Raw genomic sequence first — 62093 nt, 5'->3', positions numbered from 1 at the left:
GGGGCGCCAGGAGCGGCTTAAATAGCTGCCTCCGCCCCCCTTTCGAACTCCTCTCTTATTATCCCCGTGCGCCCCGTTGGACCCCGCTGCTGGGCCCGCTAGTGGGCTCGATCGGCCGCCCGAGTCGCCTTTAGGCTTGATTTGGGTAGCTTCCGTCAGCTACTATGGGCCCAGCAGCGGTGGTCGGGCATTTTTTTTAAAAAACTTCACTTTTTCAATTATTTTGGCAGAAAGTAGCGGCCAGAAACAACATCAAACAAAATCATCATCAGTACAACATATATGCCCAGGTAGCAAACAGCAAACAAAATCATCATCATGCCCAGGTAGTATAACATATGCAATGTCATCTCCAAATTTATTACATATATCTTTTATCAAAACACAAACAAATAACTTATCAAGTTTTCTTGCGGACACGTACGAATAAAAAACGACAAAGGTTCGTGCGACCACTTTTATTCTTCGTACAAACCAACCTGCATCTGTACCTACGCCCAGTTCCTGAACAAAACATAAAGAATTGGTGAGCAAATATAGTTGCTAAAATCAAAGTAGGAACATAACAACAATAAGAAGATAACATCTTACTTCTCGTTCAAATGACATGTAGCCTTATTATGACCTGCTTGACTACACAAACTGCACAAAGGACCACTTTTCTTCTCTGTAAAATCTTTTGGCCTACCATTCTTTGTAACACCGGGGCCCCCCTTTGACCGCCCCTTCTTAGGTGCACCCTTCGTCAAAACTTTCTGAGGATCACCAATACCAGGCTCAACTTGTTGCACTTGACTTGCCTCCTTCTTCAGCATAGCATACCTTCTACTTCCTATAAGTTCCTCCTCTGAAATCTTTTTCTGTGCTATTATGTTGTCTAGACACTTCATCAACTCATCGAACAAGAAGGGATCATTTGATGCAACATGAGCAGCTTGTGCGGTTTTAATGGATATTGCACTATACCGTTCTCTCTCCAATGGCCCTGACCAACCCCATCCAAACATATCACTCTTCCTCTGCACAGGCAACCCATCTCTTGCATGTTTGGACAACCGAAGAAGGACACAACACTTTGGTATTTCAGTTAAATTCAGATGATGGAGAACAAACAGAATGTGTTTGCATGGCAGCCCTTTCCGAACCATCCTAAGACAACTGCATGTAATAGTTTCTTCTGAGTTACCTGGTTCATAAACAACATTATACCTAAACTTGTGGTTATCCTTCCATGTCACAATGAATGTCTCACGCCCAATTCCCACGAGCGTCTCAAATATCTCCAGCTGACCCATCTTATGCAAATCATCTTGCAAGATGTAGAAATTAGCAGGTGTGAATACTTTGGCGGCATGCTCCTCAAGGACTTTATATTCAGTAACAGACGGTGGTTCCTTCTGGAATGCCTCGCAGTCATCGTACGCCTCGTTCTCACGCAGGCGAACTATACAGTTCTCATAATGCACCACCAAATCAACAATTGTCATACCGTAGTCCAGGTGAAGGTGAAGGCAGGAGTTGAGGCTTTCACTCCTCTAGTTACTTCGCATACCAAGAAAAAAACCATCGGAAAGATATGAAGCTGCCCACAGTCTCCTCTTCCTGTACATCCTGTCAAGCCACTCTTCAGTTCTATCCGTCTTCCACTTATCATAGAAAGCTTTCCATCTCTGCTCAAAGTTCGCTTGAGAGGTGGCATAGTACAGGAGCGATCTGAACTCATCCAGTGACTTGTAATGCAGGTGCCTCTGCATATTTTTCTCGATATGCCACGAACAAAGACGATGGAAAACATCTGAAAGGACGGTCCGAATAGCCCGGATCATTGTAGCGTCATCGTCTGTGATTATTGACTTTGGCTTCACCTGACAGTTTGCCTTCATAAATGTCTGCAGCAGCCACACGTATGTCCCTTCCGTCTCGTCAGCAATGATGGCACAACCAAACACTGTGGTGCAACGGTGGTTGTTAACTCCTACAAAGGGGACGAACGGCATACCGTATCTGTTCATCTTATACGTGCTATCAAACACGACCACATCTCCGTAGTCCTGATAGTCCCTCCGCGACTGTGCATCGCACCAGAACATACTCTTCAGTCGCCCTTCCTTGTCACGCACATACTCAAAAAAAAACTCAGGGTCCTTCTCCTTCCTACTCCTCATAATGCCAACTGCCGTCTCTGCATCACCCTTTGCAATGAGCCTCATTTTTTCTCTGCAACAAAGATTGTAAATGTCCCTCCTGATAAGCCCGCACTTATCGTACGAACCGTATCTGCTGATGAAGTTGTCCATTATAATATGCTTTCTTATCCCGGCCGCTTCCATGGCCAATATCTCGGCCCTCTGCCCATCTCCAATCCGTCTGTGTGACCATAAAAAACAAACCTCGTCGGGCCGAGCCATCGCGTGGTTGTGATCATCCACGAATGATGCGACGAACCAAACGCCACGTTCTCTGTCCAGCTTCACCACCATATGTGCACCGCAGTCACAACGAGTCTCCGGTCTAAGCCTGCGCTTGCGGCCCTCCATCATTCCCGAAGCACCTCGTTTCACCTTTTGTTTCCTTATGCTAAACCCGTGTTCTCTGGCGTGATTGTTGTAGAATATGTATGCATCCCCTTGCGACCGAAAGGTCATAGCCATGACCTTCCAATGTGTCTCAAGCATCTTCTGCTGCCTTTGAGCCTCCTCAATATCGATCTCTCCCTCATCGTGATCAACGCTCGGACCATCTGACTCCTCCTACAACATTCATTTCAAAATATATATGTCAAATTATTATCATTTAAATCATACTATTGATCCATGTACAACATCTATCAACTAACCTGGCTCAAGTTATCTGCAAATGATTCCTGCCAACTATGTTGCACATTGTCAACATCCACATCTTCCTGGAAATTTGTACACAAAGATATACAGTTAGCCATGCCATACTTTGCAATTTCGAAAATAAAAAAATATACGGCACTTACGTTTTCGCTATTTGCGCCATGTTCATTATTATCAAAATCCTCCGGAGGTAAGATATCATATGACGAGACGGAATCGTTGTCGCTGCTGTCATCATCTTCGTTCAAGTTATCGTTATTGGTCTTAGTCACCTTATCAGTACCATTCTCGTCCCTCCCGAATGCAGATTCTTCGTCCATGTCAACACGCCTAACTCACAGAACTGCAAAACATCGTGTGTTAGGTTTAGTACAATGCATCATGCCCAAAGCAACGCTAGTTCTGTAAATCATGCCCTAGTCCGTAGAGGAGGCGCTGCGGCGGGAGGTTTTGATGAACCCTAAACCCTAAATCCGTACATGCATGAAATAGCCCTCACTTCTATCCAGCGGCGAGTCTACTAGACAGGCTTAAACAGGCTCAAGCCTGCCCTCCAGAAAAACAATTTTTTTAGTACTGCTATTACTACTTTCATTCCAGCTCATTACTACATCTATTATCCAGTAGAAAACACACAACACCACACATGCGCAGTTACGGGCAGCACAAACGAATGATCAGTCTGCATCAACTGTGTAATTACTCGTTCATGTACTGTAAACGAATTTAGTGCCCAACGCAACTTATTTGCAAAAAAAGAAAAATAAAAAAATGAGTTTGCATGCATGTATTCCTCACGCGAAACCTGTATCTATCCCGCTAGGTTTAGATGACGGGCATGACAAACCTTGGCCTGCGGTGTAGACGTCGACGACGTTCGACGACAGTGCTGCGGAGGCGGCGTCAGACGTCGGGCCCTTCACGTCCCCGGCGTACAACGACGACGGTTAGATGTGGCGACGGACGACGTTGCGACGGCGAGGGCGGTGTCGGACGGGGTTCGGGCGGCGAGGGCAGCGTCAGACGTCGGGCCCTTCACGTCCGCGTCGTCGGGCGAAGTTGGGACGGGCGACGTTGGGACGGGCGACGTTGGGACGGCGAGATGCGGCGACGGGTGAAGTTGGGACGGTGAGATGCGGCGACGGGGGCGGCGGCGGGCGACGTCCAGACGCCGAGGGCGGCGACGGGCGACGTTGGGACGGCGAGGGTGGCCTCGCACGGGGTTCGGACGGCGGCAATCCGCTGCGGCGGCGATCGCCAACTCTGGAAATACTGTGATTAGCGGGCGGGCGACTAGATGGGCGGGCGAGAAGATGGGGGCGGGCCCAGATCATGGGTACTTTTTTTTTTCATGCGCGCGGTATACGTATGCCCGGCAGAGCTGTACAATACGAGGTGGGCATACGTTTCTTTCGTATGCCAATTCTGCCCTTCTACGTTTTGTTGGGGGGTCTACCGAAGCAAGGCCCTATATTATCCCCTTTCAGTTTTGCGTCGAGTGGCGCAGTGGCGCAGTGCGTGGACCATTTCTGCTCATCATCCTGTCTTCCATAAACGCGATGTGCTCCTGACAAGATGGCACCTATATGAATTCAGCCAATCTGCGTTGCACGCTTGCTCCGCACTAGCTAGCCACGTCTACACAGTGTAGACTACACTTGTGCTCAGCTCAGCGTGGTCACCATGCAAGCTACACTGCCAAGCTCTCTCGATCGAAAGCCTATAAATAGCACTCATCTCACCCCAAACGCTCACACCCATCTGAAGCCATACTTGCAGTGGCCACTAGCGCACTACTAGTCGATCAATCTGTTGTTTCAGAGAGACGCCATGAAGTACTTGGCCCAGCTGGTGGTGGCGCTCCTGGCCTTCTCGGCGGTGGTGCTGATGGTGGCGCCGGCGGGCGCGGAGGCGGCGACCTGCGACGCGCTGCAGCTCACCCCGTGCGCGGGGGCCATCGTCGGGAACGCGGCGCCCACGGCGTCGTGCTGCAGCAAGATGAAGGAGCAGCAGCCATGCATGTGCCAGTACGCGCGCGACCCCAACCTCAAGCAGTACGTCGACTCCCCCAACGGCAAGAAGGTCATGGCCGCCTGCAAGGTGCCCGTGCCCTCCTGCTAAACCGACGCATGTACTATGATCGATCCACACGAGAGAGCCCAGCGCGCGCGCGCCTCTCTGGCCTCTCGCTGCATGTTTCATGAGTGTTGATGTATGTGGACCGATGTGCATCTGAATTTCTGAATATGCTGGATGGATCCTGCTGCAGCCTTGTGTTCTTAGTCTCTCTTATGAGTTTCGCCCCGCCTGTGTCGTAGGACTTTGTGAGTTGGGCCTTGTTTCGTGTAGCAGGGGAAAGCTAGTCTGAGATGGTTGGGATGTAAATGAGCAGTGCTGAATTGCTTAAATTCAAGTTGTTGAGCATGACTTTCTTTTTTCAGATTATGCATGTTAGTGTCAATTTCACAAGTGGCATGATTTAGAATGACGATTCGTTCCCCAGAGGGAGGAGCTCCCAACGGCCGCTTCTGGCTGTTCAAGTGTTTTTTTTTGTTTATAATTGCTACACTATAACTTTAACACAAAAAAAAGTCGAGTGGTCCAGAATTTGTTTTTGTCATGCTAAACTTTAAAGCTGTCATCCTCTATATTAAAAAGGCCATTAACAAAAAATATGCACAAATTTATAAAAATGGCATGCTCTGAAAATAATTAAAAATTGTTGTGATACTTTATATGACTGCATTCATCTAGATAAACATTTTATCTGGATAAGCCCAAAAAATGACATGCAATAAAAAATGGAATACTCTCAACATTAAAATGTTCACCCTCTTTACAATGAAAATATCATGTCAATAATAATAAAATGTCATGCTCTCAATAATAAAACTGGACATGGAGCGTAAATGGCATGACACCGTATGAGGCGTGGCACGGGAGGAAGCCTCGCGTCTTCGGTTGCGGGTCATGACAGCTGAAAAAACTCGACGGCAGGAGCACCTCGATGCTATTCATTGGCTACAAGACGGGTTCCAAGGCGTACAGGATATATGACCCTGTCACGAAATGCGTGCACATCTCCCGCGACGTTGTCTTTGACTAAGAGGCGCGTTGGAGCTGGGAGGCGCCGGAAGAGGTCCATCGGGCAACTCCTTCATCGTACAGTACATGGTGTGCACAAGTGTTTGTGTTCGAGCAGCAACCCCGAGCACAATAGCCACTCCGGGCAAAACGACACCGAGCTCAACGTCCCCAGGTGCAACAACCCCGAGCACTGCAGCCCCATGTCCAGTGGCTCCGAGCACCGCGGGCACAGCAACCCCGCGCTCATTGACCCCGGACACCCTGAGCGAGGTCGTGTCAGTTCAATTTGCAACTCCACCGACAGCGCGGTCGGATCTGATCAACGCCGATGACAGTGTTGGCAGCCTACACCGATACCGATGCACCGGTGACCTTCTCGCGGAGCCACCACAATTGGGGGAGAGCCTCAATGCCGATGAGGTGTTTATCCGATGGCCAGCGAGGAGCCGACCACGTTCGCTGAGGCGGAGATTGAGGACTGTTGATGCCGCGCGATGCTGGACGAGCTATCATTAATCGACAACAACGCTATGTGGACACTCACCAATCTGCCTGTAGTACATCGAGCTATTGGGCTCAAGTGAGTGTTCAAGGTAAATAAGGACGAGTACGGTGCCATCGTCAAGCTCAAGGTCCGACTAATCGCAAAAAGGTATGTGCAGCGCGCAGGGGTGGACTTCGAGGAAGTCTTCACACTCGTGGCAAGGCTCGAGTCCGTTCGATTGATCCTTGCCCTAGCGGCACATCAAGGCTGGGAGGTCCACCACATGGACATCAAATCAACATTCCTTAACGGTAACCTTGAGGAGGAGATCTATGTCTCCCAGCCACCTGGCTTCATCACCGAAGGACGCGAGCAGGGCATGTGCAAGCTTCACAAGGCCTTGTACGGGCACTGAAAAACACTGAGGGCGTTGAACGCCAAGCTGGACTCGGCTTCGCTTGTAGCGCCCCCAAGCACGGCGTTTACACACATGGAACCAGGGAGACACAGCTCATCGTCGACATCTACGTCGAGGACCTCGTCATCGCTGGTGTCAAGCACACCGAGATGCTCCGCCTCAAGAGGGGACGAAGCGCCTCTTCAGAATGAGCAACCTGGGCTGCTCCGGTATACCTCGGGCTGGACGAGAACTAGGAGCATGGTCGCAGGACGATCATTCAAGCGGCCTATGCTGCCAAGATGCTCGAGCGAGCAGGCATGGTAGATTGCCATGCCGTGCACTCCCCGATGGAGGCACGGTGGAAGCTCATCAAAGAGAGCAAGGATAAGCTGGTGGGCGCTACTTTCTATCAAATCCTCATCGGCAGCCTAGGATATCACTTGCACACCCGGTCGGATATCTCATTCACCGTCAGGTTCCTGAGCAGGTGCATGGAGACTCCCACCAATGGTCATCTCGCAGCCGTCACCTGCTTTGGTACATCGCGGGCACGATCACACATAGATGTGTGTATCGCCGTGGCGACGACAAGAACCTGGTCGGCTACAGCAACTCCGACCACGCTGGTGACGTGGACTCCACAAGAGCAACTCTATGTGTTGTTCTTCCTCGGGAGCAGTCTCATCAGCTGGCAATCGGTGAGGTAGAACGTTGTCACCACTTCTTCGTGCGAGATGGTGTACACATCACGGTAGCTACAACAACATGTCAGGGGATATGGCTGGCTCGTCTTCTCGGCAAGATGTTGAACCAAGACAATGCCCCTGCACTCATCTTCGTTGAGAACAAATTGGCGATTTTCCTCTGCAAGAACCAAGTACTTCATGATTGCAGCAAGCACATCGATCTTCACTATCACTTTATACGTGACTATGTCGAGAAGGGCACGGTGGATGTGGAGTTCATCAGGACTGGTAAGTAGAAGGTCGACATCCCGACGAAGGCTCTTGGCCGTGTATGCTTCCAGGAGCTGCACGGCAAAATCGGGATCATCGTCCATCGACTTCAAGACCCTCTGTCAGGGTTGAGGGGGAGATTGTGGGCTCCACCCTGTCTCCGGATGGACTTGCATATTTGCTTAGCTAAAGAAGTAAAAGGCAGGTGAGCGGCCTCGTGGCGGACATTTGCAAATAACATTTTCGTTTAGTGAAACTTAAAACACAAGTGAGTCAGGAAAACAAGTTTATTTTATTGCACCACGGAAAATACAATTTTTACAAAAGTTTTGAGTGGGTACTAAATTTTGTAAGGAATGCAGTAAAAATAAATTCCTAGTTTTTTTATTATATAGGAGAAATTAGTAATTACTAATAAAACAGTAAAATTCAAAGAGGCATACTCAATCAGTATTTCTTTTCTATAGTTTTAGGTACCAGGGTCAAAAGTAAAAAAACGAAATGTAAAAAAAAAAAGGACTAAAATTGAAGGAGCTGCAAAGAGGGATGACCTGTCTTCTCCCCAAATGTCTCACGGTCTCACTCTCGCCTCTCCATTCTCCACCAGTCATGCGTTTGGATGCTGGGCTATCCCTCCATGGGATAAGGATAGCAGTTTTTTAAGTGGATAGCAGTCGTTTGTTTCACGGACGAGTTGGGATAAAGATGGCTAAATGCTTCGAATATTCGTCCAAAACTCGGCTCCGCGGGTCTGCGAAAATCTCGCAGATGTGGGCATCCCGCGCGCGCGGGGGGCGCGAAGGGAGCCCGCGAAACGTTTTTCGGCGCCGTCTCGTTTCATTCACCTCCCACAAAAGGGCAACCTTATCTCTTTTCCTCTTTCCATCTCTCTTCTCTCCCTTCCAGCGGCGGCGGCAGATCGAAGCCCGACGACGGCGGTGAGTGCGCAGCGGCGCCGGCAAATCGAAGCCCGGCGACGACGGTGAGTGCGCAGCGTCGTGGCTCTCTCCTTCTTTTCCTCCGCTCCACATCTGCCATCAGAGGTCATGGCAGCGACGGTCAGCACAGGTGAGTGCCGCGCGCGGCCGCCGGAGGCCTGCGGATGACGACGCCGTCCCTGCTTCTCTCCGGCCGGCGCGCCTTGCGCCCCGTGCGCGGGTGTTGTGCGCCCCGTGCGCGGGTGCTGCGCCGGCCCTGCATCTGTCCGGCAAGTGCGCATGTTGTGCGCCGCCTGAGAGCAGGTGTTGTGCGCGGTACACCGGCCTGCTAGCTGCTTGGCACTGCTTGCTGCGTGGATCTTGCTAGCTATGCAGCCAAACTTGCTTCGTGTACTGCGGCGGCCATATGTACTGATGCGTGCTTTCTCCATTGATTTTCTATCTAATATGCTAATCTTTTTTTGTTGTTTCTTTGTGCTGCAGTAGCGCAGGTCAAACGCAGGTCAAAGGCGACAGGGAAGTCAGGGACTACTACATCTTCCTATCGTTGATTTTCTCCCCAAAATCTAAGGTAACTTGTTAACTGCTCTTCCTATGTACTGCTTGACAGAGGATGTACATGTTGACTTGTTCCTGTTGAAGTTATATCATTTGTACTATTATATTGTAGATGGACAAAAAGATAAAGATGTTAATTTGTGCGGCAGTGGCTTAATGGTTTATCAATATGATAGCTTTGGTTGTTCAATCTAGAAAAAGAAAAAGGAGAGAAGCAATTACATATGCCCCAATTGATGAGAGAGATAGGATGAGAAGAGAGTACTTTGATAACAAAGTATGGAAAAATGATACAACTAGTGTGAACATGCTCAGGCTTCGGAGGGCACCATTCTTTCGGTTTTGTCAACTCTTTAGAGATCGCAATTTGCTAAAAGACACGGTCCATATGTCTATTGAGCAACAAGTAGCAATGTTTTTGCACACTGTTGGTCATAATGTCAGGAATAGGGTAATTGGAGGGAATTTCGGTAGATCCGGGGAAGTTGTTAGCCGGTGTTTTCATAGAGTGCTCCATGCAATTGGTGAGCTTCGAGATGACCTACCATGTCATCATACATGCTAGCGAACCTATGTGTTGTGGTGACTGGTGGCCATAGAACCGGTACCGCCTTCAAGAATGTACATTGGAATGCTTGTGCCATGGCTATGAATGAACATTTTAACCGCACCGACTTAATTGGAACCCACATCACAAATCATACAAGGACATGGAAGAGGAAGTATAAACAGATAGTGCACCTCAAATCATTGAGTGGTGCACTTCGGGATGAAGAGAACTTTATGATTGTTCTTGATCATGAGCATTACACAAACCACATTAAGGTATCTATTTCACTGCCCTTGAGCTATTTCTTTGCTGGAATAACTCCATTCACTGCTGGAATAAGTACTTTTATATCAAAATCCTTGCTGAAATGAGCTTCTTCATGCATTATCACTTGTGTGCACTTCTTTATACTCCATTTCCTTGATGGAATAAGTACTTTTATATCCAAATCCTTGCTGAAATGAGCTTTTTCATGCATTATATCTTGCTGCAATTTATTCTTTCATGCATTATAACTTGCAATAATTTATTTGTATTCCCATTCCTTGCTGAAATGATTACCTTTGTTTATAAAGGACCACAAAGAAGATGAACCCTTCCTTAACAAGCCTATTAAACATTATGAAGAGATGCTGGTTATCGTTGGAGCTAGCATGGCTACAGGGCAATATGCAAAAGGCTCAAGTGACCCTTTAGGTACAGATGTGATTGATCTTGAAGAACCGAAAGCCAACAAAGCTGCTGCCCCTCATGACGAGGTTTCCCAATCACCCACTTGTGGCGAGTCAGCTGCTCCCAAGTTGAAGAAAGCCAAAACCAATCCTTCTGCAGAAGACAGGATGCATGCAACCATAATGGCTTCAAGTGAAAGGCTTGCTGTTGCCATAGAGAAACTTATTAGCAGCGCCAACCCCGCCATTGATGGTCTTTGGGATGAGATGAAAGAACTCCCTGGTTTTGATTTGGATTCCCTTGCACATTACTATGCCTATTTGGTTGACAATCCTCGTGTTGCAACAGCATTCAAGGTCTTGGGAGATGTCCAGAGAAAGGTTTGGGTCTCTAGGTATGTGAAGAGTACCTTCCCTGAAGCCGAAGCATGATGAGTTTATATGGGTAGTTTGACTTGTACTTTTGATGACAACCAAAACAATGGAGCTATGGGTTGTATGGACTTGTTCTTTTGATTACAACCAAAACATTGAACTATGCATGGGTTGTATAACTATATATTTGATCAAGTATTCTATGGAATGTCGAGCTATATATTCTATTACTTGTTGAAATGCTTTTTTCATGCATTATCACTTGCTGAAATTTGTTCTTTCATTCAGTATAACTTGCTGAAATTTGTTCTTTCATGCATTCTAACTTGCTGAAATTTATTTTTTTCGTTCATTATAACTTGCTGGAGTATGTTTTGGTATGGTGCTCAAGATTCTAAAAATGTTCTTATACTTGCTGTTGTACATACCATATTTGATTGCCTCATATTGAAAAATGGCTAACCTCACCGACCAACCAAACAGAAAAATGGCTATCCCCAGCCAAGATTTAACCTTCAAACCAAACAAAACATGGGCTAATATTATCCACCAACCAAACAGAAAAATATGGTTATCCTTATCCTGCTGGATAGGGATGCCCATAGCCCCCCAGCATCTCCTTCTATCCAAACGCATCCTCGGATTTGGTTTAACGAGCATCTTCTCAGAGAGCAGTGCAGGTGCAGCACACGAGATTGAGAAAAATCAACACCCACGCCGTCCGAATCGATGAGCAGCGGCGGCGGCGACGACGATGCGGGGGCTGGGGACGGCGGGCGGGCCGAGTGGCAGCGCATCTACGACCGGGTCGAGGCGCTCGCCGCCGGTCGCGCGCGGCTGGAGGCGCGCAACAGGACCCAGCATGAGTTCTGGGACGCCCGCGACAAGATCAACCACTCCCGCCTCCACCAGGTGTGTGATTCATCGGACCGCTCCTGTCCTCTTACGCTTAGGGTTTTCTCTTGGGCTTCCCTGCGCCTGATTGATGTCTTATGTTCTCATCCCGGAAGGCGGAGCTGAGCAGAAGCAGGTGGGAGGCGGCCTGCAGGGAGCTGCTCCCTTCCGATGATCCCAAGCTCGCCGGTCAGAATACATTGTGCCCCTAAATTTGGCATAACTTTTTTTTGTTGATTTGTAAGAGTTGTCATGATGTGCCTGCTAAATGTCAGTTTTGTTGGTCATTCTCATTCGGGCCTCGCCGCCGCCAGATGGACAAGAAACTAGGGTTATCAAGATTACCTGAATAGCATTTCTGTTTTATACCCTCCGGCCCATAATATAAGAACGTTTTTCAAGCTAAAACAACATATATTTTTGATGAAGATAACCACTGATGTTGTACAACGAGGCACCTAATGTTGCTTCTGATGCCACTGTTGCTGCCTTCTCTGTCCAATGCAGAACTGCTAGAGAGTGATTTGGAGGATTCAAGAACTTGTGAAGCTCTCTTGGACACCGAAAACTTAGAACTGCTGGTACTTAATTATCCCAAAAGCATTCGGTCCAGCTTGTGAATGTCACTGTTTTTCTTAATCATTGTTTTGTGTCCTTGCTTTATCTTTTTTTGTAATGTTTAGGTACAACTGAAGGAAGATGGAACTTGTGTAGAGCTTAATGAAAACACTGCAGATCATGAGCACACTTCCGGAGATTTAATATCAGAACTAAGAAAGTTAAAGCGAATCTATGAGACCCTTCTAGAGGGTAAGCTAAATGAATTGAACTCCTTGGATAAGGAGAATGACAACCAGAAGCTCAAAGTTGCGAAATCTAAGACACTTAAACGCAAGTTTGCCTCCTTATCAAATGTAAGCATTTCATTTTGAAGTATATTGTCGGCTCATACTAGAACTTTTTTTCCTTTCTGCAGTATTTGTGTAATGACCTGGCTTACCATACATAGTCAATAGAGAATGTTCACTAGGTTGACATTTTTGGTTAATATACTGCTAAACAATTTTCCAGTGATATCTTTTTTAGAACCAAGTTGATTTAGGATTTTTTTTTTCCGAGAAAACGCAAAGGACCTTTGCATTTCATTTCATGGGAAAGGTAGAACAGGCCTCCTAGGAGGTGAGCGGTACAGAGTAATACAAACTATCAATGGACGTCCCAAGTTGTGGGCAGAACAAACTCGAAGCACCTGGGCTCCAGCCTTTGCCCAACACTGGGTCTCGTCCTTGATCCTATCCTCTAGCGATTCGATGGACGGCGTGGCGTTGTCAAAGACACACGCATTTCTGTGCTTCCATAACAGCCAGGGTACAAGAAGCGCGATGGACTTGAGGGCCTTCCGGTGCGTCGGCGGCGTGAGCTCACACAATCGTCTATGATTATAACACCTCTAAATCTTCATGTCCCTGTTCAACACTTAACATTGCCTCGTACTTATTTCTGACCAGTGAGTCATCTAATTTACAGATTGTTGAGATTTTTCTGGTCAAAGATGAATTTAAGGGATGATATTCTAAATCACAATACACCTGTTGGTCTCAGTCTCTAGTACAGTCCACCTTATGTATAGTAGGTGATCTTGGATGTATTTATTAGGTACTTCCTCCGTCCGAAAAAGCTTGTCCCTCAAATGGATGTATTTAGCACTAACTTGGTGCTAGATACATCCATTTGAGGGACAAGCTCTTTCGGACGGAGGGAGTAGCATTTTAGTTTTTCCATTTCCAATCCATGGATTAATTTGGTGGGCTTGTCAAATAAACCTTATTCACCCCCTCCCCCTCCGTGTCTTGTATATACTTGTACCTCTTGTCTTCAACATCAGCTCCTTAGCTGAAAAGCTTCCGATCCAGCTTGTGCATGTCACTGATTTTCTTAATCATTGTGTTGTACCCATACGCGTGTGTCTTAATAATGCTAGATACAATCAAAGGAAGCTGGAAATTGTGTGGAGACTATTCAAGAGAATGCGGATCATGGGGCCATCGCAAGAGATTTAAGAGCAGAGCTCAGAAAACTGAAGCAAGCTTATGAGACCCTTAGCTCAAACAAGGATAAGGAAATTTCTGCACCACTTGCAGTGGAGGATTTTCTTTTGAACAAACTGCTGAGAATTGACAAGGACAACGCAGGGCTCCTTAAGATAAAGGAAGTGGAGGCAGCACAAGCTAACGAAGCAGCACAAAAGCTTCAGCAGACTGTAGAGGAACTGCAAGTGGCGGTCCGATATAAGGATGATGAGATTGGCAGATTACGAGCAGAAGCGGGGCCCCTTAAGATAAAGGAAGTGGAGGCAGCACAAGCTAGCAAAGCAGTGCAAATGCTTCAGCAAAGTGTAGAGGAGCTGCAAGTGGCAGTCGGAAATAAAGATGATGAGATTGGCAAATTGGGAGCAGAAGCTGCTAGTGTAGAAAAAATGGTACTGACTCTTGAGGGTAAGCTACTGGAAATGCAGTCCTTGGTTAAGGAGAAAAATGATGAAATACAAAAACTGAAAAATGGGCAACCTGAGAGTCTGAAATGCAAATGTGCTTCTTCTATACCAGTTGTAAGTATTCCTATTCCATTCCAAGTATTTAGCCTGCTCATAGTAAACTCTGGTTTCTTTTCCATATTGTATGTTTAGTGACCTTGTCTTGCCATGCATACATAAAAAATAAATCAATGTACAATTCGAAATTTACTACTTACAATTTAATTGACCACCTCTTGATGTGTGATCAACTGATCATTGTTTTTTACTGATACACATAGTCAAATAGTCTGATTCCTTTAATGGTCAAGAATCATATTTCCCTGTGCGCCGTTCTACAACGTTTCGACACAAAAGGTATAGGGATCATGATTCTTGATAGGCTCAAACATGAGTATTGTGTTACTAAAAGCACAAACTAATAATAAGTTGGTTAGTTTGCTGTCAATTTTGCAGTGCCATCTTTTCTAGAAACTGAGTGGACCTTAGTATTCATGTTGCTTACAATAAGATGTCCGTTTCTTTCTCCTTTTGTCATCCAAGTGAATCCAACATTGCCGACATACTTACTGATGAATAACCCTGTATACTAGAATTGTGCTCGTGATCAGCCTTCTATGATTATTATTACACCTGAAAATCTTCCTGCTCCCGTTCAGCACATAACATTGTCCCACACTTGTTTCTGGCCAGTAACTCATCTAATTTACAAATTGTTGACACTTTGCTGGCCGAAGATGAATTTAAGGGATGATATTCTAGATCACAATACACCTGTTGGTCTCAAGCGGAGCTAGCCCATGTGTGCAGCCTGCGCAAAGTACAAAGGAAAATAGCCGATGGCTATTTGCCTAGAAAAATTACTGATTAAATCTCGGTATTCTTGTATAAGCTAATGAAGGTTCATGAGCAGAGCCCGGGCAACCGCCGGGCTTTGGCTCCGCAAGTGCTATACATTGCATGCTATGTATAGCGGGTGATCTTGAATGCATTTGTTAGATACTGTACCATTTGAGTTTTGTATGTACAGTGTGTGGATTAATTTAGAGGGGTTGTCAGTTCAACCTTATTCAACCTCCCACCCCCCCTGTTTCTCTTTTATATAGTTGTACCACTTGTCTTCATATTGGACTGATCTCATAGGATGATATGTCTGGTTAGATGAAGAATGTCAAATCTTTTCATGTTTGATTCATATCTAAAACGAAAAGCGGATGAAGAATGACAAATCTTTTCATGTTTGATTCATATCTAAAACGAATCTTCTTGTTGTTGTACAAGGAGTTCGTGAGGCAGATGCCCCTTTTCGACGAGTGGGGGCTGCGCCCGGCCGGCCTTGAAGGGCCCCGCGAGAACCCCGCCCTTGTGGTTCCTTTGCCCGCCGTCCCTGCGGCGCGCCCCCCAGAGGTGGATGCAGGGGGGCGAGCGCCGCCGAGTGCCGCTGGGGCAGGTGCTGGAGAGATGATGCAGCCCGGCGCTTCTGAGACGTCAGCCCCCGAGGCTCGGGTGAGCTGCCCTGAGGGGGTGGCAGGAGAGATGGCTCAATCCGAGGCTCCTGAGGTCGCCGCCCCCGAAGCTTGGGTGAGCAGTCCTGAGGTGGAGGCTGGGGAGCTGGCACGGCCTGACGCTCCCGAGGTCGCCACCCCAGGGGCCCCGCCGAACGACCCAGACGCCGACGCTCTCGCCTCTTGCGCCTCGCGCCTTGGCCCGCTCCGCATAAACTTCGAAGCACTCCGCAAGATGAAACCGAGTGGTCGTGCCTATCGGCTGCTGAAGCCGAGGATGTACATAGCCATAGACGAGTAAGTACCTTATCTTCGCGATTTCCTGCTTGTTGTGCCCTTTCCTCACAATGGCTCTTCAGGCCGTGAGGAATGGGAGCAAGGGATCCGAAGCCATGGTTTAGCTTTGTTGGTATTGGTGTCTGCTTCCCTTCTTCAGTCCAGAGTTTCGGTAACCACAAATCTTATGTATTATATCGCCTGGGAGGCTGGGACATGGTTTCTGCACGTAAGAAGGAACTAAACTTTTGTTGATTTCGCAGGCGTACCTATTAACTGGGACATCATGAGTACGTGGCTCGGACCAACTAGTAGATTTTGCTGATTGCGCGTATCACGTGAATGAGATGTCCATTATTTGCACCAATTAAATTGCAACTATATACTACTATGGTATAAGCTCAGTATGCATGAAACCATAGATAGTTGTATTGTCACACTGTAGTGTTTGAGTCACAATGCCATTTCCAACACGAAGAACAACATTTGTGCACAAAACGAACAAGCGCATGCATAGACTCGCAAGGTTAGTAAAGCTTTTTTTTTATGGGAAGGTTAGTAAAGCTTTGTTATTCAGTTCGGGCATCTCCAATGTTGACCCGCATCCGTCAGGACCATGCTATCAGGAAGGCGGAAGCCACGCGGCACGGCTCGGATGTACTTTCTCCTACAGACCGCATGGTCCGGATGTACTTTCTCTTGCAAACCGGAGATAAATGTGGGGTCCTTTGCGGGAGTTTGGATCGCTGCCATGCCTGCTTCTAACCGCCTTGGCCCATCAAACCCTCTCCTCCCTCGTTTGTGCGTGTTTCCGCCCAGCGCCAGCTGCCCGCGTTCATGTCGATGTAGAGCGTGCCGCTCCACATTGAAGATGTCTCAACCAATGAAGCGGCGCGTCCGCCGTGGGCGCCGCCCGCGACGATACTTCGGTGTCCGCGCCTGTTCAATGCTAGAGACGCGTTATTGGACGAGACGGGACAGATATCTACCACACCCGTTTAATGCCCAGCCTGTCCGTATGCCGCCATTAAGCAGGCTCGCCGCCTGAGAAACCCGCTCCAGCGCCACACATTGACGCACCCGGACGCCTGGCCTCATTGGAATCCGCTATTTAAAACGGCTGCACCCGGCTAACTTCACGCCATAGCACAAGCCCGCTCCCATCCTCCTTTCTTGCACTGCATCCGCCATGACTGTATGCGGCGAATCTCTATAGGAAAGCCTTTTCACTGAGATGAAGCGCGCGATGGCCGCCCTTGCCACCGCCCGAGGAAGCCGTCGTGCCAAGCGGATCAAGGTCGGCTTGCTCGCCAGCTCGCCCAAGATCTCCGACGACGAGGATGACACCCCGATATAGACGGGCTCCGACGACACCACCCCAGCTCCCGCGCCTCTTGTGCACACCGGCTTCACCATGGAGCAGGCGCATGCGCAGTACAACGCCGCCATGAGGGAGGTGCAACCCGCGCTGGCCTTTGTCGGCGTTCCAGTAGGCCCAGGAGAAACATCGGTACAACTTGTTCCTTCTAGAGCAACACCGGCTGGCGGAGGGCTAGATCTATGGCAAGCGCACGAGCGAGGAGGCCGTGGCGGCGGCGAACCCCAACTTTGTCGCGGAGCAGCGTGCCATCTACGATGCCGTCCACGCTCAAGCCGCCGCTCGCTAGGAAGCGGCCTCCACGGAGGTGCAACTCCAGGCGATTGCGGAGGAGAACAATGCCAGCTGTGCCTTCTACGCGCCGCTAATGAACCATCCGGCGGCCCAATGGGACGACACCGTGGGCACCACAATTTTCATTGTGAACCTCACGTCCACCGGCGATGGACAAGGCGTGGACTCCTCCAAGGATGAGTAGGGCATCGGAGGCGGCAAGGCCTTGTGTCCCATGTGGGCCGGTCCGCCTCCCGTGTCCTACTCTTTCTCGCCGAAGACCGCAACTTCACTTCGCCGGTCTTATCCCGGTGGTCATGAAGACTACGGATGGACGACGGGAAGGGCTTGGACGCCGGGCACCGCCGCTGTAGATAAGTTTAGGGTCGGGTCGGTTAATTTTTTGTTCTAAATGTTCGAAATCTAATGAAAATCCGCCGTGTTTGTAAGAAATCCGGCCGTGTTTGTATGAATTTCATCCGGTTCGTTGAAAACATATTTGAAATATATGCGGGCACAGTTGGATGGCGGCCTCCCGCATCCATGTCCGCGAACAAACGTGGGAGAAAATTTACGGGTTACAGTTGGAGATGCCCTTATAATCATGAATACTTGAATTAATGGTTTGTTCGGATTATATATATTTGCAGTCTTTGATAATATGAGGAGCGTCTGTCAGAACATTTTTGTGGTCCTTGACGTGGTTGATGAATCATCAAGACCCAGTCAACTGCGGTCGTAGTAATTATCGCAGGTCTTATTATGGGATCATATCAATGCTGTTAACCGCTTCCATGTTTACCGTGATTTAGTTGTAATAAATAAAATAACGCATCATCCGTCTATATCGCACATGATTAAGGATACACGTGATTTATTTTCCGGTAAAAGCGGTATGGAAACCAAAAGCCAAATAGCAAAGCTTTCATGTTTTACCTCAATTAGCTATGTCATCACGTCCACCGTCTCCTTCCCCCTCCTCCACCCTCGACGATGACACCGCCACTCCACCACCAGTGCCGGCGACGCCACTAGCCACCCTGACGCCGCCATGGCAGACCGCCTCGGACATTGTGGCGTGGCGCAGGACACCCCAGTTCGGATCGAAGGTCGTCGAGATCGACGGGTACTCTGGGCTCGCCAAGTGTGTCGGCACTGGCGGGTGGCGGACACATGACCTCCGACGTGTTCCGCGCCGGGGTCTATGACTGGTGCGTGAAGATCTACCCCGACGGCAAGAGTTCGTCCGACGCCGGCTGGGTCTCCGTCTACCTGCAGATCCAGGCTAGCCGCGCCAACGACGACGGCTTGACTGCCATGGCGCGGTTCAGCATCTCTTTACTCGGCCAGGACAGACAACAGGTGCCGTCGTACAGCAGACAGTGGAGGCGGAGCAAGATCGTCCCCTTCACTCCCGAGGAAGAACATGGATATCGCCGGTTCATCGAGGTTGACGCCTTGGAGGCCTACGTGGGAGATGACGATTGTTTCAGAGTCAGCTGCGAAGTCGCCGTCTACCACATGTGCTCCGAACCCGCCGTCACCCCGCGGCCCGTCGTTGTCCCGCCGTCCGACCTGCATCGGCAGCTCCTTGCTCCTGAGGAGCGAACGGGGAACGTCACGTCCCCTCCCCGTTCGTGTCACACGTCGTCAAGATAGTCGTCGGTGAACTCGTGGAGAAGAAGGTCCTGGAGGAATCGGGCTGCCTGAATGACGATGCTTTTAGTATCCGGTGTGATATCACCATGGCAAAGTAAGGAGGCCTTGAGTGGCGACCTAGAAATAATGTTACCCCCTCTCTCACAGTTTACAGGGCGTATGCGTACCCTTAGGTTGTCAATTTGACCAACCTAATACAAGTTATATATTATAAAAAATATACCAATATAAACTTCAGATGTTTTATTTTCTAAAGATATAATTTTTATGTTATATAGTTTATATTAGGGTGATAAAATTGACAACCTAGGTATACGTGTAAGACTTGTAAACCGAGACGGAGGGAGTAGCAAATACTACTAGAACAATTATGTGTGATGCGTGAGGGAAAAGGTATTTTTGGTGTGATGCGTAGTTGGCTGAATAAGAGGAGCTGAGCAAATGGCATTGCCACTACCGACACGACAGGTTGCTGGTAGAATGGAGCACCTATTGTTTTTTCCGAGGATAGAATGGAGGAGCACCTGATCGATCTGTTTGTTGAGCAAATGGTATCGCTAGTAACGACGGACAATGGATGCATAGATCAAGAGAGAATATGTGCAAAATAGTTTTTCTAACGAAACACTACAAAGCGGTGAAGCATCAACTATTCAGGGTTTGCATCGAGATTCTTTACACCTTTGCGTGTATTCACTGGTAAATCATTTGTCATGAAAGCGGAAAACTGAGCGGTTCTGCTAGGTACCGGTAGATCCTCGGCAGTTCATTCAGTTCTCGAGATTCGTGCGTCAGAATAATGTATAACTCGCGAATTGTTTTTCAAATGAAATACACACCAATACACAGGTGGCGCGGTAGGTCCCATACTTTGGTACAGTCCGTTTTTTTCCCAGTCACTCAGATGGTATAGTACTTGCATGCATGCGCTGCCCATTCTCTCTCTTCTCCCTCCCGAGCAAATGCACTCGTCATTTCACCTTTGCTAACCCAATTCGCTCATATCTTTTAAATTCTGATTTCATCTTTTTTATACATATTTGGACTCATGTCGCAAAGGCCTTTAAAACAAGAACTTGACGCCGACGAGCAGCAGTGGAGGCAGTGAACGCCGGGGAACTCCGTGGTCGACACGCAGCCGGTTTCCCATCCAGGGTAGGCAGGCTGATCTCGTACCATGCTTTGGCGGTAGTGGCTCGAATGGCGTCGGGCGATGGAGCCTGATAAAGATGAATATCCACCCGGCGTGTCCCAAGCTATGGCCATCGGGATAGTACTCCAAGCACCATCGCCGGCCTCCGACCACGAACACGGTGGGCAGTGGCGGAGCCAGGAAAAATGTATAACACGGGCCGACTGAAGGCAGCAACACTTTCGTACAAATTTTTAAACAAAAAAACAGTGAGGCAGATGTAATAGCATGATATTTTTCATTGATTACACCACCATTCACCGTTGATACAAAAGGATATGCAATTTTTCAATGGTACATCACACAAAAGAAAAATCTAGATAATAGAAGATAGAGAAACTAACTTGCTCCAAGCCTTCAACTAAATGGCACTCGACGTGGTGGTTCATCGAACTCATCTATAATTGCATCTGTTGATATTCCAACAGCAATCTCCTTTTCAATATAAATTAGCAAGCAGTCCCTTAGAAATCCATCTTCCATCTTATTCCGAAGCCTTGTCTTCACAAGTTTCATGGCAGAAAATGCACGTTCTGTAGTTGCCGTTGAAACCGGTAAAGTAAGAACAAGCCGAATGAGTCTGTACATTAAGAAGTAGTTAGACCTTTTAGCAATGAATAAATCAACCAGTACAGGAACAGAGAACATTAGATACCTGTCAATCAAGTAATATTCATCTGATTTTCCACTAGATGCAAGTCGTTGACAAAGTTCTGATATAGTTGTCAAATTCTGAAACTTTGGGCTTGTGGGTACAACATTCTCGTAATGTCGTAACTGACATCTTAGATTATTCATTTCTTGTTCTTTAAAATCAGCAGGATAGAACTTTGAAGCCAGAGAACATATATTATCAATGTTAAATGAACGGAATGAATCTTTTGGGTCCAAGGAAGTACACAGGATGAGAAGCTCTGTAGCTTGTTTGTTGAATCTACAATTCAGCTCTTGTGCTTGCTGATCAACAGCAACCATGAAAATGTCACAGCGATAATGGTGCTCAACTGTAGTCTCATCCTCCGCACGAGAATTAATGAAATCCACATATAACTCACTGAAATGTGGTGTTTGAACTCCATGTTTGGTACAGAATGAAAGCACGTCAGCTTTAAGCTTGTTCCAACCATTATCTCTTAGCTCCTGGATCAACATTTTGGTAGTCTTAACATCATCCATGGCATTCACAATATCTTGAGACTTTTGTTGCAACTTTTTGCATAGCATGTCCGTGATTCCCATAAGTTCTTTCATGACATGCAGAATAAATATGAAGTCAAAAGACATCATCAACTTAACAGCACCAGAAGCCTTTGCTCGTGCGGAAGGTGAAGTACCAGATCCTTTAGCAGTTGCAATGCTTTTAAGTACCAAAAATGTTGGTTTGTACAATTTCACAAGGCTGCAAACAGAAGCATAGTGTGAACTCCACCTAGTATCACAAGGCCGTTGTAAAGTTCCGACTTGATTAGCCCCACTTCCAGTTTCAAGCTCACCGAGCTCAATCAAATGCTCCATTTCAGCAACTTGATTTGCTTGCAACTCATCATGTCTCTTACTAGAAGACACAACCGTATTGATAACAAGAGCAAGATGATCAAAAAAGTTGTGAACATCAGCTACTTCTTTTGATGCAGCAACAAGAGCTAGCTGCAACTGATGAGCAAAACAATGGATATAATATGCATAAGGACACTCCTCCATGAACTTTGCTTGTAGTCCATTCCACTCTCCACGCATGTTACTAGCACCATCGTACCCTTGACCGCGAATATTGTTCACATCTAACTGATGTTGAACCAAAACAGATGATATCTCTTCTTTTAGAGTAGCCGAAGATGTATCAGCAACATGAACAATATCAAGAAAACGCTCACGAGTGAAACCAGGTTTATCAACAAAACGAATAACTACTGCCATTTGCTCTCTTTTGGATTCATCTCTTGACTCGTCAACAAGCAAGCAGAACTTGGCATCTCCTATTTCTTTACGGATTTCACTTTGCACCTTAGAAGCAATGATACCTAGAAGTTCTTTTTGAATTGTAGGCGATGTGTACTTCGCATTGCCTGGAGCATTACCCAACACTACATCACCAATTTCCTCATCATAAGAAGCTATCAGTTTCACCATTTCAAGGAAATTACCTTGGTTCTTCGAATCAAGACTTTCATCATGTCCTCGGAAGGGGCAAGCTTGGAATGCTAACCACCGTAGTGAATCAACGGTTACTCTAAGACGCAGCCTATTCCTTTTGATATCCCCATCTGTTTGCTTCACCACTAATGGTTCCAGATGACATGGCTTATTCTTCAGATTATCATAACATTTTGCAGCATAATTATGAGCAGATTTACTGTCCTTTCCCATGTGAGTTAAGAATGCACATCTCTCTCCGTCATTAACTCTCTTCCATTTTTTGAATCCTTTCACTGTAAACACATCAGATCCTTTCTTTCCAAGTGGCTTCTTACAAAATAAAAAGCATGGAAAACAGTAGACTGCATCTTTATCCGCTGAATATTCTAACCAAGGGAAGCTCTTAAACCAATGATATTGAAACTTGCGTGGATGGGTCACCGACTCATCGGGAGGATACTCATCCATTTTAAAATGATATGCCCCATGCTTTATATATGCCATTCGAGCTTTTTCTTGATCGTTAGGAGGATAATCTGAAATTTGGCACCGCAGACCTGGTTCTCTTTCTACCACCAAAATAGCAGAATCATCATTGCCCCTCCCTCTCATAACCTGAGGTGGTGTTGTTGATATTGGAGTTTCTTCTATTTGTTCTTGTTCATCCACTTGTTCTTCTTCATCTACCAAGGGAGGGGCATCAACCAAAATAATTTGTTCTGGAACATCAGTTCTTCTTTTCTTCTCAAAAAAAGAATGCAGCGTTGCATGCTTTCTTTTATTTTTGGCCATGGAGACAACTGATTACCCTAGAAAAATTGAACACAGACCACTATAAGACTATCCAATTTAGAGAATTGAAAAGCCAAACAAAAATTATAGAACAAATTTCAGATCTGAGCGACAGAGAAAGAGGGATCTCAAATCAAGAATATATACCTCTTCTTGTGTGCTTGCAGCAGCTTGAAGAAAGATGAACCGTTGGCCGTCCAGCCGGCCGGCGGCGCTGCAGCAGCTCAGGAGAGAGCAACTAGAAAGATTTAGGAGATTTGGGGGCTAGTGGTTTGTCTCCATGGATGAGCAGAGCAAAGGCTGGACCACAGGGGACCAAGGAAAGGGAAAGGTGGGAAGAGGAATCACGTGTGGCTGGGAGCCGGCGGTGGCTTTGCCTCTTTGTGTTTGGGATTAGCTTTTAGGATAGAATAACACTAGAGAAAAGTCAAGCCTTGTACAGGATTCATTGTGCCAAGTTTGCTGTTGCTCATCGGTTAGGGAGGGCCACAAGGCCCAGAACAGCATAACACATAACTTCTGAAACAAAAAATCGCTGCTCTAAATTTTTTTTGACATGTTGGCCCGGGCCTTGGCCCTAGCTGGTCCCCTGCTGTCTCCGCCGTTGACGGTGGGCGTGATGCAATTGCCGTAGCCGAGCATTTTGGTCTCTGAGTAGCCGACTATCTTAAGAATGTGGGAGCCAGAGACGGCGGCCTAGTCGATGATGGCCCTGCGGAGGGCGGCGCAGCTCCCCGTTTGGTGCCGAAAGCCATCGCTCGCCATGACGGCCTCTAGGCTGCCCGGTGGCGCGAGGTAGTACATGCACGCCTCCTTGAGCCCGCGGCAACCATGCCGCTCAGCCAGCGTCAGGGTGGTCGCCGCCGTACGCGTGTCAATGTTGTCACGCAACATCTCCTCGCAGATCAACATCTGCCTCTGCAGATCATACCTGTCGGCCGCCACGAGGAGGTGTTGGGCCATCTCCACCGTATCATCGACGTCGGCAGGCAGTGCGTCCGTGTAGATGAATTCGAGCATGGCATGGAAGACTCTCGGCTCCATGTCATTGACCTGCACCACACGTCGTTGCGGCGCCGTTCTCCGGCTGAAAGGTATTGGTCGCCGCTCGGTCCTCGGTGTTCATGGCGGAGCTCTTCGGCGGGGACCAGGATCGATTCAGACCAGGATGGCACCTCTCGCCTGTCTTGGCCGAGCAAGCAGATGCTGAACCGCGCCATGACACAGTGTAGCCATTGTCGTTGGCGCGGCTAGCCCGGATCTGCAGGCAGACGGAGACCCAGCCGCTGCCGGATCTTCACACGCCAGTCATAGCCCAGCGCGCTGAATGTCTCAGAACTGACGTGTCCGCCGGTGCCGATACCCTTGGCCCGCTGGGAGTACCCATGGACCTCGACGAGCTCCGACGTGGACCAAGGTTCGCTGCGCCACGCCACAATGTCCGACGCGGTCTGCCATGGCATCGTGGTGCCATCATGGACGGTAGAGGAGGGAGGAGGGAGGAGGCGGTAGACGTGGCATAGCGGCGCCACAAGGTACAAACGAGACCCTGATTGAACTGAAGCTAACCTAGAAGACAAAGACTTTGCATAAATGGCGGCGTATGTATTGTTGGTTTCCATCCATGAATATATCAGGAGCATTCTCACGCGCGATATACAAAGTATAGTAGGTTACAACTAAAGACCGATAAACATGGAAACAATTAACAACACTAATTTGATCCCGATAACTGCAAATCGTATAATTGGCTCAGTCTTCACGATTCAACGCCTTCAGGCGTTTTGGCAACTCTAATCCATGCCCAAAACTGAAGTGCCCAAAACCAAAGTATAAAAAATCCTGAGTTTATGAAGGCTCCATTCTTGTTCTTTTTTGCGGGGTCATGAAAGGCTGCACTCTGTTGTGCCTCCTATTATATTAAAAAAGAAAACATTTTCCCACATTATCACCAAAAAACACATGTGTCTACTAGCCATTTCATAGAACACATTGTGTGTGTCGTGGGTTGGAGAGCGTGGTGGCGGGCGGGAGCTCACCATGAATGGAGCAGTGAGGAGCATGGGGGAGGCTGAGAGGCACCATAGCTCGATTCCTAGCCTCAAGGGAGGTCAACATGGCGCACGTGCGAGGGGGGGCTCTGGAGTTTGCAGTTGCAGCTATGAGCTCCGAATCAGGTGATCTGGCTTGGTAGGCGGATATAGACGACCCAAGAGCGGGAATGGAAGGGGGACATAGTTCGGTGGCGCTGGAGACGGGGATGTTAGTTGAAGATGTTGCTGGTGGCATTTTTTGGTGCTGGTGGGAGGAGGTTTGGAAGGTGTAGATAGGCGATAGTGGGGCAGGGAATGCAGGGGGCGTGGTCGGTGGGTCCAAAGATAGTGGTGTGGTCGAAGTTGTTGTTGATGGTGTCTTTTGAGGTGGCGGGAGGAGGCTTGGAAGCCGGTGTTAGGTGATTGCGGGACCGGGAATGGGACGCATGACGCGGTCAATGGGGCCTACACGTTTTGCCGGAGCTAGCGGGGTGATCAAAGATGTTGCTGGTGCTGTCTTTTGTAGTGGCGGGAGGAGGCTTGGAAACTAGAGATGGGCGGTGGTAGGACCGGGAGGAAGGGGGTCATGGTAGGTGGGGCAAGCACGGCTCGCCAGAACCACCAAGTGATTACCTTTTATCCATTTTCGGATGTAGATAGTTTCTGTCTTTTTCCCCAGAGGTGACCTATGTTATCTAACCCACAAAAAGAATTGCTAATCGAAAGATGATTATGGCAAGTTCTTGTTTTCGCTAGAAGTTCCAGTTTCCTGGACCAAATACACACAATTTAAAGGAAAAAAACAACAAAAAAAACATGCTAGGGCTTAAGGTCTTCACCTACAAATGTATACTTGCACTAAGGATTTCATCTATATCCAACATGGCTCAAGAAACACTATTACTATGTGTTGTCGACCTGTATGTGTAGGGGATGTGTCCTAATAACCCCATGACCAAAATGCAGCCGTATCGTGATTCTGTTGTCCAACCAAGGCCTTTACCATCTCACGGGATTACCTTGATTATAAAGGATTTCTACAAACCAACACAATTGGCGTTTAATGACCAGACCTTTTTAATGAGCCTGGTGCATAAAGACACGTTTTAGTGTGTTAGTTCACTCTTTTTATTACGTATATAGTCTATATTGGAATATCTAAAACATCTTATAATTGTGAACATGGGGTATATCATTTTGTGTTAAGTTAAGTAATATAATTGGAAAGTACAATGTAGCCCTTAACTATTGTGCTAGCTGCCGCAATGAAAAATGGCAATATAACCTATAGGATTACTACTATCAACCACGAGAGTTAGAAGAAGAAAGGAAGGAATCACGGCCTACAAAAAAATCTGTTGTAATTCATGCGGGCGCAAACAACTAACAGTTTGTCACCGGCTCACCGCTCATGTTGGTCTTGAAAGCCTTGTATGTTGAAGGCGTTTGCAGTTCTCCTTATCACTTACTGCATGTTCAATGCATTTTTTAATCTCCAGCAGGTGAGCAAGTGAAAGAAAAAGACGGACAATATGATTTTCGTTGTAATTTTAATTTTTTTACTTGTTGTTTTGTGTCTTATTGTCCTTCGAATGTTTTCCTTGATAAATATCACATATGAGATGTTCTTTGGGTGTTTTTTTTTCAAAAAGTAAATTATGAACAAAATCCCTTATTTCCTAAATATGACAGGCAGCAAATATTCATCAAAATAGCCAATGAAAACATGCATAACCAGTGGTGAATGGAGAAGGGGAAGAAGGTAGAGGATTGAAGAACGAAAGAGGATGGGTCAGAAGACCACTTCATTTATCACGATTTAGAGGAAATCCGCGTCGACACCTATAGCGCTCTCTCTCTCTTTCTCTCTCTCTCTCACACACACACACACACAAGCATATTTTACAAATTATTATACAAAATACTAACTAAATAGGCAGCAACTAACGATACTAACAAATAACATACAAACAACTAATAAACATTTCAAATTTTAATAAAAACAAAAAGAAAAATGATGAAGAAGGTGCTCGAGGAGGTCGTCCGGGCCAGCGGGGGATGGCTGGAGTGCCTCGGGAGGAGGATTCAACAAATAGAGGAGATGAGCGGCAAGGGAGCGAGGCGGTGGCCAAGCAGGGCCCGATTGCCGAGAGGGGGGGAGGTGGGTGGAGGCATCGAACCGGCTGCTCATTAACCGGGGTAGACGAAGGTGAAGGGGCACGAGTTTAAGCTGCGTGTTTCCTATCGTGCACTCGGCTTACACTTTTGGCATTTTATAAAATAAAAGAAATTTTGTATGCCTTATGTCCTTAAAGGGCACTCCGCTTATAGGGCCCGCCCTCATAGAGTTGTCAAGTGCGGTGAGGATGGACATGTGGCAGACGCTTTGCCAAGCTTCTGTTGTAAACGCGGGACATGTGTTTTCCCGTAGTGAGCCATGCACTCTCACATTGTTTGTCGTCACAGTAAATACATGTTATGATACCTTACCTGGAAGAGATGGCAACCATATTACAAGACAAAGGTTAGTCATGCGGCGAGGCACTAAACTGAAACTTTTTGGTGAACTGGACTATACATAAGATCACCTGGCACGGTTCTGGTTTCCATTTTTCAAGTAAATAGGAGCATCAATTCAGATAATCTACATGAGAAAAGAAGGTACCCTTTTGTGTTAAATCGAGTAATGTAATACACCCTCTGTTCCTATCCCTAAGTAAAAGACTTTTGGGCAGTTTATAATAAAGTAAGCTAGTAGTAAATTCTTAGAAAGATATAATGTAGTCTTTAACTAGCATTAAGCATACAAGATAATCATGAGACCCTCTTACAAAGAAGATAAAAAAATAAAAGCACATGAGCAGCCACATCCTACCACAAAACAACCTAAAGACCACTGACATGAATAGGAACCGGGTCTCCTTGAAAAACCGTCGGGAATCGATGTGCATCGCTCATACCAAGTTATGTACGAGCTTTTAACTATTGCGATAGCTGCCACGATGGCCATAGCCCACAGGATTATTAATAAGATCAACTACGGGAGTAAAAAAAAGGAAGGAATCACGGCCTGAAAAAGTTATTGTTGTAATTCATGCTTGTCACCTCTCATGCATATTGGCCGCCGACCTTTCGTCCCTGCTGGATCCGCGGCTCACCAGGCCGCTGGGCCAAACACCACTTGACGTACTCACCGTCGTCCGGCTGACGACGGCGTCGACCCCGTCCGGGATGAGGAGGATAATAAGTTGGAGCCCCGTAGTAGCCCTCCTCCGCCTCATCACCTTCATCATCTTCCCAGTTGTCGATCTCGTCCGCCGCCAGACGCGAGCACGTCATCTCCCTAAGGCCGACGTCGCACCGGACCACGAGGAAGTCGTCGCGGATCAGATGCTCCAGCTCTTCCCTCCCGATGAACTGCTCGTGGCCGCATCCGGGGCCTTCTTCGTCGCCGGCAGCGGCAGGGCTCCTCAAGGCGCGCAAGCGCGGGCTGGGGGAGTACAAGGGGTGGTAGTAATGGTCGTCGACTTCGGGTTTGGGGATGCCGGTGAAGGAGCCGGTCTCGGCCGGGAGCTCGTACGCGGTGTTGCCGGCGTGGTCCAGCAGGCTGAACTTGTACCACGCCTGGCCGGGACGCCGGGTGCAGTCGTCGGTGAGCTGGATGTAGACAGAGGCGTGGTTGGATCTCGGGGCGGCGTCGCGGCCGTTGGGGTAGTAGTCCATGCGCCAGGACCCGCTGCCGACGGTGAAGCCCACGGAGGAGATCTTCTCGCCTGGGAGGACCGTCTTGGCCTGCGAGTAGCCGTCGATGCGCAGCAGGTGGAACCCGCTCACCGCTTTGGCGACGACGCTGGTGGCCGACCGCGACAAACGGCCAACGCCGGCGGCGGACATGGTTTAATTTGGTTGCGTTCGATCGACCTGGCCTGGTGGGGTGAGATACCTAACCTGATGAAGATCCGGTAAACAAGATCGGTGGCTAGCCAGGGCTTTCTAAGAAAATCTACCACCAACTTTTGCTCCAAGGCTCCAACAGAACATACCATTTTTTCCGGGCTTGCAGGCAGCGTAATTTGTTTCTTTTTTAAGTTAGTACAATTGTTTTTTGGAGGGAAAAGAGCCAAATATTTTTTGCAAAAAAAAGGGAAAGAGCGCTCTCTCTCTCTCTCGGAGCAACCACTTTTTTTAGAGTCAATTACACCACCGGTGCTTAAACTTGACGAGAAAAGTCACTTTAGTGCAAGAACTTGCGACATACATTGAACTGGTGTCACAACTTTTGGCTCGTCGTGCAAATACGGTGCAAAACTTGTTTGTATACGCATGCGGCACTAACGAGGTGTGACAGTGTGGCGTAGGGGCCCATTGTCAGTGACTGGGCGGTGTAGAAGAGGCATGTGGCATGTTTTTTTTTGTAAAAATACCCTTGAATTTTATTTTATTTCGCACAAAAAAGCGCCATGGGACCGACTTGTCCGTCGAAGGCACACTCTCTGTGCCAGCCAACTGATGTGCGCAGCTAGCCAACCCACCAGGATAACGATTCATGTACTAGAAGGATACCCAGTAATTATATCATTGTATTTAACCACATAAATTAAGAACTTTAATTCCGACAAAAAGTTGAGGTCATCATCAGGGTTAGAATACAGGACCTACGGGACACAAGCTGATGAGCCTACCACCCTAAAAAAGGAATTTTGGTGTCTACATAAAACTGTTACTGTTTGTGTGTACAATCCACCGCGCTCATGGGCAAAAAATGGACCGCAATTAGTGCAGCCCATTTTCAACATGTGTTTTGTTTTCGGGAAATGATTAGAATTACCTGGACAATTTTACACCTCACATCCGCCGTGTCGAGAGCCACCCACATGTCGGAATAGTCCCACACACAGCAAGTCATAGGATTTTGCAGCATCGCCCATGTTTCGGAATTTTGTTAAATTAATAGGTTGGCATTTTTTGGAATTACATGAGCATCTTTTTATGTAATTTATTTTACTTATGTGTATATTATTTATAATTAGGATTTACATAATTTCCACAAATTTCTAAAAAAATACAGTATGTTCTAGCCCATGAGCGTGGTGTGTTAGTGACAAAAAGAATAAAAATTCCAGTAGGGATCAAATGAATGTGGATGCTGTGTCCGGTTCATCTCATTTTTTGCCCCAAGTCACAGGTTTGAACCCCCTACGGCAGCATTTTTTGGAATTAGTACAATTCTTAATTTATGTTGTTTAAGGAAAAGTTATAAAAAAATGTGTATCCACCTAGGTTGTCAAATGGTGTAGCACTAAGGTTGCTAACCGAGCGAGTGGGATTACTCAAAGTCGCCAGTTCGAATATTCGTTGGTGCAATTTTTTCATTCTAATATAAAACTTGGGGTACAGGTGGGTTGAGGGTGTCTTTGCAAAAAAAACACGCACAAGCCTGGTCTACACAGCCCGATCACTGATAATGGGCCTTCATGCCACGCTGTCACGCCTCGTCAGCAGTGCATGCGTCTTCAAATGAGTTTTGCACCGTATTTGCACGCCTGAGCCAAGTTATGGCACCAGTTCAATGTATGCCGCAAGTTCTGGCACTAAAGTGAGTATTCTTGCCAAGTTTAAGCACTGATGGTGTAATTGACTCCTTTTTTTACACTTGGCGGAGCAAACACTACAGGGGAAAAAACACGTTCGTCGTGTATCAAGTGTCAAAATACGAGTTCACGGCCTACTCCCACGTTTTTTAAGGTAAACTAGGGATTTTATTAAATGTTCACGACATCCGGAATACAATCAATCTCCGGCATAACCCACCGGCCACACATGGCGGCCCACTGCGAGATACGCAGCTCCCTTAACTAGCAAGTGGGCCTCAAAATTATTGTCTCTGCTCTCAAAACGAAAATCAACAGAAGAAAAATTATTGCTACTAGTTTGAATATCTCGAAGAATAGGAGCATAAGATGGAACACCTGCAGATTTGATGTTAGAAATCACTTCTGCACAATCTGAGGCAATGGCGAGATATTATAGATTCAAATCCCGGGCTTGAGCTAGTGCTTCGCTGCATGCATGTGCCTCCAGACTTACCGGGTCGGTGAGACCATCAAAAACCATCGCAGATGCACCTAAAAATTTGCCAAATTTGTCACGGCATACAACTCCCGCTGCTCCTTTGTCTCCTAAAGTTGACAGGCCCCCGTCACAGTTTAACTTTGCAGCCTCGCCAGGGGACGGTAGCCACACTTTTGCTCTCAGCCGGTTCACTCGTACTTCATTTGCCCCGGGTCTGTGCGAATTAGCTATGTCTAGCTCCTCCAAAAATCTCTTAATAAAACTCAAAGTGGAAAGTGGGATGTGAAATTCATTCTCATGCATGGCCATTCTCCTGGCCCACCAAATTGCCCACATGGTCACTGAAATTCGAGCTAGGTCATGTTGATTTGTTGTCTCAAACAGCTAAAACAGCCAAAGCCTCACATCTTCGGTTTGGTTTGATATCACATGCTCGACCAGTTCATCATCCCCCAAAGCCCAAACACATCTTGCCATGCGGCAGCTTAGTAGCGAGTGGCGCCAAGTGTCCTCATCCCACTACAAGAAATATGTCAACTAGTGACCTTCTGTCAGTGACCCCGGAAGAATTGGTCATAGATCTATGACCATTTGAGACCAATTGGTCAAAAGCTGTTCGGAGGGCTCCAAACCCTAAACCATTGCGACCATTTTGGTCAGAAAGGTCGTGATTTCCTTACACGAAATGGTCATAAAGCAAACAGCGCTAGTCCGCTGCCTTATTTTTAGTTGTTAACGACCAATATAGATGGTCATAGCCTTGTAAATTATGGTGGGTTGCGATGACTAGGCGCCATCTCATCAGTTTTGCCTATGTGTCATGTCCATGTGTCAATTTTTTCTCTAGGTTGTGAAGCAACCTATATTTATGTTATTCCATAAATTCCCAAAAAATTCTCATAAATTGTTTGGATCATATCTTCATCAAATATGTCAAAAACCTTCCTTGTCTAGTTCAAAAATAATTCAACAATATTCATTTTCCTATTCTGTTGAGAGCAGCACTTTGTGAAGGAAGTACCACTTTGGCATGTCCAAATAGTATCCATTTTCTACAGTGCTTTCCTATGCCCAAATAACCATGCTCCATCAAATGCCAGCTCAATCCATTCATTATTTTGAGCCCAGCTTCAACATTCGTATTTATATTCAGTGTGGTACTTTGCAAAGCGAGTACCACCTAGGCTCCTCCTTTTGAGCTGAAAATTTGTGAAGACGGTCTTCTTAGTAACTGATCATCCTCAGCCAAAACTCACGCCCATTAGCCATGTACATTTCCCGTACCGCTAATCAAACACTTGGCTGCTAATTCATGTTTGAGCATTGATCGGTCTCCTTGTAAGAATCTTATGTTGTAATTTTCTTCCTAGCACCTACCTGGGGAGTTCCCAACCCACTAGACATGTCTATGCCGCCCAGAACATATGGCAACACCACGGTCACGCGGTGACCATGCGGAGGGCATGCGAGTTTACGCGCTCTAGAGTTGGGGCCCTCGGCCACCGCCCAAACCTCGACGTATCGCCACCAAACCATGTATTTATGATTAAATAGGTACTTATGTACCTAGAAATGATTTTTGGAAAAAATAAATAGCAAACCATGAGGCAGCTGCAGTTCAAATTTGACACGCTTCCAACTGAATCGGCGGAAATTTGTCTTTTTCACGAGAGGTGGATAAAAACTTTTTACACCCAACCATTTTGTCAATTGTGCATTAAATATGTCCTAGTATTTTAGAAAATTGATTTGGTACAATTTGCAACAATTATTTGGGAGGTCCTTCACAAAAAAACCTCCTTTTGGGCACTCGAAAAATGGAAAATGGTTTTTTCGTCCAAAGAAAATGAAAACTTCCTTAGGCAACATTGTTTGCCATTCCAATATGCACCCTTGTGCACAATATGAGATCATTTCAACAAACTATGCCATGGATGTGGCCATAAGATTGATCATTTGGCTTGAAAACCATTGATCTCCACACGTGATAGCTCGTTTCTGAGAACACTTTTTTAAAATAATTGCCGTATTACAAGTTTGTTATTTTTCCTGGAAACTTGGCCACAAATAATGACACAATGCGAAGGTTTCCCAATTTTTTGATTTTTTTGAATTTTTTATGCCCGTTTCAAAATGCGGTCAAAACGGCGGGAATGACCTGTTGGAGAACATTGCAGAAAATAAAAAATTTCAACGCTTTCACCAAGATCAATCTATGAGTTCATCTAGCAACGAGAGAGAGGAGTGCATCTACATACCCTTGTAGATCGCGAGCGGAAGCGTTCAAGAGAACGGGGTTGAGGGAGTCGTACTCGTCGTGATCCAAATCACCGATGATCCTAGTGCTGAACGGACAGCACCTCCGCGTTCAACACACGTACAGTTGGGAAGACGTCTCCTCCTTCTTGATTCAGCAAGGGGGAAGGAGAGGTTGATGAAGATCCAACAGCACGACGGCGTGGTGGTGGATGCAGCAGCGATCTCGGCAGAGCTTCGCCAAGCTTCTACGAGAGGGAGAGGTGTAGCAAGGGAGAGGGAGGCGCCAAGAGCATGGGTGCGGCTGCCCTCCCTCCCCCCTCTTTATATAGGCCCCCTAGGGGGGCGCCAGCCCTAGGAGATGCAATCTCCAAGGGGGGCGGTGGCCAAGGGGGGTGGCTTGCCCCCCAAGCCAAGTGGAGGCGCCCCCCACCCCTAGGGTTTCCAACCCTAGGCGCAGGGGTGTCCAAGGGGGGAGGAGGCGCACCAGCCCACCAGGGGCTGGTTCCCCTCCCACTTCAGCCCATGGGGACCTCCGGGATAGGTGGCCCCACCCGGTGGACCCCCGGGACCCTTCCGGTAGTCCCGGTACAATACCGGTGACCCCCGAAACTTTTTCGATGGCCGAAACTTGACTTCCTATATATAATTCTTTACCTCCGTACCATTCTGGAACTCCTCGTGACGTCCGGGATCTCAGTCGGGACTCCGAACAACTTTCGGGTTACTGCATACTCATATCTCTACAACCCTAGCGTCACCGAACCTTAAGTGTGTAGACCCTACGAGTTCGAGAGACATGCAGACATGACCGAGACGCCTCTCCGGTCAATAACCAACAGCGGGATCTGGATACCCATGTTGTCTCCCACATGCTCCTCGATGATCTCATCGGATGAACCACAATGTCAAGGATTCAAGCAACCCCGTATACAATTCCCTTTGTCAATCGGTACGTTACTTGCCCGAGATTCGTTCGTCGGTATCCCAATACCTTGTTTAACCTTGTTACCGGCAAGTCACTTTACTCGTACCGTAATGCATGATCCCGTGACCAGACACTTGGTCACATTGAGCTCATTATGATGATGCATTACCGAGTGGGCCCAGAGATACCTCTCCGTCATACGGAGTGACAAATCCCAGTCTCGATTCGTGCCAACCCAACAGACACTTTCGGAGATACCCGTAGTGCACCTTTATAGTCACCCAGTTACGTTGTGACGTTTGGCACACCCAAAGCACTCCTACGGTATCCGGGAGTTGCACAATCTCATGGTCTAAGGAAATGATACTTGACATTTGGAAAAAGCTCTATCTAAACGAACTACACGATCTTTGAGCTATGCTTAGGATTGGGTCTTGTCCATCACATCATTCTCCCAATGATGTGATCCCGTTATCAATGACATCCAATGTTCATAGTCAGGAAACCATGACTATCTGTTGATCAACGAGCTAGTCAACTAGAGGCTCACTAGGGACACGTTGTGGTCTATGTATTCACACGTGTATTACGATTTTCGGATAACACAATTATAACATGAATAATAGACTATTATCATGAACAAAGAAATATAATAATAACCATTTTATTATTGCCTCTAGGGCATATTTCCAACATGACCGTTCCTAGCTAGTGGTTGAATCTTGGAATTTTTTTGGTGTTTCTCTGATTAAATAGGTACTTATGTACCTAGAAATGATTTTTGGGAAAAAATAAAGAGCAAACTATAAGGCAGCTGCAGTTCAAATTTGACTCGTTTCCAACTGAATCAGCAGAAATTTGTCTTTTTCACCAGAGGTGGATAAAAACTTTTTACAACCAACCATTTTGTCAATTATGCATTAAATATGTCCTAGTGTTTTATAAAATTGATTTGATCCAATTTTGCAACAATTATTTGGGAGGTCCTTCACAAAAAAAACCTCTTTTGGGCACTTGAAAAATGGAAAATGGTTTTTTCGTCCAAAGAAAATAAAAACTTACTTAGGCAACATTGTTTGCCATTCCAATATGCACCCTTGTGCACAATATGAGATCATTTCAACAAACTATGCCATGGATGTGACCATAAGATTGATCATTTGGCTTGAAAGCCATTGATCTCCACACGTGATAGCTCGTTTCTGAGAACACTTTTTTAAAATAATTGCCGTATTACAAGTTTGTTCTTTTTTCTGGGAACTTGGCCACATATGATGACACAATGCGAAGGTTTCCCAATTTTTTGAGTTTTTTTGAAATTTTTATGCCCGTTTCAAAATGCGGTCAAAACGGCGGGAATGACCGTCCCTAGCTAGTGGTTGAATCTTGGAATTGTTTTGGTGTTTCTCTGATTAAATAGGTACTTATGTACCTAGAAATGATTTTTGGGAAAAATAAAGAGCAAACTATAAGGCAGCTGCAGTTCAAATTTGACCCGTTTCTAGCTGAATCAGCGGAAATTACAACTTTATTATTGCCTCTAGGGCATATTTCCAACAGTCTCCCACTTGCACTAGAGTCAATGATCTAGTTACATTGTGATGAATCAAACACCCATAGAGTTCTGGTGTTGATCATGTTTTGCCCTAGAGAGAGGTTTAGTCAACGGATCTGCTACATTCAGGTCCATATGTACTTTACAAATATCTATGTCTTCATCTTGAACATTTTCACGAATGGAGTTGAAGCGACGCTTGATGTGCCTGGTCTTCTTGTGAAACCTGGGCTCCTTGGCAAATGCAATAGCTCCAGTGTTGTCACAGAAGAGTGTGATCGGCCCCGACGCATTGGGTATGACTCCTAGGTCGGTGATGAACTCCTTCACCCAGATTGATTCATGCGCTGCCTCGAGGCTGCCATGTACTCTGCTTCACATGTAGATCCCGCCACGACGCTTTGCTTGCAACTGCACCAGCTTACTGCCCCACCATTCAGAATATACACGTATCCGGTTTGTGACCTAGAGTCATCCAGATCTGTGTCGAAGCTAGCATCGACGTAACCCTTTACGACGAGCTCTTCGTCACCTTCATAAACGAGAAACATATCCTTAGTCCTTTTCAGGTACTTTAGGATGTTCTTGACCGCTGTCCAGTGTTCCATGCCGGGATTACTTTGGTACCTTCCTACCAAACTTACGGCAAGGTTTACATCAGGTCTGGTACACAACATGGCATACATAATAGACCCTATAGCTGATGCATATGGGATGACGCTCATCTTTTCTCTATCTTCTGCCGTGGTCGGGCATTGAGCTGAGCTCAATTTCACACCTTGCAACACAGGCAAGAACCCCTTCTTAGACTGATCCATATTGAATTTCTTCAATATCTTATCAAGGTATGTGCTTTGTGAAAGACCTATGAGGCATCTCGATCTATCCCTATAGATCTTGATGCCTAGTATGTAAGCAGCTTCTCTAAGGTCCTTCATTGAAAAACACTTATTCAAGTAGGCCTTAATGTTGTCCAAAAGTTCTATATCATTTCCCATCAAAAGTATGTCATCTACATATAATATGAGAAATGCTACAGAGCTCCCACTCATTTTCTTGTAAATGCAGGCTTCTCCATAAGTCTGCATAAACCCAAACACTTTGATCATCTCATCAAAGCGAATGTTCCAACTCCGAGATGCTTGCACCAGCCAATAAATGGATTGCTGGAGCTTGCATACCTTGTTAGCATTCTCAGGGTCGACAAAACCTTCCGGCTGCATCATATATAGTTCTTCCTTAAGATGGCCGTTAAGGAATGCCGTTTTGACGTCCATCTGCCATATCTCATAATCATAGTATGCAGCAATTGCTAACATGATTCGGACGGACTTTCGCTTTGCTACGTGAGAGAAAGTCTCATCGTAGTCAACCCCTTGAACTTGTCGATAACCCTTAGCGACAAGTCGAGCTTTATAGATGGTAACATTACCATTCGCGTCTGTCTTCTTCTTAAAGATCCATTTGTTTTCTATCGCTCGCCGATCATCGGGCAAGTCTGTCAAAGTCCATACTTTGTTTTCATACATGGATCCTATCTCGGATTGCATGGCTTCAAGCCATTTGTTGGAATCTGGGCCCGCCATCGCTTCTTCATAGTTCGAAGGTTCACCGTTGTCTAAAAACATGATTCCCAGGACAGGATTGCCATACCACTCTGGTGTGGATCGTGTCCTCGTGGACCTACGGAGTTCAGTTGTAACTTGATCCAAAGTACCTTGATCATCATCATTAACTTCCTCTTCAGTTGGTGCTGGCACCACAAGAACATCTTCCTGACCTGTGCTACTCACCGGTTCAAGAGGTAGTACTTCATCAAGTTCCACTTTCCTCCCACTTACTTCCCTCGAGAGAAACTCTTTCTCCAGAAAGGACCCGTTCTTGGCAACACAGATCTTGCCTTCGGATCTGAGGTAGAAGGTATACCCAATGGTTTCCTTAGGGTATCCTATGAAGACGCATTTTTCCGACTTGGGTTCGAGCTTTTCAGGTTGGAGTTTCTTGACATAAGCATCGCATCCCCAAACTTTTAGAAACGACAGCTTAGGTTTCTTCCCAAACCATAATTCATACGGTGTCATCTCAACGGATTTAGACGGTGCCCTATTTAAAGTGAATGTAGCTGTCTCTAGAGCGTATCCCCAAAAAGATAGCGGTAAATCGGTAAGAGACATCATAGATCGCACCATATCCAATAAAGTGCAATTACGATGTTCGGACACACCGTTACGCTGAGGTGTTCCAGGCGGCGTGAGTTGTGAAACGATTCCACATTTCCTTAATTGCGTACCAAATTCATGACTTAAATATTCTCCTCCACGATCTGATCGTAAGAACTTTATCTTTCGGTCACGTTGATTCTCTACCTCATTCTGAAATTCCTTGAACTTTTCAAAGGTCCCAGACTTGTGTTTCATCAAGTATACATACCCATATCTACTCAAGTCGTCAGTGAGAGTGAGAACATAACGATATCCTTCGCGAGCCTCAACGCTCATTGGACCGCACACATCGGTATGTATGATTTCCAATAAGTTGGTTGCTCGCTCCATTGTTCCGGAGAATGGAGTCTTGGTCATTTTGCCCATGAGGCATGGTTCTCATGTGTCGAATGATTCATAATCGAGAGACTCTAAAAGGCCATCAGCATGGAGCTTCTTCATGCGCTTGACACCAATGTGACCAAGGCGGCAGTGCCACAAGTATGTGGGACTATCGTTATCAACTTTACATCTTTTGGTATTCACATTATGAATATGTGTAACATCACGTTCGAGATTCATTAAGAATAAACCATTAACCACCGGGGCATGACCATAAAACATATCTCTCATATAAATAGAACAACCATTATTCTCGGATTTAAATGAGTAGTCATCTCGTATTAAACGAGATCCAGATACAATGTTCATGCTCTAAGCTGGCACTAAATAACTATTATTGAGGTTTAAAACTAATCCCGTAGGTAAATGTAGAGGTAGCGTGCCGACGACGATCACATCGACCTTGGAACCATTCCCGACGCGCATCGTCACCTCGTCCTTCGCTAGTCTCCGCTTATTCTGCAGCTCCTGCTTTGAGTTACAAATATGAGCAACGGCACCGGTATCAAATACCCAATAGCTACTACGAGTACTGGTTAGGTACACATCAATTACATGTATATCACATATACCTTTAGTGTTGCCGGCCTTCTTGTCCGCTAAGTATTTGGGGAAGTTCCGCTTCCAGTGTCCGCTTCCCTTGCAATAAAAGCACTCAGTCTCAGGCTTGGGTCCATTCTTTGACTTCTTCCCGGCAACTGGCTAACCGGGCGCGGCAACTCCCTTGCCGTCCTTCTTGAAGTTCTTCTTACCCTTGCCTTTCTTGAACTTAGTGGTTTTATTCACCATCAACACTTGATGTTCCTTCTTGATCTCTACCTCCGCTGATTTCAACATTGAATATACCTCGGGAATGGTCTTTTCCATCCCCTGCATATTGAAGTTCATCACAAAGCTCTTGTAGCTCGGTGGAAGCGACTGAATGATTCTGTCAATAACCGCGTCATCTGGGAGATTAACTCCCAGCTGAGTTAAGCGGTTGTGCAACCCAGACATTTTGAGTATGTGCTCACTGACATAACTATTTTCCTCCATCTTACAACTGAAGAACTTGTCAAAGACTTCATATCTCTCGACCCGGGCATGAGCTTGGCAAACCATTTTCAGCTCTTCGAACATCTCATATGCTCCGTGTTGCTCAAAACGCTTTTGGAGCCCCGGTTCTAAACTGTAAAGCATGCCACACTGAACGAGGGAGTAATTATCAGCACGAGGCTGCCAAGCGTTCATAACGTCTTGGTTCTCTGGGATGGGAGCTTCACCTAGCGGTGCTTCTAAGCCATAATCTTTCTTTGCAGCTATGAGGATGATCCTCAGGTTCCGGACCCAGTCCGTATAGTTGCTGCCATCATCTTTCAGCTTGGTTTTCTCTAGGAACGCGTTGAAGTTGAGGTGGACATGAGCGTTGGCCATTTGATCTACAAGACATTTTTGTAAATACTTTTAGACTAAGTTCATGATAATTAAGTTCATCTAATCAAATTATTTAATGAACTCCCACTCAGATTAGACATCCCTCTAGTCATCTAAGTGATCCGTGATCCGAGTCGACTAGGCTGTGTCCGATCATCATGTGAGACGGACTAGTCATCATCGGTGAACATCTCCATGTTGATCGTATCTTCCATACGACTCATGTTCGACCTTTCGGTCTCTTATGTTCCGAGTCCATGTCTGTACATGCTAGGCTCGTCAAGTTAACCTAAGTGTTTATGCATGTGTAAATCTGTCTTACACCCGTTGTATGTGAACGTTAGAATCTATCACACCCGATCATCACGTGGTGCTTTGAAACAACGAACTTTCGCAATGGCGCACAGTTAGGGGGAACACTTTCATGAAATTATTATGAGGGATCATCTTATTTACTACCGTCATTCTAAGTAAACAAGATGCAAAAACATGATAAACATCACATGCAATCAAATAGTGACATGATATGGCCAATATCATATAGCTCCTTTGATCTCCATCTTCGGGGCTCCATGATCATCTTCGTCACCGGCATGACACCATGATCTCCATCATCGTGTCTCCATGAATTTGCTCGCCAACTATTACTTCTACTACTATGGCTAACGGTTTAGCAATAAAGTAAAGTAATTACATGGCGTTGAATCATTGACACGCAGGTCATACAATAATTAAGACAACTCCTATGGCTCCTGCCGGTTGTCATACTCATCGACATGCAAGTCGTGATTCCTATTACAAGAACGTGATCTCATACATCACATATATATGATTCATCACAACTTTTGGCCATATCACATCACAAGGCACATGCTGCAAAAACAAGTTAGACGTCCTCTAATTGTTGTTGCATGTTTTTTTACGTGGCTGCAATAGGGTTCTAGAAAGAACGTTTTCTTACCTACGTGAAAGCCACAACATGATATGCCAACTTCTATTTACCCTTCATAAGGACCCTTTTCATCGAATCCGCTCCAACTAAAGTGGGAGAGACAGACACCCGCTAGCCACCTTATGCAACTAGTGCATGTCAGTCGGTGGAACCTGTCTCACGTAAGTGTATGTGTAAGGTCGGTCCGGGCCGCTTCATCCCACGATGCCGCCGAAGCAAAATAAGACTAGTAGCGGCAATAAAGTTGACAACATCTACGCCCACAACAAATTGTGTTCTACTCGTGCAAAGAGAACTACCCATAGACCTAGCTCATGATGCCACTGTTGGAGAATGTTGCAGAAAATAAAAAATTTCTACGCTTTTACCAAGATCAATCTATGAGTTCATCTAGCAACAAGAGAGAGGAGTGCATCTACATACCCTTGTAGATCGCGAGCGGAAGCGTTCAAGAGAACGGGGTTGAGAAAGTCGTACTCGTCGTGATCCAAATCACCGATGATCCTAGTGCTGAACGAACAGCACCTCCGCATTCAACACACGTAAGGTTGGGAAGACGTCTCCTCCTTCTTGATCCGGCAAGGAGGAAGGAGAGGTTGATGAAGATCCGGCAGCACGACGGCGTGGTGGTGGATGCAGCAGCGATCTTGGTAGAGCTTCGCCAAGCTTCTACGAGAGGGAGAGGTGTAGCAAGGGGAGAGGGAGGCGCCAAGAGCATGGGTGCGGCTGCCCTCCCTCCCCCCTTTTTATATAGTCCCCCTAGGGGGGCGCCGGCCCTAGGAAATGCAATCTCCAAGGGGGCGGTGGCCAAGGGGGGTGGCTTGCCCCCCAAGCCAAGTGGAGGCGCCCCCCACCCTTAGGGTTTCCAACCCTAGGCGCAGGGGTTCCCAAGGGGGGAGGGGGCGCACCAGCCCACCAGGGGCTGGTTCCCCTCCCACTTCAGCCCATGGGGACCTCCGGGATAGGTGGCCCCACTCGGTGGACCCCCGGGACCCTTCCGGTGGTCCCGGTACAATACCGGTGACCCCCGAAACTTTTCCGATGGCCGAAACTTGACTTCCTATATATAATTCTTTACCTCCGGACCATTCTGGAACTCCTCGTGACGTCCGGGATCTCATCCGGGACTCCGAACAACTTTCGGGTTACTGCATACTCATATCTCTACAACCCTAGCGTCACCGAACCTTAAGTGTGTAGACCCTACGAGTTTGAGAGACATGCAGACATGACCGAGACGCCTCTCCGGTCAATAACCAACAGCGGGATCTGGATACCCATGTTGTCTCCCACATGCTCCTCGATGATCTCATCGGATGAACCACAATGTCGAGGATTCAAGCAACCCCGTATACAATTCCCTTTGTCAATCGGTACGTTACTTGCCCGAGATTCGATCGTCGGTATCCCAATAACTTGTTTAACCTCGTTACCGGCAAGTCACTTTACTCGTACCGTAATGCATGATCCCGTGACCAGACACTTGGTCACATTGAGCTCATTATGATGATGCATTACCGAGTGGGCCCAGAGATACCTCTCCGTCATACGGAGTGACAAATCCCAGTCTTGATTCGTGCCAACCCAACAGACACTTTCGGAGATACCCATAGTGCACCTTTATAGTCACCCAGTTACGTTGTGACGTTTGGCACACCCAAAGCACTCCTACGGTATCCAGGAGTTGCACAATCTCATGGTCTAAGGAAATGATACTTGACATTTGGAAAAAGCTCTATCTAAACGAACTACATGATCTTTGAGCTATGCTTAGGATTGGGTCTTGTTCATCACATCATTCTCCCAATGATGTGATCCCGTTATCAATGACATCCAATGTCCATAGTCAGGAAACCATGACTATCTGTTGATCAACGAGCTAGTCAACTAGAGGCTCACTAGGGACACGTTGTGGTCTATGTATTCACACGTGTATTACGATTTCCGGATAACACAATTATAACATGAATAATAGACTATTATCATGAACAAAGAGATATAATAATAACCATTTTATTACTGCCTCTAGGGCATATTTCCAACATGACCGTTCCTAGCTAGTGGTTGAATCTTGGAATTTTTTTGGTGTTTCTCTGATTAAATAGGTACTTATGTACCTAGAAATGTTTTTTGGGAAAAATAAAGAGCAAACTATAAGGCAGCTACAGTTCAAATTTGACCCGTTTCCAACTAAATCAGCAGAAATTTGTCTTTTTCACCATAGGTGGATAAAAACTTTTTACACCCAACCATTTCGTCAATTATGCATTAAATATGTCCTAGCATTTTAGAAAATTGATTTGGTCCAATTTTGCAACAATTATTTGGGAGGTCCTTCACAAAAAAACCTCCTTTTGGGCACTCAAAAAATGGAAAATGGTTTTTTCGTCCAAAGAAAATGAAAGCTTCCTTAGGCAACATTGTTTGCCATTCCAATATGCACCCTTGTGCACAATATGAGATCATTTCAACAAACTATGCCATGGATGTGGCCATAAGATTGATCATTTGGCTTGAAAGCCATTGATCTCCACACATGATAGCTCGTTTCTGAGAACACTTTTTTTAAAACAATTGCCGTATTACAAGTTTGTTATTTTTCCTGAGAACTTGGCCACATATAATGACACAACGCGAAGATTTTCCTATTTTTTATTTTTTTGAATTTTTTATGCCCGTTTCAAAATGCGGTCAAAACAGCGGGCATGATCGTTCCTAGCTAGTGGTTGAATCTTGGAAAACTTTTGGTGTTTCTCTGATTAAATAGATACTTTCGTACCTAAAAATGATTTTTAGAAAAAATATAAAGCAAACTATGTGGCAGCTACAGTTCAAATTTGACCCGCTTCTAGCTGAATCTGCGGAAATTTATCTTTTTCACCAGAGGTGGATCAAAACTTTTTACACCCAACCAATTGGTCAATTGTGCATTAAATATGGCCTAGTATTTTATAAAAATGATTTTGTCCAATTTTGCAACAATTATTTGGTAGGTTCTTCACAGAAAAACCTCATTTGGGACACTCGAAAAATGGAAAATGATTTTTTCGTCCAAAGAAAATGAAAGTTTCCTTAGGCAACATTGTTTGCCATTCCAATATGAACCCTTGTGCACAATATGAGACCATTTTTTTGATTTTTTTCATGTGTAAAAGTAGAAGAAAACCAAAAGGAAAAGCACAATTATATGTGCTCTATTCTCATTGGTGGGTTTAGTTGTGAGATGGATCGATGACATGGCGCCCATCCATCCGTCCAACTCTCCACCTCTCCATCCAGCCATCCATTCGCAGCCCAAACCCTAACCCGCACCCGCATCCTCCTCCCTCAGCTCCTCGCCGCCGCCACCTCCTCCCAGATCTCCCTCTCCCCGACCCAGACCTCCTTCTCTCTGCCATCCTAACCCCGCCGCCTGCCTCCCCCCATCCCAGCTGCCGACGACCTCCTCATCGCCCCCAAAGCCGACCATCCTCCCTTCCACCACCCCTCCTGTCCGAGTAGCCCCCTCGCGACCAAATCTCGCGAGCCAATTCCCCTCCCCTTCCCGCACCCCCACGCGTGCAATCCAGGCGGAGATGGACGCCGCCGCCGCCGCCGTCGCCCCCCATCCCCACCATTGATGGCCACCACCTCCTCGAGCAGGCGAGGCGGATTGGTGGCCTTGGCCACGCTGATCTAGCGGACACAGCCTCGATCCGGAGGGAGGGATTTGGCAGCCATGGTGATGGGGTCTCCTCCCTCCTCCCTCCCCTCGACGCCCTCCATGGTGATGGCTCTATTCCCTCGACGCTCGGCGGTCATCCTCCCTTAGGCCACCCGCCCAACTTCGTCCTCCTGCAGCAGCTCACCCGCCCCTCCTCCTCCTCCTCCTCCTCCCCGACATGCCTCTTCTCGTCGTCGTCCACAGGTACGTCTGAACTGCCTCCTCCTCCCGCTGATCCTTCACTTCCCCGTGGCCCTGGGCCGGCACTGACGGTTTCCTGGCTCCCGCAGGCGATTCCAGCATGGTGGTCATCGGCTCCGCAGACACCTTCGAGGACATCCATGCCAAGGTGCAAGGTGCGGCGCCGATCCCCTCCCTTCTCGTCCTAGCTTTTCTACCGATTCTTCACACTCTTGTTGACAGTACTATGCGTGCGCAAGTTTCCCTCTCACATGTGTTGCCTTTTGCAGTGGAGAAGCTCCCCGCCGTCTTCTACTACACGGTTGTCTGGTGTGGGTCATGTAAGTGCTGTCTCCGCGCCATGAATTGGGATTTCAGTGTGTGACTGGAGAGAGCTACTATTCTGTTGTTTGGTGTTGCAGGTCGGGCGATGGCACCTGTGATTGAGAAGATGAGCATCCAGTACCCCAAGACACCCATGTACAAGGTGGACATCGACATGGTGATTATGGACTATTTTACAACACATCATCCTCTGTTTTTACACGCAGTTGTAGAAGAAAATACTTTTACTTATTGCAAGTCGCGACTGTCATGCGTATGTTATGAATTCAGAAACTATAACATGTTTTTTTGCCATGGTGAAGGAGTAAACTGAACAATTAAGTTGCTAGTTCAGTATGTGAGTTACATCATGAGATGCTGCTGATAAGAGAGAGGCACTCTCTCCGTTGTATTTTCTGTTTATTGTCTTTAGTTAATGCGTCCCCATGTCTTGGTAGGTAATCGGTATCATGTCCATGTTGATGTCATGCGATGCTGCTGATAAGTCTGAAATTTTGCATGCGCAAAATCTAGGCGTCCCAGTTTAATTGGGCAGCACTTACTATCGTTGTAGCTAAGCTTCTGGTTGTTGCGAGAAAATGCTCGCTTCTGGGTGCGAGAAAATGGTCTTGCGGTCTTAATTTTTTGATCCAGTGGATTAGGGTCAGATATCATGCCATGTTGTGATGTTTGCTTATTAGGTATGTGCATTGATCTAGTCTTGCTAGATGTGCAGCAACGAATTGAGAGATATGATACTGATTCCTTTCTTGTTCAGTGTAAATTTATTACATAAACATGTGGAGGGCACTATGACTGTAGCAGAGTTGGTGATATGATACTGATTCCTTTCTTGTTCAATGTAAATTTAGTTTGAGGAGAGTTGGTGATAAACACTTACAAGTTCATGAATAACTAAGCAACTGTGATGCTGAAAAAACACTTCCTGCTGAGTATAGTACGACTCCATATTTGGCAACCACATGTCACAAGAACACCTTGGGACTGCTATTCGCTAAATACCTATTACTTTTGTTATTCTTTGTTCTATCTTGTTCTACCTTGTCCTTTTCTAATTGGGGAAAAGCAATAATCCTGTTTGGCTTTTGCTCAAGCGAATTTTTATATACGTACTATTTTCCCCCTGATCAAGTAGTTCATTGATTTGAATATACACATATGATGCATCACTGAACATGAAGTACATCACAAGGGTCAAGGATTAGGAAGGCTACCCTGCCATGGAAACTCGTCAACAAGGCCAACAGAGAGGCTCTCCAACACTCCCTCAGCCAATCTCACCCTGTAACTAACCTTCTTTTCTTCAGTTCATCCATTCATTCATCTTTAATTCTGCTATCCGATGCATGCGTGCACAGTGGATCTTTCATGATTTTGGCAAATTTAGACATATCAGACTATGTGCAAGCACACCACATGCCACACATTCCGAATGACTACTTTCTCTGCTTTCATACTAGTAGTGATTCTGCACATGGAAAATAGAATGGGCAAAGATTGAATGAAATTGTAATCTCTGTAGTGGCTTCTTTGTTGGATGTGAAGAAAACTGTGGATTGCATTCTTTTTGAAACAGAAATTACAGATTGCATCGACATAACTCATTTTCCTTTGTTAATGTTTACTGCTGATGGTGATTAAGCTGTCTTTCCATGTATGCTCTCGCAATTTAAACTAATTTTGCATGCTTCTTCCATGCATGTTTGCAGCTACATCTCTGGGTACAAGAACCAGTTCCAGAACTTCATCAAGCACCTGTGCAAGATGGGTGATGAGGTAGTACATTTTTCTACTGTCATTGGTTGAGTACTACTGAATACTGATGCTGGTGGGTTTGACACAACTACATGACAGTGGATTAGTAGCATGCATGTTTAACTTAGTTTCTGGTGTGGATATGCAATGTGACTTACAATTCCTAGCTGTGCATACTGTAGACAGTTGACTGTAGTGTGGTACAATTGCATGAAGATAGTCCACAACACAAAAACTATGTGTAATGGATCCATGACTTACAATCTGTACCCGAATACCATGTGTAATAACTGTTATTTTTTGCATCATCTAAACATTTTTTTGCTGTTGTATTGTTTCTCACTCATGATTGATCTATTGCCAGGTAAATGCTTTCAAATGTTGAAGGAGGAGGACAATAAGAACTTCTGTGATGTCTTGTCATCTACTTTCTTTTCTTTGCTGTAGAATAGTTTTGTTTGGCACTTACTGGTTCCTTGGACATAAAGATATGTACTGCTAGAATGAATGCATGTAAAGATATTTTGGGCTCGTATAATATTCCATGTTGCTTTGAAAATGTATCGGAACTGGGCTAGGCCCAAGATAACTTGTAGTGTGATATGTTGTAATGTCAATGGCATAATAAAAGAAGTTGGATTGGATCAATTATTTCAGCCCAGCCCAAGATATATTGAACAATTATTTCTGAGGGGAAAACTTGAGAGGCCCGGCAAAGAAATGACCCAGAAAAAACAAGACCAAAAAAGTTATGTCAAAAGGATAGGCAAAGAAATTTAAAAGGCCGAATTACTGGGCCAGGCCCATGTAGCTAGCGAAAATTAACAGAAAATATATATTAAAAAGGCTGAATTAATGGGCTCGGCCCATCTAAAGCACCGAAATGGACCGGGCTGATTCTAAGTAACGACCTTTTGAATTGGTCGCAATTTTGCCACGTCAGATTGCCACGTCGGATCCGACGTGGCCTGGGCAGACAGCTAGTGACCAAAACAAAAGGTCATGGGTTCAGCGATCTTTTGTTAAAGGTCGCTAATTTCAGTTTACGACTGCCAACTTTTGACCTTCTGTTTTTGGTCACAAAAAGGTCGCAAATGAAAAACAATGACCTTTTAGTGACCAATATTCAAGGTCACAAGTTGACATATTTCTTGTAGTGTCCGCTCCACAGATAGAACAAGATGGAGAATGTGCCATATGCCTTTCATGTCTAACCAGGCCGGTTGGGATTGAAGTATGCGCCAAACGCCACACGAAAACTCGGATTTTAGAAGGAACCTTCAATTTCCATAGCCGGGTCCATGAGTTATTGTCCGCGGCAATATTAGAATGGCCTGGTCGGTGCTCTAGCCAATCCTCTCTTTGTGTTTTGATAGCACAAATCATCCTGTAAGCTGACCTTACCGAAAAGATACCTCGCTTATCATAATGCCAAGCCCAGAAGTCCTCCTGTTGCCTTGTACTAAGTGGTATGTTGACAATAACCTCGACATCAGCACGTATGAAGTGCTCTGTTAGGGCTTGCTTGTTCCATGATCGGGTGACAGGATTGGTTAGGTCCAAAACCACCATCGGTGGGTTCGTTGACCGGGCGCAGATGGGCCTTAACTTATAGTCTCTCGGCAGCCAGTTGTCCTGCCAAACGTTTGTGCATGCTCCGGTGCCAATTCTCTTAATAAGCCCCAAGGAAAGAATGTCGCGTCCCTCCAAAAGAGACCACCAGACCTGGGAAGGGGCGCTTCCTAGCGTGGCGTTCAACAAATCAGTGTTTTGGAAGTAACAAGCTTTCAGAACGCGAGCGCTGAGGGATTCCGGCTGCTGCATCAACCTCCACGCTTGTCGGGCAAGAAGAGCCAGGTTGAACAACTCGATATCTCGAAAACCCAGGCCACCCATAAATTTAGGTTTTGACATCGTTTTCCACGACACCCATGTTGTTCTCCTCTCGCCATTTTTACTCCCCCACCAAAATTTACGGATCAAACTATTGATGTGCTCACATAAACTCCGGGGTAGCTTGAAACATGCCATCGAATATGTTGGGATGGCCACGGCTACAGACTTGATGAGGACCTTTTTCCCTCCCGCTGACAGACACTTCCCCATCCAACCCTGAACACGTTTCTAGATTCTGTCTTTCATATATTTAAAAGATCCTTCCTTTGCTCTGCCCACATCCGATGGCAAACCCAAATACTTTTCAGTTAACGACTCATTGTGTACATCAAGGATATTCTTGATTGCTTCCTTTGCCGAGTCCGCTACCCCCTTGCTGAAAAAAATCGATGATTTGTCCACATTTATTCTCTGACCCGAAGCATCGCAATAAACTCTCAGCAGCCCGTTAACGCATGTAGCAGACGCCTCATTTGCCTCAAAAAAGAGTAGGCTATCATTGGCAAAAAGGAGATGATTAACCAAAGGGGCTTCCGGCGCCACTGCAATTCCCTGAACCCCAATTTGGGACTTCAACAGGCAAGATAGTCCCTCCGCAGCAAGCAGGAATAGATATGGCGAGATCGGGTCTCCCTGCCGCAGTCCACGTGAAGGCCTGAAACCATCCAAACCGCCACCATTAAACAAAACGGAGAAAGAAACCGAAGTAACACACCTCATAATAGTCTCTGTAAATCTGGAACTGAAGCCCAACTTAATCATGACCGCTTTCAGATACGGCCACTCTAGGCGATCGTATGCCTTTATCATATCAAGTTTAAGCGCACAAAACCTGTTTCTCTTCACCCTCCTGGTTTTCATCGGCCTACTCCCACGTAAGCCGAGTACGAAACAAGGGACACACGGCAAAATAAAGAAGCTACGTCCACTTCAAAATAAGCCGTGTATCCCTGCAAAAGGCATTCGGCTTAAATAATATATTCAGCTTTTTTCTAAGTAAGCCGTGTGGCTGTAAAAAAGTACTTGGCTTACAACAAATAGATGCCAAAATTTTCTGCCATGTGGCCATTACTGCAGCCATTGATGGCTTTGTGGTGGTGCTAGTTATAAGCCGAGTACCCAATAATTAATTGCATTCGGCTTAGCGGTGCACAAACTATATATATACTGAAAAAAATATATTATAGTACTTAGTTATTGCATTTTGTTTCTTTTCTCTAATTCTCGTCCATTCTGTCTGGACTAGTTTTCATCACCCTTTCGATCCACCAGTTTCGAGCAACGGATAAGCACACGGCTTAAGCCTAATACATGACTTACATGTAAATCGTATGTCCACACGGCGTAGACAGACACCCAGCTTACATGTGGGACATGTGGCACTGTTGTTAGGTGCCGGCGGCCGTGTGCCCACTTTTTTTCTCGGGTGCCATCCTTTTATATTCGGCTTATCTATAAATCGAGTACCCGCACTTGGCTTATAGCACCTAATATAAGCCCAAACATATGAAGCCGAGTATATTAAACTTAGTATAACACCTGACTTTGACTTGCACTCACAGACGCACGTAGCAACCAACAAAGATGCAAACACAAGACACTGATTTAAAAAGTACTGCATGTGCAAATCTGTTATAGTATATACTAGCAAGAGAGTTGGCTCCCGAGTCTTGGAGGCTCTAGCAAGGGATCCTCTGCCGGAATGAAGCCTCTTGCCCAGGGAAAGGGGAGGGGTCGCCGTCGAGCTGCACATCGCCGGAAGGGGGCGGGAGAAGGGGTTTCGGCCGGTGCTCGGAGGCGAGGTCAGGGAAGAATCTTTCGACGACGGCCCATGTTCAGGCCCGGTAGCACTGGAAATGTGCGCTCTCAAGCCTTGACGCTGGGATAGTCCCACCTCGGGACTTTACTAGCATTACGACCAGTTTATTATATCGGAACTTCACAGGGGAGAGACTACAATAGAAGATGGTCATAGGATAGAAAAATAGAAAAACAAATATGAACCGTTGGATCTTCAATGGGTGCTTCAGATCAGGCAACTTGGGAGTACGTGGGAGGATCTTTATTGTATATAGCAGTCACACAAGGAGTTTTTCATGAAATGTACAGAGAATCCACCAGCCCACATGGAAAATCTGAAGCACCCATTAAAGATCCAACGGCCTCAACTTCTTTTTTCTATTTTTCTATCCTATGTCCAGCTTTTATTGTAGTCTCATCCACTTCACAGGGTGCTCGCCGAGTTCGGTGGTGCGATCTTGTAACCCAGATGATGAGGGGGCAATTGACAGTGACTGATGGCCCGGTCGTGTCGGCCCACAGCCCAATTACATGACGGGAGCAGGCTTCTGGGCCCGGTTGTGTCGGCCCCTAGCCCAATTACATGTGGGGAGAAGCTGACTGTCATTTTTAATTTATATTTTCTGATTCCTGTTTATTTATATTTTTTATACTTACTCCACGCAGATTTCTATTTACATTATTTTTATTTATAAATTTTATATGATTCATGTATATATTTGTTTAGTTATAATTCTCTATGATTCGGTGTTATATATTGATTGCTGATAGGAAAAGATCGAAACAAATCCCTATTTATTCATATTTTGTTACTTATTATTTGCTCTAGTTCCCGTTCATATCTTCTTACCTATAAATTTATATGATTCGTGTCTATATTTTTTTACTTATAATTCTCTATGATTCGTGTCTATAAATCAATGCCGAATGTGTAAAAAGATCGAGACAAGTGAACGCAAATCCTATACATTACTCTAAGCGGCCTAAGCGGCACTAGTGCCTCTCGCCGCCCGAAGCAAACCGGTATGGGCTATGCTCATCCTTCTTTCTCAGTGTGCCGCATTTTGGAGAGGCCCATCAAGAAAAGTAGCCATCTGTGATGAAATGGTCCACCGACCGTACCACGACTTTGGTCATTTTATTGTGCTAGATGAAAATTCATTTATTATATTTGGTGGTCCCTCTTCCGCCACGGATTTGAAAAACAAACGTGATAGATGCTCGATCGGTGTGTGGTAGATGTCAAACTTTTGGTTCCTTGAACGTTTTAACTCCAATGGATGCCCTACGGTCTTTCAAAACTTGTGAGGCCACAATGTGTGTGTCTGGCGGACTTTTTTTTTTTATCGCGCCCGTTGTTCAGACCTTGTTACCGTTGCCTGATGCAGCTGTGTATGGTCTGACGGCCGGATCCCAATGCCAGCCTCTCTGTACAAGAAAGGTGTACTCTGTTGGACTCTTTTTCTATCGCACCCTCTGTTTTGAGCTTGTTAACGTTGCTCCATGCAATCGTGTATGGTATGACTACTGAGTACCCGATGCCAACATCTCTAAACAAGAAACATGTGCTCAGTTTGACTCTTTTTTCTGTTGCGCCGCTATTTTGACCTTGTTAATGTTGCTGCATACAGCCTCTCTGTAGAAGCATGATGGATAATTTTTTACCCATGATTGCTGGCTACTCCCACTCGTTAAACCTGACATTGTTAAAGTTGAGGGATGATGCAGGCGGGTGGGTTCCCCTGTTAACCTCATTGTACAGCAGCGACGGAGGTGCATCATTGGGCGCTGGAAGGCATGGCGAATAGGTGGGCCAATGCGGCCGCTCACGAGGCTGGTACAACGCGGGTCCTTATCCTGAACGATGTCAAGGCTGGCGAGCAGTTTAGACTTTCAATTTAGATGAAATTTTGTTGTACCAATATGCCTTATTTTAAGGAAAATCAAATCTAGGATTCTGTTGAATCCAGGGTGGCCAATGGGTCGCCGACATACGAGCCACAGGAAGACAATGACAAACAGGCGAACGCAAGCAAGGCTCGAACTAAAACAATTGTGTATCTCACAAACATTAGTTAACATCCAAAACCGCATAACCGCTCTATGAAAGGGGATAAAAAAATTGTGAATCTGCAATGGTCCAATAGTAAACAAGACTTTCAAATCTTTATAATGTTAGTTGTTGGATTTTGATGTATATTGTGTAGCAATCTAACCCGGCACCGAAGATTTAGTACGTGCAAACCGATTATGATATGAGGTCTGCTCCTGTACAACCCCAACCCAAACTCATTAAGGGCAGTATAGTCTTTTGCCATTAATTAGTGATTATCTTTACTATTAAATTGCTTGAGGTAGGTTCGTCATTTTTGTTCCGATATTTTCTTTCCAAATGTGCCCCTGATGGTTCGGATGTTTTACATGGTCTACCACTGCTAAGTCAAACTGAATGGTTCATTTATTTCCTTCTCAACCTCTCGCTCGGGTCAATCCCTCTTCGGCGGAAGGAGCTCCCGCGCTGCTACTGGATGGACCCCGCCACCATCAGAAGGGGTATCCGCGCCTCCATTGGATGGAGCTCCCGTACTACCGCCCCACTAGGAACTCGTGCCCCCATTAGAAGAAGCTCCTGCATCGCCGAGCGCGGTACTAGCATCTATCTCCATGAATGTGCCGCCCTCGGGCTGCTCCGTGTGGGCCCGTCGTTCTCCCCTACTACACAAGCGTGGCGCCCAGCCTACTCCGCGCATGCCGACCGAATCGGTCATGGTCCTCGTGAGGGTTGCACTCGGGGCCAAGGGCGGAACGGCGGCGGCATGCTCGAGCCGGGGCACCCTTTCACGGGAACCGGAATTAGAGGTGAGGCGGATGGCACGTTGAGCAGGTAGGGGCTCGCGGAGGAGGAACGACAGGCTCCTGCAGGCCAGTGGGAGTGACGTTGCCGTCGTGGACAAATAGGGCCCGCGGCCGGCAGATTGGGAGGTCGGCTTCGGGCTGGGAGCGGTGGGCACGGGGTAGAACGATGGCTAGAGAGGAGCTCGAGTGTGTGGCACGCTAGACTTGCTCTGGCCGATGGGGCGATAGAGGGTGATGGTGGCGTCGGGGTAATGAAGGAAGAGAGAGCGAGAGTGGGAGGGACCCGATTGGAAGAAAAGAGCCGACGGTGGGGGGCTAAGTGCAAAAGGAGAAGGGCCACCATTCGTGGTGGTAAGAGTTATAAGGGGACAACTACGGTGGGCTCTAGGGTTTGCATCGGTTGGGCCTTGGGACGGTTTGGGCTGGGAGAAGGCCGGCGCTGGCAGGATGGGAGGTGGGTGATAACCCACAAGTATAGGGGATCGCGACAGTCTTTGATGGTAGTATTTCACCCAAATTTATTGATTCGACACAAAGGGAGCCAAAGAATATTTATGAGTCTTAGAAGTTGAGTTATCAATTCAATCACACCTAAAGAATAATATTTCTGCATCAAAGTATTTAGTGGCACACTAGTATGATAGTTTTGATAGTAACGGTAACAGTAGCAATGATAGCGGTGACAATAATAGTAGTAGTTTTGTAGTGATTGTAACAGCAGCAACAAGAGCAGTAACTTGACAGAGATCAATATGAGCAAAGTGTAGGCATTGGATCAACAATGGATATTTGTGTTGGATGACATTCATCATGCGATAGTCACAACCTAGAGTGATACATAAAAAGAACTTGCATGACATCTTTTATCCTACCCTCCCGTGGCAGCGAGGTCCATAAGAAAATCTAAGGGATATTAAGGTATCTTTTCATAGAGAACCGAAACAAACCATTAACACACTGTGAATACATGAACTCCTCGAAGTATAGTCCTCCCTGAAGAGTATCCCAATTATTGTCACCTTAGGGTCTACAGATCAGAATAATAACAAGTGCATACAACTAGTAGATAGGATCAAGAATTCAAATATATTCATGAAAACATACAGGTTTTAAATCCAAAATCATGGCACTCAAGCCCTAGTAACAAAAATTAAGCATAACAAAGTCATAGCAACATCAATCTCACAACATAGTGGATACTAGTGATCAAGCCCTAACAAATTGACTTGATTGCATGATAAATCTCATCCAACTCCATCATCATCCAGCAAACCTATGAAGGAATTACTCACTCCTAGTGGTGAGTGATACGTCCATTTTGCATCATGCTTTTATATCAATATTTATTGCATCATGGGCTGTTATTACACATTATATCTCAATACTTATGGCTATTCTCTCTTATTTTACATGGTTTACCATGAAGAGGGGTAATGTCGGTAGATGGAATTCTGGCTGGAAAAGGAGCAAATATTGGAAACCTATTCTGCACAGCTCCAAAAATCCTGAAACTCCAAGAAAGTTATTTTTGGAATTAATAAGAATTATTGAGCGAAGAAACTACCAGAGGGGGCCCACACCCTGGCCAGGAGGGTGGGGGCGCGCCCCTTGTCTCCTGGATCCCCTGGTGGCCCTACGGTGCCCATCTTCTGCTATATGAAGGCTTTTACCCTGGAAAAAATCATAAGCAAGCTTACGGGACGAAACTCCGCCGCCACGAGGCGGAACCTTGGCAAAACCAATCTAGGGCTCCGGCAGAGCTGTTCTGCCGGGGAAACTTCCCTCCGGGAGGGGGAAATCATCACCATCGTCATCACCAACGATCCTCTCATTGGGAGGGGGTCAATCTCCATCAACATCTTCACCAGCACCATCTCCTCTCAAAATCCTAGTTCATCTCTTGTATCTAATCTTGTATCAAAACCACAAATTGGTACCTGTGGGTTGCTAGTAGTGTTGATTACTCCTTGTAGTTGATGCTAATTGGTTTACTTGGTGGAAGATCATATGTTTAGATCCTTAATGCATATTAATACTCCTCTGATTATGAACATGAATATGCCTTGTGAGTAGTTACTTTTGTTCATGAGGACATGGGTGAAGTCTTGCTATTAGTAGTCATGTGAATTTGGTATTCGTTCGATATTTTGATGAGAAGTATGTTGTCTCTCCTCTAGTGGTGTTATGTGAACGTCAACTACATGACACTTCACCATTATTTGGGCCTAGAGGAAGGCATTGGGAAGTAATAAGTAGATGATGGGTTGCTAGAGTGACAGAAGCTTAAACCTTAGTTTATGCGTTGCTTCGTAAGGGGATGATTTGGATCCATATGTCTAATGTTGTGGTTAGGTTTACCTTAATACTTCTTTTGTAGTTGCGGATGCTTGCAATAGGGGTTAATCATAAGTGGGATGCTTGTCCAAGTAAGGTAAGTACCCAAGCACCGGTCCACCCACATATCAAATTATCAAAGTACCGAACGCGAATCATATGAGCGTGATGAAAACTAGCTTGACGATAATTCCCATGTGTCCTCGGGAGCTCTTTTCTCATTATAAGAATTTGTCCAGGCTTGTCCTTTGCTACAAAAAGGATTGGGCCACCTTGCTGCACTTTATTTGGTTTCATTGCTTGTTACCCGTTACAGATTATCTTATCACAAAGTTATCTGTTACCTACAATTTCAGTGCTTGCAGAGAAAACCTTACTGAAAACCGCTTGTCATTTCCTTCTGCTCCTCGTTGGGTTCGACACTCTTACTTATCGAAAGGACTACGATAGATCCCCTATACTTGTGGGTCATCAAGACTCTTTTCTGGCGCCGTTGCCGGGGAGTGAAGCACCTTTGGTGAGTGGAACTTGGTAAGGAAACATTTATATAGTGTGCTGAAATTTTCTGTCACTTGTTACTATGGAAACTAATCCTTTCAGGGGCTTGTTCGGGGTATCTTTACACTGACCAGTAGAGCAAAGAGTTGATCCTCAACCTACTGAACCTACTGAAAATATTTACTTTGAGATTCCTTCGGGTATGATAGAGAAATTGCTAGCTAATCCTTTTGCAGGAGATGGAACATTGCATCCCAATTTACACCTTATCTTTGTGGATGAAGTTTGTGGATTATTTAAGCTTGCAGGTATTCCCGATGATGTTGTCAAAAGGAAGGTCTTCCCTTTATCTTTGAAGGAAGATGCATTGACATGGTATAGGCTATGTGATGATGCGGGATCTTGGAATTACAAACGATTGAAGTTGGAATTTCACCAGAAGTTCTATCCTATGCACCTTGTGCATCGTGATCGTAATTACATATATAATTTCTGGCCTCGCGAAGGAGAAAGCATCGCTCAAGCTTGGGGGAGGCTTAAGTCAATGTTATATTCATGCCCCAATCATGAGCTCTCAAGAGATATGATTATTCAAAACTTTTATGCTCGGATTTCTCTCAATGATCGCACCATGCTTGATACTTCCTGTGTTGGTTCTTATATGCTGAAGACTACTGAATTCAAGTGGAATTTATTGGAAAGAATTAAACGTAACTCTGAAGATTGGGGTTCCGACGATGGTAAGGAGTCAGGTATAACACCTAAGTTTGATTGTGTTAAATGTTTTATGGATACCGATGCTTTTCGTGGATTTAGCGCTAAGTATGGACTTGACTCAGAGATAGTAGCTGCTTTTTGTGAATCTTTTGCTACTCACGTTGATCTCCCTAAGGAGAAGTGGTTTAAATATAATCCTCCCATTGAAGTAAAAGTAGTTGCACCTATTACAGATGAAGAAAAGACTATCACTTATAATGATCCTATTGTTCCTACTAGTTATGTTGAGAAACCACCTTTTCCTGTTAGGATAAAGGATCATGCTAAAACTTCAACTGTTGTTCGTAAGAGTAATACTAGACCTTATACACCTCTTGAGCAAATCAAAGTTGAACCTAGTATTGCTATGGTTAAAGATCTCTTGGATGATAATTTAGATGGGCATGTTATTTACGTCTGTGAACAGGCTGCTAACATTGCTAGACCAGATGCTAAGATACATAGACCTATTGTAGGCATGCATATTATTTCTGTTAAAATAGGAGATCATTGTTATCATGGCTTATGTGATATGGGTGCTAGTGCTAGTGCAATACCCTATGACTTATATAAAGAAATTATGCATGATATTGCACCCGCTGAAATAGAAGATATTGATGTTACTATTAAGCTTGCCAATAGGGACACCATTAAACCAGTAGGGATAGTTAGAGATGTTGAAGTCTTGTGTGGGAAGGTTAAATATCCTGCTGATTTTCTTGTTCTTGGTTCCTCACAAGATGACTTTTGTACCATTATTTTTGGTAGACCCTTCTTGAATACTGTTAACGCTAGGATTGATTGCAAAAAGGATGTTGTTACACTTGGCTTAGGGGATATGTCACATGAGTTTATTTTTGCTAAGTTTCATAGACAACCCCGTGATAAAGAATCACCTAGTAAGGATGAGATTATTGGTCTTGCTTCTATTGCCGTGCCTCCTACTGATCCGTTAGAACAACATTTGCTAAACCATGAAAATGATATGTTTATGAATGAAAGAAGGGAAATAGCTGAAGTGTTCCTTCAACAGGGTCCTATTCTGAAACACAACTTACCTGTTGAAATCCTAGGGGATCCCCCTCCACCCAAGGGTGATCCCATGTTTGAACTCAAACCACTACCCGATAATCTTAAGTATGCTTATCTTGATGAAAAGGAAATATATCCTATTATTATTAGTGCTAACCTTTCAAAGCAAGAAGAAGAAAGATTATTGAAAACTCTGAAGAAGCACCGTGCTGCTATTGGATATACTCTGGATGATCTTAAGGGCATTAGTCCCACTCTGTGTCAACACAAAATAAAAGTGGAGAAAGATGCCAAACCAGTTAGAGATCCTCAACGACGATTAAATCCTAAGGTGAAGGAAGTGGTAAGAAAGGAGATACTAAAGCTCCTTGAGGCAGGTATAATTTATCCCGTTGCTGATAGTGAATGGCTAAGTCCTATCCATTGTGTTCCTAAAAAGGGAGGTATTACTGTCGTTCCTAATGATAATGATGAATTTACCCCACAAAGAATTATTACAGGTTATAGGATGGTAATTGATTTCTGTAAATTAAATAAAGCTACTAAGAAAGATCATTACCCTTTACCTTTTATTGATTAAATGCTAGAAACACTATCCAAACACACATATTTCTGCTTTCTAGATGGTTATTCTGGTTTCTCTCAAATACATGTGTCAGCGGAGGATCAATCAAAAACTACTTTTACTTTCCCTTTCGGTACTTTTGCTTATAGACGTATGCCTTTTGGTTTATGTAATGCACCTGCTACCTTTCAAAGATGCATGATGGATATATTCTTTGACTTTTATGGAAAGATTTGTGAGGTATTCATGGATGATTTCTCCGTTTGTGGATCCTCTTTTGATGATTGCTTGAGCAACCTTGATCGAGTTTTGCAGAGATGTGAAGACACTAGTCTCGTCTTGAATTGGGAAAAGTGCCACTTTATGGTTAATGAAGGCATTGTCTTGGGGCATAAGATTTCTGAGAGAGGTATTGAAGTTGATAAAGCTAAAGTTGATGCTATTGAAAAGATGCCATGTCCCAAGAACATAAAAGGTATAAGAAGTTTCCTTGGCCATGCCAGTTTTTATAGGAGGTTCATTAAGGACTTTTCTAAAATCTCTAGGCCTCTGACTAATTTATTGCAAAAATATATTCCTTTTGTCTTTGATGATGATTGTGTAGAAGCATTTGAAATACTTAAGAAAGCTTTGATCACTGCACCTTTTGTTCAGCCACCTAATTGGAATTTACCCTTTGAAATTATGTGTGATGCTAGTGATTATGCTGTAGGTGCTGTTCTAGGGCAAAGAGTTGATAAGAAATTGAATGTTATGCAGTATGCTAGTAAAACTCTCGACACTGCTCAGAGAAATTATGCTACTAATGAAAAGTGTTCTTAGCAGTCGTATTTGCATGTGATAAGTTTAGACCTTACATTGTTGATTCCAAAGTTACTATTCACACTGATCATGCTGCTATTAAATATCTTATGGAAAAGAAAGATGCTAAGCCTAGGCTCATTAGATGGGTTTTCTTGCTCCAAGAATTTAATTTGCATATTATTGATAGAAACGGAGCTGAGAACCCCTTTGCAGACAACCTGTCTAGGTTAGATAATGTTCTTGATGACCCACTACCTATTGATGATAGCTTTCCTGATGAACAATTAATGGTCATTAATGCTTCTCGTACTGCTCCTTGGTATGCTGATTATGCTAATTACATTGTTGCTAAATTTATACCACCTAGTTTCACATACCAGCAAAAGAAAAAGTTCTTTTATGATTTAAGACATTCCTTCTGGGATGACCTACACCTTTATAAGGAGTAATGGTGTTATTAGACGTTGTGTAGCTGACCATGAACAGGAACAGATCCTATGCAAGTGTCACTCCAAACCATATGGGGGACACCACGCTGGAGATAGAACTGCGCATAAGGTATTGCAATCCGGTTTTTATTGGCCTACTCTCTTCAAAGATGCTCGTAAGCTTGTTTTGTCTTGTGATGAATGCCAAAGAATTGGTAATATTAGTAGATGTCAAGAAATGCCTATGGATTATTCTCTTGTTATTGAACCATTTGATATTTGGGGCTTTGATTATATGGGACCTTTTCCTGCCTCTAATGGTTATACACATATTTTAGTTGCTGTTGATTACGTTACTAAGTGGGTAGAAGCTATTCCAACTAGTAGTGTTGATCATAACACCTCTATTAAGATGCTTAACGAAGTTATTTTTCCGAGGTTTGGAGTCCCTAGATATCTTATGATTGATGGTGGTTCACATTTTATTCATGGTGCTTTCCGTAAGATGCTTGCTAAGTATGATGTTAATCATAGAATTGCATCTCCTTATCACCCACAGTCTAGTGGTCAAGTAGAGTTGAGCAATAGAGAGCTCAAATTAAAGACTGTGAATAGATCTAGAAAGAATTGGTCCAAGAAACTTGATGATGCACTATGGGCCTATAGAACTGCATATAAAAAATCCTATGGGTATGTCTCCGTATAAGATGGTTTATGGAAAAGCATGTCACTTACCTCTATAACTAGAACATAAGGCATATTGGGCTATTAAAGAGATCAACTATGACTTCAAACTTGCCGGTGAGAAGAGGTTATTTGATATTAGCTCACTTGATGAATGGAGAACCCAGGCTTACGAGAATGCCAAGCTGTTCAAAGAAAAAGTTAAAAGATGGCATGACAAAAGAATACAAAAGCGTGAGTTTAACGTAGGTGATTATGTATTGCTATTCAACTCTCGTTTAAGATTTTTTGCAGGAAAACTTCTCTCTAAATGGGAAGGTCCTTACGTTATCGAGGAGGTCTATCGTTCCGGTGCCATAAAAATCAACAACTTCGAAGGCACAAGTCCGAGGGTGGTGAACGGTCAAAGAATCAAACATTATATATCAGGTAATCCTATCAATGTTGAAACTAATATTATTGAAACCGTAACCCCGGAGGAATACATAAGGGACACTTTCCAGAATGTTTCAGACTCCGAAAAGGAATAGGTATGTGGTACGGCAAGTAAACCGACTCCAAAACAGTTCTAATGGCAATTTTTCTCCGTTTTGGAATATTTAAGAATTTTGGAAAGAAAGAAGTAATCCGGGAAGGACACGAGGCCTCCACGAGGGTGAAGGGCGCGCCCACCCTTAGTTGGTGCGCCCCCTGTCTCATGACCACCTCGTGTGCCTCCCGGACTCCTTTTCTTGCATGTTACGTATTTTGGTCGGTAAAAATTCATTATATAATCTCCCGAAGGTTTTGACCACCGTATCACGCAAATATCCTCTGTTTTCATTTCGAGTTGTTTCTATTACAGATTTAGAGCAATATGTCGTCTCAAGATTCGGAAGGGGAGAGCTATGTGGCTGATTACCTTGCAGACCCTAAGGTCTATGGGGACTTAGAGCATGGTGGCTGGACCACTAAAGAAGAGGAAGATTATGAGCCTAAGGGAAAGGAGGAGACGAGTTCAGACGAAGACGAAGCCCCATTGCCTCAACCTAGGGACATGCATGTGGAGTTTAAAAAGTCAAGCCTCCCTGATAGAGAAAAGAAGCCAAAGATCGAGTTTATCCCTTTTCGTCTCTTGCAGGAAAATAATCTCCCGAAGGTTTTGACCA

At 45.5% G+C, this 62093-nt stretch overlaps 3 protein-coding genes across 4 annotated transcripts; 2 read left to right on the top strand and 1 right to left on the bottom strand.

Annotated features, from left to right (window-relative positions):
* The first annotated feature begins 4599 nt into the window (after positions 1-4599).
* Positions 4600-5108, top strand: LOC119349368 (non-specific lipid-transfer protein 2-like). Its single transcript, XM_037617391.1, has one exon. It carries the CDS (start codon positions 4671-4673, stop codon positions 4959-4961), a length of 291 nt encoding a protein of 96 aa, XP_037473288.1. The 5' UTR covers positions 4600-4670; the 3' UTR covers positions 4962-5108.
* Positions 5109-8526: 3418 nt separating this feature from the next.
* Positions 8527-16322, top strand: LOC119349367. Of its 2 annotated transcripts, none has more exons than XM_037617390.1 (8): positions 8527-8749; positions 9189-9276; positions 10389-11771; positions 11870-11942; positions 12261-12334; positions 12437-12667; positions 13735-14361; positions 15571-16322. In XM_037617390.1, the coding sequence occupies exons 3-8, from the start codon at positions 11589-11591 to the stop codon at positions 16090-16092; spliced, it is 1710 nt and encodes a 569-aa protein (XP_037473287.1). In that variant the 5' UTR covers positions 8527-8749; positions 9189-9276; positions 10389-11588; the 3' UTR covers positions 16093-16322. The 2 variants fall into 2 exon arrangements, with proteins under 2 accessions (XP_037473287.1, XP_037473286.1); XM_037617389.1 differs by having other exon boundaries at positions 8528-8749; positions 15568-16322.
* Positions 16323-28311: 11989 nt separating this feature from the next.
* Positions 28312-29424, bottom strand: LOC119310953 (BTB/POZ and MATH domain-containing protein 6-like). Its single transcript, XM_037586576.1, has one exon. It carries the CDS (start codon positions 29422-29424, stop codon positions 28639-28641), a length of 786 nt encoding a protein of 261 aa, XP_037442473.1. The 3' UTR covers positions 28312-28638.
* Between the last annotated feature and the right edge of the window lie 32669 nt (positions 29425-62093).

Source organism: Triticum dicoccoides, chromosome 1B, assembly GCF_002162155.2.
Source record: "Triticum dicoccoides isolate Atlit2015 ecotype Zavitan chromosome 1B, WEW_v2.0, whole genome shotgun sequence".
NCBI lineage: Eukaryota > Viridiplantae > Streptophyta > Magnoliopsida > Poales > Poaceae > Triticum > Triticum dicoccoides.
Note: the sequence above shows the minus strand (reverse complement) of the source record. Positions and strands in the feature narration are given on the sequence as shown.

What these genes read in the sequence shown, in the direction of transcription:
- LOC119349368 (XM_037617391.1), top strand. Translation starts at nt 4,671, where the DNA reads ATGAAGTACTTGGCCCAGCTGGTGGTGGCGCTCCTGGCCTTCTCGGCG.
- LOC119310953 (XM_037586576.1), bottom strand. Translation starts at nt 29,424, where the DNA reads ATGTCCGCCGCCGGCGTTGGCCGTTTGTCGCGGTCGGCCACCAGCGTC.
- LOC119349367 (XM_037617389.1), top strand. Translation starts at nt 11,589, where the DNA reads ATGAGCAGCGGCGGCGGCGACGACGATGCGGGGGCTGGGGACGGCGGG. An exon ending in CGATGATCCCAAGCTCGCCG is followed by an intron (nt 11,943 to 12,260) that starts GTCAGAATACAT and finishes TGTCCAATGCAG; the next exon opens with AACTGCTAGAGAGTGATTTG. An exon ending in AGTTTGCCTCCTTATCAAAT is followed by an intron (nt 12,668 to 13,734) that starts GTAAGCATTTCA and finishes TAATAATGCTAG; the next exon opens with ATACAATCAAAGGAAGCTGG.